This window comes from Limanda limanda, chromosome 20 (assembly GCF_963576545.1).
Source record: "Limanda limanda chromosome 20, fLimLim1.1, whole genome shotgun sequence".
Lineage (NCBI taxonomy): Eukaryota > Metazoa > Chordata > Actinopteri > Pleuronectiformes > Pleuronectidae > Limanda > Limanda limanda.
The window spans coordinates 6,872,562-6,944,650 of NC_083655.1; the positions used below are offsets into that span (position 1 = coordinate 6,872,562).

General features: G+C 41.4%; 3 protein-coding genes across 6 annotated transcripts in view; all 3 read right to left on the bottom strand.

Moving 5' to 3' along the window:
* rbm33a (RNA binding motif protein 33a) overlaps positions 1-6,436 on the bottom strand; it is a 25,607-nt gene extending 19,171 nt beyond the window's left edge. For all 3 annotated transcript variants that reach the window (XM_061093537.1, XM_061093538.1, XM_061093536.1), the window contains exons 1-6: positions 6,278-6,436; positions 4,265-4,343; positions 3,222-3,270; positions 2,742-2,806; positions 2,310-2,604; positions 264-404 (exon numbers count right to left, since the gene is read on the bottom strand). In XM_061093537.1, coding sequence (XP_060949520.1) covers positions 264-404; positions 2,310-2,604; positions 2,742-2,806; positions 3,222-3,270; positions 4,265-4,343; positions 6,278-6,296 — 648 coding nt within the window. In that variant the 5' untranslated portion in view covers positions 6,297-6,436. The remainder of the gene's footprint in view (positions 1-263; positions 405-2,309; positions 2,605-2,741; positions 2,807-3,221; positions 3,271-4,264; positions 4,344-6,277) is intronic.
* Positions 6,437-34,438: 28,002 nt separating this feature from the next.
* On the bottom strand, positions 34,439-37,086 carry en2a (engrailed homeobox 2a). Its single transcript, XM_061094158.1, has 2 exons — positions 36,585-37,086; positions 34,439-34,755 (listed from the first exon to the last, which is right to left on the bottom strand). The coding sequence occupies exons 1-2, from the start codon at positions 37,084-37,086 to the stop codon at positions 34,439-34,441; spliced, it is 819 nt and encodes a 272-aa protein (XP_060950141.1).
* Positions 37,087-50,808: 13,722 nt separating this feature from the next.
* insig1 (insulin induced gene 1) lies at positions 50,809-59,901 on the bottom strand. 2 transcript variants are annotated; one of them, XM_061093444.1, is made up of 9 exons: positions 59,741-59,901; positions 58,894-58,930; positions 58,645-58,773; positions 58,460-58,547; positions 58,011-58,352; positions 56,252-56,376; positions 55,905-56,071; positions 55,122-55,221; positions 50,809-52,758 (listed from the first exon to the last, which is right to left on the bottom strand). In XM_061093444.1, exons 4-9 carry the CDS (start codon positions 58,527-58,529, stop codon positions 52,729-52,731), a joined length of 834 nt encoding a protein of 277 aa, XP_060949427.1. In that variant the 5' UTR covers positions 58,530-58,547; positions 58,645-58,773; positions 58,894-58,930; positions 59,741-59,901; the 3' UTR covers positions 50,809-52,728. The 2 variants fall into 2 exon arrangements, with proteins under 2 accessions (XP_060949427.1, XP_060949428.1); XM_061093445.1 differs by having other exon boundaries at positions 59,712-59,785.
* Positions 59,902-72,089: the final 12,188 nt, after the last annotated feature.

The window sequence follows — 72,089 nt, forward strand, 5'->3', positions numbered from 1 at the left end:
ACAGCAATCAACTGAATAATGACTATATATTTTTTACATTTTCTCTAATGTAGCCTAAAATCTACCTTAAAATGGATTAAAAACATGAAACTACACTACTTTGAATGTACCACATAAGTGTATACTTAATACTTTGGGCAATTCTGTGTAAAAAAAATAAGTGGCGGTTAACTGTCTGCACCACCTTCACTGGAATTTAATTAAAAATAAATGTCATTAATCCACAGCAAGTGAATGTTTTTGTTTGGAGGGTCTTCTCATACCTCCTCTGAATCAAAGACCTGCGAGCTCTCTGCAGCATCTTCCTCCTCCTCTTCCTGCTGCTCGTCTCCCCCCACCTCCTCGGGGGCCGCCTCCTGTTGGACTCCGTGTTCATCATCATAGGAGGTTTGATATTCATTACCCTTCAAAAGATCACATGGATAATAAGTATTGATTTTTCTAGTAATAACAATGCTCTGATAAGGATCAGCAAAGGCTCACTGCATTTCAGCCGTTGCTGGAAAACAATCTTTTATTGTGTTTCTGTTGAAATTAGAAACATCCATGTCTGCCAAGAAATGCTGTTACGATGCAGAGCAAATATATACAAGCATACAAAATGCATTACGAGTTAAATTAAAATCGAACACATGAAATATGGACGTATGGTTTTAACCCTTTTTTGACGACTAAATAAAATAAATGAGCATAAATAAGATAAACATATTAATTAAGAGAAAATTGAAATATAAAGACAAATAACATACAGGGCACAAAAGCAAACATTAAAATGTTATGGAGAGGATTTTGGGGAGGCATCCTGTAACCCCCCCCCCCCCCCACTTCCCAACCCAAATTACCATAACAGTGGGAGCAAGCCTTCATTACTATTCCTGACACCATTTGAAATTCAATGAGATGTAAATGTTTGACATGATATACAGAAATACGGGCACAGATAAAAACACTCCTCCCCGCTTCAGTGATGGTGAAAATATCATTGACTGACTCCTTCGCAAATCACTCCCGTTATTGGCTGCACTGCGAGTTCATGACTCCGTGCCCAAAACATGGCACAGATGCAAACATTCCAGGAAATGACAAACCACTTTTTTTTTTCTTACTCAACAAGATTTCTGTACCAGTCATGATACAATCACTTCATATAAAACCACGTACACATCCGAGTCATTCCAGAAAAACCAGTAAACAAAAGGGGCAGCACAACTCATACAGTAGTTGCTAGTTATTCAAACAGCCTATCTGCTTAACACCCGCTGACAAAAATCCATCGCTAAATAAGGTCAGACTGTAGGTCACACAATGGTGTTTGGTGTTGCGCTCCATTAACCGGAAAAACAGCAGCACACATTAATGCAGAAAAAGAAGAGGAAAAAAAAAACCACTCAGTAAACCTGATAGATGGACAGGCTGCCCCAAGGGAACACAACAGCTTAATCCTTTAAACTGTTCCACATAGAACTCATTGAATACCATGGTGAGCCAAATGTCATGGCCAGGCAGTTTAGTGACCTTGTAAACTGTTATGGCCCATAACATAAATACACATCCACACCTGCAGACATTTGCCAAAACTGAAAATAGACATCCATTCGTTCTGTGCACCCTTAGTAGGAAGGTCAACATCTTATCTTTGTTTGGAGAGAGGAGGCTGGCTAATATATCTCTGTCAGGTGCCAAACACCATCACACCTCGGTAAATGGACCATAACGGACATTTGCACATGGATCTGGTCTTATCTTTCATCCTCTTAGTCTGGGCTAAGAGGGAAGGGAAACGAATGAAAGGGAAACTCGCATCAATCATTAGAAAACTGGATGGGGTGTCCCCAGGAAGGTCAATAATCTTTTCACCTGCACTGACTTTATCAGATCCAGTCTAAAGCCCGAGATAAAAGCCCCCCACATTAACCTCCGCCGATTGGCAGCACATCTCCTCGACACAAAGCAGCTTCTTACTCCCCTAAAGATACGCGGCCCAAGGTCACAATGGCACAGGTATTGGGAGGCGACAGCAGAGAATTACTTCACAGCAAACAAGCCGTCAACACAAACTTCGTCAGCAAGATGGAGAAATTAACTGGCAGGATGTGATAGTGAATCCCATCCTCCCCTGGCCAAGAAAAACCCCAACCAACATCTCCTTCCCCTTAATAGATTTTCAGTCCTGACTGTCCACTCTCGGACACAAGAGAGCCAACATTATCTCTGGGATTGAATAGGGCTGGACAGAAAAAGAAGTGGGAGGACATGTGTGTTTTCCTATGCTGGCTTTTACATGCGAGACGGGAAATGTGAAAACTCACTTGAAAATCCCCATCTAAGGGTTCATTGATTTGGATGTCTAGCACTTCATCCTGGTAGCCATCTTCTGCGAGCTCTCCAGTGTAATCCATCTGGTCTTCTTCAGGCATCCCAGCGTTGTTGTCCTGGCTATATTCCCCGGTGTACACCTCCCCCTGGTACCCCTCCTCCCCTACTTCACAGCCCTCTGCACCCAGGTTCACAACGTCATCTGTGTAGTCTGCTTCCTGCAAGTTTCCCTGCTGGCCATAGGTGGTGCCCAGGTTGTATGTGGCATTGACGTTCAGCTCCTGACCACTAAACAAAACAAACACAACGTTACACATCCGGAAAAACAACAGATGACGTTTGAAGGAAACATGTTCAAAACGTGGAGGTTCACTCTGTTTACTACACAACAGAAAATACACACAACACTGATGTAATCCGCTTACCCCATTTCCTCATCACTTTGTAGGAGGTCATCATTTAACTCTTCATCTGAGACTTCTGATGGATTCTGAAACAGATTTAAGAAATATTTGCTTCTGCTCTTTTAAATGTTTTATTACTCTCTTCCTTGGTCTCTGTGTGTGTGTGTGTGTGTGTGTGTGAGTGTTTGTGGTGTGGGGGCAGGGCACCACCTCCAACCCCAAAGGATGCTTTATTCCCATGTGGTGCAGGCAATCTGGGCAGGTCAACACAGTTCTTTTTTGTCCACTGTACTTCCTCCTGGTTCACATCAACAGCTCCTCCTGTGGAGGAGCCACCTGCTACAAGTCCACTGCTCAAGTCTATTTTCTCAAATGTTCTACCAACAGTAACACCCAGTGTTGTAGATGCTATATTCCACTTCCTGCCCATGCTGAGAAGGAGAGTGCTTTATGTGACTAGTATAAAAATCTATTTAAAAAAGAGATTTTGTTTTGTCTTACCTTTTTACCTGAGAGCCAATCATCCCCCAACAATTCCTCTTCTAAATCACTGAAGAGAAAAAAAAAACATATAACAGGTTAGCAGAGTGTTAGGTCTTCTTCCAAATTCTACTGTTTACACTGCCTTGTAAAAATTCTCTTAGTATTTGGCTGCCAGAAATATTGTAATAACAGAGCATTTCAGTTTTGACAATCCCGTCTGCTTGATTTACAAAACTATTACTTATGAAAACACTAAGATGCTTACTAATAATAGCATTGCGGTTATTCAAAGTACGAGATATGATTTTAGCAAGGAGTGTACTCTATAAACAGTACAGGTATGTATTTTGATGACAGCACCAAGTGGCAGCGATGCAACTACACCAGTGAGAGGCAGCAATGAGCGGAACCACACTTGATCTCCCATGAAGAAGAAATTTGCTGCACTGGTTTTTTAATACAGGGGCTGCATTCAGAAAGTCCAAATAATCTCCTTTCCTAACAATTATTCCTTGACACGAGAAAATATGTCATAGGGTAAAGGAAAGGAGATAAGAAAGGAAAACCACGTGCAGAGAAAATTTGACCCAGTTATTTGTAACAGAAGTTACGAAATTATATAATGTGAGGAATATATGAGGAGAAAACCTTATATAAGTGGAGTAAAAATGTATTGGGTCCGTTCCAGTCAGGGGGTTGAAATAACTTTCAAGTTTGTATTTTTAGTTGTGACGATGATATTGTGAACAATAAGTTCAATATGCTTGTTGTTCTGTGACTTCTGACTGGACAGATGCGACAGAGAAGAAATCAGGAGCTCAGATGATCGTTTGAAGATTAACTCATTAACATTGACTCTGGATCGAGAGACTCACTGAACATTTAAACATCAGCAGCTTGCGTGACTGATTTTAAGCAAACTAATATTTGGTGCTGTCGCAACTATTGCAGCTGAATACCTGTCTTAAAGTAGGTTGTGATTTACAAACCCTACAGTACTGATACGGTACCGTACTCCTTATTGTAAACATGAGAACATAGAGATAAGTAAAACCATTTACCTCTCTAGATCATCATCTTCACCTCTCCTCCGGCGTGACCGCTCAGCACCTGGTTTGTCATATTCGCCGAAGCCATAATCTGCAACAGGAAGTAGGTTTCACTTACAGATTCACACCAGAGCAATGGGTTATCTTAACAAAGTGCAACATCCTCGCATCACATAATTGACATTACATAACAAAATGCCATTTTCAGCAACCGCATGACACACGGGAGAGACCAGAAAACCTTTTCATTACGGCATCCAAATGGAAAATGTATATGACCAGAATGAGAAATTTGAGTGTAGATCGGACAGAGATAAGCTGTTAATAAATCAATTTCTAGTTACAACTGATTCCCAACAAGGACATATTTTCACAGCCATCTGCCAAACTAGCTGCTGATTATATCATCAAGCTCATCTTTACAGGTTTTCCCACCCCAACTTTTGGCACTCTCTCCCCCAAAGGGAGCACAGATCTAGAGAGAGAATAATAGATCAAGCAAACTCTTGAGTCGCACATCTTGAAGAAAAAAACCGCAGAAGGCGACCAAAGCATTTACACCCTGGAAAATCACCTGAAACAGTACATTATGCAACACAAACTATGTATGATTAGAAACCGAGTGTCTCAATCCAGGATGGGTGCAGTCACTACCACACAGATTTTGGGAGTTAATTATTATTGTTGTTGGCACAGTCTGCAATTGGCCAAGACATAGACACAGTAGGAAAAACACAGGTATTAATATAATAATCCAGAATGGCTTTACTCGACCCTGCAAGGCAACTTCTGCAAACAAGCGCCAATATATACATTGAAACACAAACCTGGCACGTGTCACTTTCACACACACCTCCTTTCAAAATGTACTGATAATCAAAGTATTTGTAAAGACAACAACAAGCAACACAGTTTGTACAAAGGTGAAACACAACCACTGTATGTTTTAACAAGGAATAATCACAGCTTTTCAAAGTGTGTTCTTCTCCTGTGTGTTTGCTGCAGGGTCTTCTAAAGTTGAACAGGTGTGTGTAAGCAACTGGACATGCTTGTGTTTCCTGCAGAAGTTGAAGGTATTTAACCTGAAACCTCCCATAGGTCAGATCACATCTGAAGAAACCTTTTGGAAGAAACGTCTTCAAGAAACAGAACTAGTCCATTTGCCCTACGTTCACTTGTCAAACTTTAAGATACCATGACCTGGATGACTGAGGATCTTCACCTAATGACAACTCCATCAAATATAAGAACTTGGCTTGTGTGAGAATGCAGCCAAACATTTTGATGGAAATGTGACCCTGCAGAGGAGGTGGCTCTCAGGTTTCTATAAGAGGAGCATGCAGAGAAACTGAGCCATGACACCGAGCACCACAAGCAAAACACCAGGACACCCAGACCAAAGCAGCCAGAGAACTGGGTGTTCTTTCACAACAAAGTCCGAATCAAAGTTAGCTAGCTCGCTGTGTAGCCACAATTCACTTTCAAAACACTGACACACACACACTCAGTCACTCATGTATGGACCTTGTTTTTATCTTATGTTAGCTGAGCAGTTAGCTCTTATGCTAACAAACGCAGCTGCCATAGCCGATGAAAAATGATATCCTCCCGTCAACGTTAGCCCGCGGAATGGGGCTGAATTAATTTGCTTAAAATAACCCAAATCTAAAAAATAAATATGTTTATACAATTATATGCTAATAATAACAATAACAGCTAAGTCATCCAGTGGTGGTTGCTGCTGTGTCTTCAGTGTGACGCTAACCACGGCCGAGGTCTGATTTGAGGCCTACAGCTAGCTGCTAGCTAACCTAGCCAGTCGCATAGCCACACCAAAATCATAAACACACAACTTATATTAAATAAAAATAAGTCTCTAACCACAACCAGGCTTCGATCGGTGGCCTATATCCACAAAAAGCCGTGTTTTTTTTCCGAATGCGGTTTTTCCAGCAGCTAGCCACGTTAGCTACACCAGCTAGGCTAACGTTGCATCATAGATCAAAGCCCGCTGCCGGTACTCACCCTGTGCGTTGGCCGACATCGTGCACCCCTCGTCCCGCTAGCACTCGGACTACACACGGGTGGGTCGCATTTAATGGATCGTGTGGTTCGATCCGAGCCGCCGAGCAGAGTCTATGCGACAGTGGTTTCCTTCCGCGGCCGGAGCACAAACATGGCCGCGCTGTGATGATGCATTGTGGGAGGGAAACACCACCACCACCCCCCTCCTCCCTTCCTCTAACCTCCACCCCGGGTTCTGCAGCACAGGCTTGTAAACACACAGATAAACACACAGGTCAATGACTGCGGTGTCCCACCTGTACAACTGCATGTGGTGCATTAGACCTCTATGTGGAAAATGCTTTGATGTCCTTGATCCAATCCCTGATGCAGATCTGCATCATTCTAGGCTATTCATTTCCTTTCCTTGGTCACAAGCAACAATTCTCTCTGGTTATCGTTAAGTCTTTCTCCTTTCCCCAACATCTTTATCTTAATTAAACCAGTTTATTCTTCTTAGTGTCATAATTCATTGTGACTCTTCAGTTGCAAGGGAACTTCTAAAGGTCTTTCTTGATTAATGTTGATTAAATGTTGCATCTGTGAGTCAGATTCTCACCTTAGAAGGTTCTTGGATCTCAGCGGTGAGAGAATCCGGTTCCTCAAGTCTCCACACTCTTTATTGGAGGTTGAGGCTGGACTTCTCTCCAGGGTGATCAGTCACCGTCTCTCCAGGACTCAGAAAAATGAGGAAAAAATGAGGGATCCCACATCCGACGCCAAGTTTTGTTGCGGAAATCTGGAACCAAAAATAATGACGAACGAGAAGCCAAAATGTCCTTTGAGAGTTTTCAAAGACAGAACACAGAGAACAGAATGTCGCAAAGTGTGATTCAGACTGAGCTGCTGTGGATCTGAGGTTTGGGTAAAAGTCAAGGCTATAAATTATCAGTTGGTGAGGGGTCGGGCTGGTACGGCTGGTACGGCTGGAATGAACAGCATGTGGGACATGCAAGGCTATTTGGAAAACAGTCAAGCCCATATAAAGGTAATCCATCCTGGTTTATGCGTAATACTGATATAAAACAAATGGCAGTGAAAACATGATGTCTTTAGTGGCAGATCGAACACTTTCTTATTCTCAAATGATCAATTCTGGTAAATTGATCTGATTTAGAGGTTTGTACTTCACACACGATAGAATTTGGAATTGTATTTGCTAGTTCTGCTTTATTTATCTCTGCAGTATTATCCTCATAATATGGTCATACCCATAAACTGCACATTGGTTATTGTATTAATCCAACCTTGATAATTGGTCTTACTAAAATATTACAATCCATTCTTAGTTTCAATTTTTACGATTTCAGCAAAGGTGCCAGATGCTTAAATGCGTGACCTTTTTAAGTCTTGGTCATTTTGGCTGAAATTCAAAATTCTCCTTAATCTTTATTCAACTCCCTCCTTTGATTTTTCTTTCCTGTAAGGTCAAAGCCTTCTTTATCTCTTGCCCATTTTTTTTCCCTTCCTCTTTTCCTGGTCAGGTCTGGGAGTCAGAGTTGTTGTCTGACTATGCAGCTTGACTACAGCACAAAATTCTAACCCTCCAAATTCCTCCTGGGCTGACAAACGTCAACAAAGACCCCGAGAGACACCAAAGAGAGGTGAGCAGTGAACTGGAGCCTCATTGTATTGGCTCATTATGGTGTCCCGCAGTGAGGAAGAAGCTATTTTGTAGCACCACAAGGTCAATATCTGAAAGCCAGGGCGATGGAGGGGATCAGCCGTGAGATTTTTAATTTGAGAAAGCGTAAAGGGACTTTCCTGGTGAAAGACAGTCTGTTGAATTATAATAAGAGTGGGAGGATTGTACAGACAAGATGTTGAGTTGGCAAATGTTCCCTCTTTTCTCTTTTAAAAGTTATATGAAATACAATTTATCCTCAGTAGTGCACTTTCTCTTATGACATGCACAGTTACTGCAGTGTTTAACGTGTACAAAAGTTTCTTAAAACCAAAAACAAACAGAAAGCGCCCAGGGCTGCTGCTTCTTTAAAAAGTTAAAAAACCTTTTAAAATCCTAATGTGTCAGCCTCCCACACTCAGAGTGTTCATATTGTAAGTACACGCACAAGCTCATGTGTCAGTTGAAATGAATACAGGTGCAGTTCAACTTAATAATGATAATAATGTATTCTACACTATACTAAATATTCACTCCAAACAGCTGTTTCCAAAGCTGTATGCGATATTTCTTTGCTCCCTGGACTCACTTTCCCAGGAATTTTGATTTTACTTCCAAATAGATGTGAAAAGGGGAGCTGTCACACTCTATTATGGTGACCTCAATGATTCTGTGCCCTACCCAAATCCAGCGGTTTTCCATAACAATGCAAATTAAAGGGTGCAAAGCTGGAGAGAGACAAGACTTGTTAGTTTCCATCCAAAGGACAGAGGTTCTTTACAACAAACTTGTCTGTACGCCTTGTGTAGATTTTGACAGAGTGCCAACTTGGAAGTTGTTTTGTGCGAGACAATACATTTTTGCTGTCGATTCAGAAGGCTCGGCAACTGTCTTGAGAAAGTGATACTGAAGCTGCTGTGGAGTAGGAGTTTACAGGCCTGCAACCGATTATTAAATAGAGATTAAAGGAATGTAATTTTTTAGAATTATTATGAACTGTGTTTAGCTGCAGACAAACTCTGTCTGAGACCTTCTGAGACTAATTTCGAGTCCAATTTGGAGCAGTTTTCTCACTGAGAGCATGTCAAAGGAATGTATTAGCATGTGGCCATACCCAAGACCTATTAGCCTAATACACTCCAAAAGGAAGATTTGCTTTTGGCAGATTTGTAAGTGTCTGCTTCAATCCCACATGGGAGACTGCTGTTTGAATCCTGTATCTTTCACTGGACACTGGTCAGGGATTTGGGCTTAAAGTTTTTGCATCTTTCACACAGACGATCCAGTTTCTCTAGTTTAACTATCTGATAGAATATAATATGCATTTCAATTTCATTTTGAATTTTACTTTTCCCACAGATAAATAGAGAAGCAGGGATCAGTGTAATTTGTAGGAACATTGCAGGAATCTAAGTGAAACACATTTGCAAAAATATTTAATGTACTGACACACAGTGGCTGCAGTGAATACAGATCTGTAGACATTAAGATAAGAAAATCATTTATTAGTCCCACTATGGGGAAATTTGTTGTGTTAGCACAGTAAAGTAATACTTAGTAAGTAAATTTGTATTTGGTGCTCTTCAATTAAAAACAAATATCATCAGTTTCAGGGTCAAGTGAAAATATGTATTATCACTGAATAACCTAAAGTCCTATTTACAGTCCTTTATGGTGTATAATAATGTATATATTAAAAAATTCAATGAAATATTTTTCATATTGCAACTACTTACCATGACTTGAAATGTTTTTAATGAAATTGTCCTTTTGATATTACTGTCCCCCATTATCCATATAACGTATACCAATCAAATCATATTATATTACTCTGCATGAATACCTCTTATTGTGAATTTCACCCATTCATACATATACCTGCAAAACTTTTTTTATGCTTATCATATTACATATTGTTGTGAGTTTATACCTAGATATTTATACATTTTTTTTCAGATGTATGATATAAAATATACTGCGATTTAGTACACTTTGGTGTTTTTATACCCATTTATCCACACATTCCTTACACCATACCTGCCTTTATATGTTCAAACAGAGTATATTTGCATGTATCTATTTCAACATCTCCTTATACAAATGCAAGAAAACAGTACACATCCTCAAGCAATCTCCCTGTGCTACTGCACTTTAATCAAATACATTTCTTCTTTACTAAACAATATTTCTGTAGAGAAAGGTGTTTATTGTGAGCATATTCCGTTATTGTATTTTGTATTGTGTTGCCTTTTTTGTTCTGTATCTCATCTTATCTTATCTTGTCCTATATCCTATCTTATCTTATCTTATCTTATCTTATCTAATCTTATCTAATCGTATCTCATATCATCTGATCTTACCTCCAGTTAAAGCTAATTGTTTCCTGTATGTTAATGTAATAATGAATCCACATGTCTGGTGTAATTATGAATGATTTATCTGTAATAAGATCCCTGCATCAGCATCATGGACGTGCTGCAGTCACTGACCCACATCTCAGAGCAGTGAACTGTTTAACTCAGACTCTTGTTTTTCCTCCTCTGTCAACACTGAGGAGCAGGAGGCGGAGGAGGGGGCGGGCTCTCCTTGCTCCCCGGGCCGCTGTGATTGGCCCGCCAGCCTCCCCTCCTCACCCTCATTGGCCGCTCGCCCCGTCAGTCCCCGCCTCCACTCGCAGCCCCGCTTCCCGCGCCATTCCCCGTGCCCGCGCCCAGCCAACGCAGGCGCGCCCCCGCTCGGAGACTGTCTGGAGTCTGTCTGAAATGTATCAAATTGAAAATGGAGACTTTTTTTTTTTTAAACGTGTCCCTCCGCTCGGACCGGGGAGAGGGGGTGAGACGGGACCACCGCAGAGGGGGACCTCGCTCTCTGCCCGGGGAAGACTTCGAGCAGGGGTCGCTCGCGTTCAGCCAACAAAACAAAAACATGTGTGGGATACAGGCTGTGAAAGTTGCTTCTCCCGCAGTGTGACAGCAGACAGGTCTTCAGCCCGGGCAGGTGAGACAGGACTTCTCTCTCACAGTACGTAATATCTACATTCATCATAATATTTGTGTGTGTGTTAGCTGAGCTGCTTGAATTGAATTTCTCCTGCTTCACCGCAACGGAAAATGTAGGAATCCTGCTTTATTTGTATTTTATCGGGAAAAAAATACTGCGTGTGAAATGTATCTATTTTTTTTAAATGTGTCTAAAATAATAGATACATATATCACACGCATTATTCCAGCGTAGCCGGTTTGTTTTCAGTGCTTGACCCATTCACGCTGATTCAGCCTGGTGCGTGGGTGACGTACCTGTGCTGACGTGATGCTCCTGAACGCACCTGTTCCTCGAACACACACCTGAGGGGGGGGTGTTCCTCTCACGCATGATGTGTGCGTGTGGTTTCTGCGATTTCCTCTTTTCACGTACCCCCTCATCCACTCTTATTATAAAGCCCAGGCACAATATGTGTGTGTTTTAATTCGCCTGTGTTTAGTTCAGTACGCAGAGACGTGAGGTCAAATCGAAGCCTGTAATGATTTGTTTTGCTCTCTCCCTCTCCTTGTCTTTGCTCTGCAGGGGATCAGCCCTTCAACCCATAGAGTTCAAGAGGAGTGCATCCAGCATCCAGCTTCCAGCTTCCAGCAGGACACAAAGGTCGGTTGCTCCTCACTACAGGCCTTTCTTCCCCCTTAATGGCAGACATTTTGCCATGTCAAAGCAGGAAAAAAGCAGGTGTAAATGATCAAATGAGGGATGTTTCTGGTGTTCTTTAGGATCAGTCGTTTGAGCGTAAAAAGGACCTGGGAACTGTGATTTGAAACGTGCTATATAAATATAGTTTATTGTTACCGTAGGGACGGTTATCTACTGGTAGATGTGCAGAAGACCTACAAACGTGAAAGCGATGTTCACCATCTAGTCCTATATTCTAAAATGATTGTTATAGGGACAGTGGAACTGAACAAAGCCCTGGTTTATGTAATCCACAACACCTGAGGTTTTAGAATGACAAGTTCAAATGTCTGTTTTGGCCTGTGGAGGTCGAGACACAAATTGGCATGTTCAGCTTTAAGGTTTAAAGTGTGTGTGTGTGTGTGTAAACATATTTCACACACTTCATTGCATTTATTCATTTGCCATGATTTAATCTCATGCCAGCCATTTTCAAAACAATTGTAGCACTACGTATATTTCTGTTATTCTCACAAGTAGTTTCGAAGTACAAAAACTAGGCATGTGTACTTTCTTTGTAACTATATATTGCTGTGACACAAATATTTAAATGTCATTTTGTAGCTGCATCATTGCTCTTTAAATTAGGTCTTTTCTAGACTATATCTGATTTTAAGTCTGACATATTCTGTATATTGGGAATTGATGAAATATTCTGCGTTGTTCTACACGTCCTTTGACATCAGAAGAGGTTAATTGTTTCCTACATGGACCCTAAATATAGCGTTTTTGCATCTCATTGTACAGAAATGAAAGGGCAGATGTTTTTACATTTAACTGAAAGCATTGTTGGAGTGAAAGTGAGGTGTGTGCACCTGATGTGCTGCCGCCTGTGACTCGTCTAGACGCTTTTGCTCTGTCACTGCAGTTGTCTGCAGACGGTGCGGTCATATGACTTGGGGGAGCTTCGTTCCCCCCCGCCCTCCCTGTGTCTAGCTTTTTGGGGCAAGATGGCTGCTATAGCATTGTTGTTATTCATGACGTATATGAATTAAAGTGAGGTGAGGGGAGGAAAAAAAAACACACCAGGGGAAGGGATATAGTGTGACACTGGATTTAAATGAAACAGACGTCATGTGTCTGACTGTACAGTGCAAACAGAAGGGACGGAGAATGTTAACTCTTCACAGGTATCGCTAAAATAAACACGATGTTTTCAATGAGCTGAATGAATATTTAGCCGTCATTCTCCGTATCGGGTCGACACAACCCAGCTAGGTATTGTCACACGACTCTCGTCTTGACGGAAGTATTTTCCTGGATAGTTTCTCCCTCTCGTCTGTTATTGGGCTGCTTGGTAGCCATTTTGTCTTATTCATCGCTGCCAAAGCCTTGTGGCATATCCAACAATCTGTTGTGAGCAATTATAATCCCTCTGAATGATATACAACTGTCAGTGGTGGCTTCTGATTGAGATTTGTACAGTTTAAGTAGGGATATTCTTTTACAAAGCATTGTTGGAAAGACGTATTCTCATGAAGACTCTGTTGAATGTACATGATACACACACTTACTGTAGCTATCTCTTTCTATCTTAGATAATCACATTATTTTAAAGGCAGTCTGATATAATACCTGTAACATTTTAGCGTTTCATAACATTGTGATGGCAACGATATTTTGCCAATATTTTTTACGCCGTGAAATAGTTTCAACATGAATGAGAATGTAAAACCGCCACTTCATTACGTAAAGTTAGTGTTTTTCTACACAGATAATATCTGTTTGATTCTGGACAGAGACACACTGAAAAATAACAGAATCACAATCTCAGATTTTAGAATGCATGGCTCCTCAGTACAGAAGGAAATGTAATCTGAATCAGGTTGCTTTTATTTTTTAAGATTTGTGCTTTCGACTCCATTCAGTTGTGTAGCAAATGCAACTTATCTTACCTCCATTATTACTATTATAATGTGCTATAGAAGATGCATCAAGATCAAATCTCTTATTTTCACAGCTTTATTATCAATAAAAACAGTAACCTTTACATTCAGAAAAGTAAATGATCACGTAAAGTTAATCACAATATTACATTTTAAACGTCTCTGCAAAAAAGAAGCTGTTTTTTTCGCTCTCTCTTTCTGTGAGTGAGGATTGAGGCGAAATTAACTCTGACTTTCAAAAGTACCTCGAGCTTCATTTTTGACATTTCAAGTTACTCTCACTCAGTGAGTCTGTGATGTTTATCTGTTTGCCATATCAGTGACCAGCCTGGACAGATCTCTTCATTATCACCTACTTAGTACAAACTCGTCTGCTGTCAGACAGCTCCTTTAGTCTCGTCTCCTCATATTCCTTAATGGTTTTTGAGTGCTTGTGGATTTCTGAGATTATTTTTTCTGTGTTTCCACTGGAGCGTGCAGCCACACTTGAAAACATGCACTGTCTTTGCAGGCTTGTCCCAAACCTGGTCCAGGGTCTTGCAATGAGAAGGGTAAGAGAGACATGCAAAGAACAGTTTGTGTTTTGTAAATGTTTATCGCGGCCTAGATTTCTCGTTTCTGCAGCACAAAACACAAACCACAAATCAAGTATCATTCGGCTGTTTTGTTTTATGTTATACGTTTCATTATTTTTTCCTTTATTTTAGGAAATTGATCGCTCATCCGTATTTATAATCGTGATCGCAGTTGTAAATGGGCGAGAATTAGTGTGATCACTACAGTCATGCAGTACTCCATATTACCTGAAAACAACGTCTAATTAAATAGACGAATTAAATATCGGCTTTTTCAAAGTAACTTTTATAACATACGTACGGCTCAAACATTTTTTGTAAACCACTTTAAACAATTATTAGCTGCTTTCAAATAATTTCAGTGATACTTGAATCATACGCAACGTAATGTTTCTATATTTAAAAGTATTGCCTTCATATTTAGTTGTAATGTTTTACAAGCCAAATCTCTGACAAAGCCTTAATGAAAAAGCAGTTTAATTAAAATCTTGTCTCTATGGTTTATTTGTGTGTAACAACATAATGTGTATCTGTGTATCTATGCGACTATTTGACTATTTCTAAGCCGTAAAGTTACTTATTTCAGATTTTTCATTTGTTTTCCCAGGAGAGCCACGGTTTCTTGAAGCCTGTCACCCCTTCATGTCTGCGACGCTGGAGTGCAGTCGGCCCAACTGGTAAGATCTGTGTTGACCTGTTCATTAAAGCACATTTGGGCACGTTTAGAGTTGAGAAAAACAATTCTAGGAATGCTTTAAGGTGCTGCAGTGAGTGAATGCGATTGCCTGAGGGAAATATCAGTCTGCTGCTCTCCAGTATTTACAGAGGTCGAGCCCTGGCTTGCAATGCCAATTCTGCATGATATGATGCTGAGAAGTGGCTAATCAGATTCACCGCTGTCATTCACTCGTCAGCAGCAATCATTTTTTATTAACGCAGATTTTTTGATCTCTTCATAAGATAATCATGGATATAGATCTAGTAACTTTCACTTGAGGCTTAGCCGGAAAATGCTGATGCAAGAAGGGCTGTGGATCTCCATCCTGTTTTCCCATTGGCTCATTGTCTCCACCCACAGTGCAGTCACGAGGTCCAACATTATGATGATGTCTGGAGAAAACAGGCTTTCATCTCGGCTCTAATGCGTCTTGAGCTACAATGAACATATTTCCTGGGTTATTTCTGTGCACACACAAAGTAAAATTTGAGCATGTTTCAAAGCATTGCACAGTACGACAGCAGCACCTGGCATTGTCTGTATTAAACGCTGGGTTGTTTACCTCACCAGCTTCTGCTGCGTAATGACGCGGTTTCCTTTGACATTGATGTGGCATATTTGAAATCAAGGCCTTCCCTGCTTTTTAAGGAGTCTCCTGGCAGTCTGCCAAACATGGATCCATTTGCCTGTTCTCTCCTAAGAGCATAGCTACACAGCTGTGACCCTTAGCCAGTCCCAGCCACTGACAACTCAGCCAGCAGCGTCCATTTTGTGTTTTAGACAGTAGCGAAAGAGATGAACTGTAACGTAGCTTGTGGAGAAAGGAATCTGAGCAGAAACCTAGTAAAAGTGCGACTTCGGAGCTGGTAACAAACTTTCCAAAGAAACAGATACGAAGATGATACTGAACGAAGGGGACTTGTGTAAATGCCCTCACGGATTTCTGGTTTATGATTTACAGTTCTAGCTTTAGTCGAACACAGTGGAAATAGATATTTCGGAAGTACTATGTGATTTTATCATAAAACTTTACTCTGTTTTTATGAATTTTTAATCTTACAAATGTTTTTAAAGAAATATTTAATATGATTTACTCAAAATAAATATCGCCGAAGATTTGAGTCAAATAAATTCCACATGTACAATAGCATACTACACTAACGTAATATTTGTACAATTAATGCTGCTTAATATTGTGTACGATGTTTACTAGCTTTTTTTTATTTTTTATTAGCGAAGGTACAAGTTCATCAATAGAGTGAGTCATGAAGAGTATTTTTGTTTGGATTAAAACAAATTCAAAAGCAATTAAAACTATTTTTATGACATATGGTTTTTCGTATGTTTGGAGCTTTGGTTCTGTGAAGAGGAAGTTTTATCTTGTTTTATTTTAAAACAATCATTAGTTCTTGATTTCATTAGAAAGCATTATAAGGGGATTGTAAAAAAAAATACATGTAAAGGAAATAAGCACTTTAAATACAATATATTTCTCGCGAATCACTGACATTTATTAAGACAATTATTTTGTATTTCATCGCCGTCATTAACATTAAAATGTTTGATCGCTATTTTGTTTCAGATTAGTATCGTATTATTTATATTTCCGTTTCCTAATATTTGTTGAATTACGCCCTATACCATTTTAATTGTTACAAAAATTATAATACACGTACATACAGATGAAGTAAATGTAATTAATACAAATTTTAAATCTGGATGTTGATTAAAGTGACTGAAAATCAAAAGGATTTACTTTACTATTACTTTTATTGCATTCAATTAAAATTAAAAGTAATATTTATATATTTTTTATCATGTAAATGCTGTAAATGCACCTTAAATTAAAAGTCCACCCATTGCAACAGTTATTTAAAAGTATTGTATATTGTGATGTAGAACTGCTAAAAGGTTTAGGTGACCCTAACCCCCTTGAATGCTTGTTTTCGTGCACTGTAAAGAGCTGGTGAAAGCCAGACTGTGTTCTGATGCCACCCAACACAACAGTGGCTGTCAGTAACATATAAAGCTGGGCCTCTGCTCTGTGGCCTCGAACATGGAGGGAGAAAAGCCACTGTGGGTTCATGCATGTGTTGTGCTGTTATGAGGATGGAATTACCAAACCTATAGATTAATGTCAGATTGAGCATTTTGAGATTTTTTTTCCACACGCAAACCTGTTGACCTTTTGTTGTCGGAACAAAACAAGTATAGTTAACTTCACCAGTATATTGCAAATTCCCCTCAATATGGACATTTTCCCAGTTGTAAACAAGCACTTTCCAATTTGGCTGTTTCAGCTGTTAGACCTGGATCTAAAATCTTAATTGTATTAAATTAACTATATCATATTTCGGCGTTTCGACAAACCATGTATTTTTTATTTAATAAATCTAGTGTCTCTGTTGATCGTTACTTCTGACAATTTTTCCTTTTAATGTTTTAACGATGCATTAATAAGGCGGTTGTTTCTCGTGTGGGTTTTGCAAACTATCTCATCTTCAGTTTCTTGTGCGTGAAATGAATGTTGGGTCAACAGTGAGCTCTTTGCCTGGAGTCTGCGGACCTTTTGTTTATCATTAAAACAAACAGTCACCACACCAGTCACTGAGCAAGCAGGGATTCTGAATTTAAGCTTCAGCCACAACATCAGTTCTAACGTCTCATGAATATCACATCCTCATTAGCAGAGGGCTGTCTACCTGTGACCACACTGTAAATGTCAGCGGTTAAACTCTTATTTCTCGGCTATGCGAGGTGGTAAATAAATAACTTGTGTTTGTTGACTGGAGTGTAAATGTTGTGCGTTGCCTGCATTTGTCTCCACTGTTTGTGATTCAGCCAGTCTTAAGATGTGCACATGTAGCATGTCCGTTCCCACTCAGCTGCGTAGCCTTGACAGCTTCAGCAATACTTCCTGTTTTCATTTGACTGCAAATCTACCACTGACTTTTAAATGGAGTGTGCTCGTCTATAACACTCTCATGAACGCTACAAAGAAGGCGGTAGGCCTGGGTGACCACTGCTTGACTGCAGTGCACGGCTTTACGCCTGCTTAAATTCAACAGCAGCCTGAACAAGTACTTAGTTACTGGGAAGAAAACTTTTGGCCTGAGATGAACTTCTGCTTTTTTTGTTACTCAAGTCTTAACTTTCACTGAGTCCTGAGCTCATGGAAAGTAGAAACTATCCTCCTGGATGAGGCGAGTGACATAAAGAGAGATGGTCATATGCACTGTGCTTGATTAATAATTAACTGTCACTAACTAACTCATCTATTGCAAGATTATCCGCTGTGTGCATGTTTGGATTTATTTTTCAATTTCTTTTGGCATTTTTAAACAAAAACCTTGTGGTTGCTTCTTGGTAATGGGTCGGTATTCGTCCTGTGACCAAGCTCCACGCTGCTAACCACCCGGGTTTTACACATGCCAGATACTGAGCAGGGGTGGAACACTAAGTACACTGTGTCCTTGCAACTCTGTACTGGCTGGAGCTCGACCGATTTATTGTTGGGATGCAGACATATCGGTATCTGCATTTATGTTTTCCAGTATGAAAACTTTATTTCAAATTTTAATGAAAGAAAGTGTTTTTCTTAATTAAAGTGCTGGACATTTAAATGTGTTTTTGGTTTTATTTAATTTGAAATAAAGTTTATGGTTAAACTAGGAAAAACATATGAACCCTAACCCTCAGTTACATTCACTTGTCATTACGGTTTGATAACATTAATGGGAATCGTTGCCAATTTTTTTCGAATATATATTTACCAGCCAATGTATCTGTGTTGGAAATGTTTTCAGCCCTAAAGTCTGCATTGAAATCACCCTCCCAAAAATCCATATCGGTCGGGCTGCACCAGAATTAAAGTGTGAATTTTATTCTTTATAGTTAAGTGTTAATTTCGTGTCTTGTTACAAATCTTTGTTCTTTTTCAGAGATGCTTGAACGAAAGTTAAACTTGTTGCATTCACTTTAAAGAGAAACTACCAAACTCCACACACTCGCTGAGTCAAATCTCAGGTGGAAAAAATAAATATTTCAGCAAAGACTTTTAATGATGAAACAAGCCTGTGAATCAATAAGCGTGGATGTCGATTGCTTTGAGTAAACGCAGGTGACTCAGTATTTATGTGAGCAGTGATGTGGTGTAAATATCAGTATATGTCAGTATATGTAATGAATATGTTAAGATGCTCAGCATTAGAATTTCCACAGCTCCAAGGGCTTTACGGCAAGTTTCCTTTAAAGTCAGAAATGTGAGACTCGAGGGTGTGCTTGCATTTTTCCCTAATTGGGGCTTATTTGAACGCACCTGGACTACCTGTTTTCACTTTGCCATTTGACCTTTTGTGAATTAAGACGACAGGGCGGAGTTAGAGCTCATCAAGCCCGCGGTACATCACAGCGAGGGGAGGCAGCGCCATGACTAAATAGTAAATCTCACTTCTCTCTAAGGTTAAAAAAATATATCTTCTGTGCAATGAGGGAACGTGTTAATGAGGACCAAAAAAACACCTGCACAGAGTTTCAGAAACCCAACAAGTCTCCCTGGACTGAAAGTGAATATTTCATCCTTCATTGAGTTTCATATTTGACTCTCCGTAAGCTAAGGTAGATAAATGGGAACCTCAGACTGCAGGGTCTCTTTCGTGTCACACAATGGCGTGGAAAGGTCAGGCCTAATGAAGTCGGGGGTGTGACCCCTAGTATTCAGTGACTTTGCATGGGCCCTCGTCCCACCGCTGCAACCATGCCGGTTAATCCCTTTTTGATCCTAATTGATAGGCATTAACATGATCCTTATCCAGGAGCTGTGTTTTGTCTTCCACAGCCCGTCTCTCTGGGTGTCAGTGACACAAAGTGTGAAAGCGTTAAACCAAATGTGAAATTGATATTTTTGGTGTTTGTGTGCTTAAAATCTGGCTGTGTTTCTAAACACTCACACAAAAGTGCTCAGTGCTCAGCGTTTGCCCTTTGAGGCTCTTAACAGGACTTAGCACATGACCTCTTGAATCCGACTGTCAAGTGAATGGTACCAGCCCATTTCCAGTTTGTTTTCCTTTGAGTCCTTTTCATCTTCATCACTTGGTGATTACTGCCTTTTAACCGGTGACTAATTACCCTCATTAAAATGTTTGCATTGACTCTAAGTCGGGGCACATGTCACTCTCATTAAAGATTTCTAAAGTGAAGGTGTTGGAACATGCACTTCACAGGGGTTTTATTTGGGTAAAAAAATTAAATGTGTTTAAATTGCTATTATTTAAACCGTTAATATTGATTTAATTGTTATACTAGTTATCATTGTCTGTTGATTATCAATAATTCTCTTTAGACTAATGAAGCCTGTTCATTGCTTCTTATAATCAGCTGCTTATTATCTTTTTCTGCTCATTAGCTGTAATCCACATTATTAAACTGGAAAATCTTTTACATGATCCAACTTCTTAAAGAAAGAAATGATCTGATCTGTCACATTTTCACATTTTTACACTGTAGCTATTAGTTATTAATTTAACCTAATGCCATCTTAAACAGGTTTGAAACTAAATTCAGTCTGAGCAGTGAAGGGGTGGCAATTTTTTATTTAAATATTTACTTTTCAAAAACAAATAATAAATAAATAGTATTTGACATATTTTCTCAAATCACAGAAATTGTATGAACTACTAATATACAAAGGGATGGAGAATAGATATTGTTCATTACTTTACTACCTGCTCTGTCTTAGTTCAGAGTTTGGTTTGAGCTCAATACTATGACCAGTTTGTTTCGTATTAAACTTTTGCATAAGAAACTGTGTTGTGCATAATGATGATTTATTTGGAAATATTTTGAAAAGGTCCAACAGGAAGTCATTCAAATAAACGGCTGGGCTATGTTCAGTTTTTGAAAAGAAGGTACCAGTAATCCTTCAAAGTTTCTTTTTTACACTACACTTGTAGATCAAAGTTGTCGTAGTATTTTCCTCAAACACTTACAACAATATAGCTGGACACATATTTATTCATAATTTTAACTAGCATTAATAAAGTTGTTGACCTCAAAGGACAAAATAATGATGACTTGTTTTGTGATTTAAAAAAATAAAATCCGGTCCCTTTCAGATTTTTTGTTTCTGAACTTTTTCATAACTTTTTTTCAGAAAAGGAATTTTCACACTACATGCATTTTACAATCTGTGGACTTTTGGGGAAATAATTGCCATTTTTGCAGAATCAGTGCTTTCTTTGTTTTTGTTGTTTTGTTAAGTGTTTCCAGATTTCATTATTGATTTCCTTTTTTTGCTCTAAGTGTTACTGCTAAATGCTTTTGTCCATTTGCGATGAGTAATATCTGCATTTCTGCACTGGCGTAGAGATCGGATTTTGTTTATCAATCTTTGTATGTTTTTGAAGGACAGTCATTTGTGTGATTTGATTCTTTCTATCACTCTCGCTCTCTCTCACTATACTCGAAACCTGCACAATTAAGAAGCGTGGCTCTCCATGGTGCTCAGCAGTGTGCAACAGCCCACTTTAGCTGGAAAATACCAGGTGTCGTGTCGGTTCTTGTTGGTTTCACACAGCGACTCCAGTCCCTCCCTGGAACTTAGTTCTCAGGTCTCCATAGGATTGAGTGTTATTTCCAGCTTGTTTGTTGCACTGAATAATGAGTACTCTGTAAGGCCTGATGACATAATTTGGTGATCGCAATGGAAAAATAACCAATTACGGTGCTAAGAAAGTGCAGATTGGGAGTACGCTGGTGTATTTTCACTTGACTGGCACCACCTGCCCTCTGTATGTCACACTCACTTCACTTATCCCACAGTTGTGAAACCGAGCTGGTGTGTGCCAGTTGTGTGCAACCCCCAGCAGACGCACACACACACAATGAATCACAGTGGAATGGACTTTATAGTGCCGCAGTTATTTAGATTTGCTTTTGCCCATGACGAATAATGCGAAGTGCAGGATTGAGAGTTTGGTGGTGGAAGTATTCAGTGATGGTGAAAGTGAGGGAACTCCCCTCAGTGCTTCTGTCTTCCCCGAGACAGCAGGAAAGTTGGGAGTCAGAGCAACTTCTGGAAATATGTGTTTTTGTGTGTGTGAGTTGAGGAGCTGTTTTTTTTTGTCAGATTGTACAGTTTGACCTGCTGCAGCTTTGGTTTTCTTGCATCTGGTGCAGAATATTTTAAAAACATGTTGGGGAGCAGGCGTTTAGCAGGGCAGGAACATGGCGTTTGATCACATGCGGCACTGAATGAGGAGTTTGCTTCAGTCCTGGCTCTGGTTGAGAATCTCTTTCCTCTGCGATGTGCTTTTTTTTTTTCTACTTCACACTTACTTCATGAATACAAAGCACTTTTTACTGTTTGTACGACTTTTGTGTGTGTGTGTGTGTGTGTGTGTGTGAGATCATCTGAGCTTATTGAAAAGCAAGTTTCAACATCTGTGCCAGCGTTGCACCGATGTAGTTCAAATACATTAAGTGAATTTTCTAAAATTTGGCAGCCGTGTGAAAAATAATTGACTGACATTCCCACTGTGTATCTGACTTCCAGACATTTAAAGTAATATTATGCTTTTGCTTGATTCACTGGTTTGTTACCAACTGTTTTATTGTCACTCACCTCAACAAGACTCCGTAAACTTTCTGGCTTTAGCTGCTGTGGATTTGTCTATTCTCATCTGGTGTGTGCAGACTTTTCTTCTGGCTGGTTTTATCAATAATTGCAAAGCCAGAAAGTACAAAGAGCTCAGCCACTTCAGTTTGTGTGTGTGTGAGGAGTTTGATTGTCAGTGTAAAGGCACCAAACAGGTGTGAGTGTGTAGTATCATTACAAAGGACCAGAAGTGTATTAAAACTGATTGTTCAAGCCAACGTTGAGTCTTATCCTAGTTTGAACCTGAGATGATATATTAAGTCTACAGCAGTTGTTTATACGAAGGAGCCACATCTATAAAGTTTTGAACATTTAATTTTATCTTGAAATAATGTAATTTTCTTTTGTCTGAAGCTTAATGAGACAGATCTCAGCACCTCAGCCTGCTATGTTCTATTCTCTCCATCTTATTCTAACATCAACTTTTCCTAGAAATGACACCGGTGAAAGCATCAAATGTAAACTTGCAGGATGTTGCTGCGTCACAGCGGGGATGAGAGGAGCTTGTTGTCATGTGTGAAGTTTCAACACATTCAGCTCTGCAGTAATTTACACTTCTCCAGATAGAGCTGTCAAATATCACACCAGACTTTTTCACTGTCACTTCATTTTAATGAATCGGCTTATTTATCGTTCCCATTTAAACCATTTTTGACAACTTTCCGGCTCCATCTGTTTGTGTATAATCACAGTTGTTCTCCTTATTTGTGTATTCTCTTGTTGTCACACATTTTATTTCCACTTATTCATATAGTGATTAAACTCTTGCATATGAGAAATATCGTTAATGTGATACTTTATTCTTCCCCAAAGGGAAATTGCTGTGTTAGTGCAGCAATAGAAACAAAAGATATTATATCTACCATATATATATTTCACTACTAGAGGAAATAAGAAAGAATAAGAATGGAAGCAGATGAAAAAAGGTCAAAAATGAGCTGTAAGAATGTAAATGATTCACTGATATAATGTTTCTTCAACACTAAAACTAAATATTAAAATTGCACAAAATTTCAGTGCTTTTCATAATTTACCCGGGGTTCAACACTAACAAGAAACTTAATCAAATATTTTTTTGGTGTGCATGAACCTTGGATATTCTGCAGGTCACATATCTCATGATTAATTAAAAAATAAGTTTGCTCTTGATTTTTATTTAATGAATCCAGTCATCGTCAAAGTTTGTCTCTGAATGTGTTCATGTAAAACTGAATTATTAGCAGTAGCTGCTAAACTGGTTCATGGTCCAGGCTTGTCTCCCATGACTGGTGCACAGTGTGACAGGTGTGTTAGACAAATGAATCCTCTCACATTTATGCATAAAGCACATTCTCCCTGTAGCTGTTAGTTTTGCTCACTTTCTACACTTCTATATTTTTTTGGCTTTGTGCCTGAAGACAATTCTTCTTTTCATATCATCAAATTACCTTGTGCCGGGTTAGAGAGTTGAATTTGGATTCGTAGCTTTGTGTCTGAGTCAGTTTTCGTAAGAATAGCAGGTACAGTCCCACATGGACAAGGCTGCTCCATCTAACTTTACTTCTCAATGCTGCTCATTCACCTTCCTCCTGACAAATCCATTCAAGATCAAGGACAGCATCACCTTTGCCACTAATGAGATTGTTTATTTAGCAAATTTCCTTGTGGACTTGAACTGTGAGAGAAAAACAGACCATGCATAGCAAAGCACATAATCAACTTTAGCAGCACAGAGCTCTGAAAGCCCCAGGTTATACATGTTGTGACAGTATAACACAATATTGTTTTTCTGAAGTGGCTGCATGTTGAACATGTAAACCTCTCAGAGGCTGCTGAACTGAACAGACCACATTATTACTACATCCCGAACATAGTGGTGCTGGATTTAAAATGTGACATAATCCTCTAAAGAAAGACATTTGGAAGGGATAGCTTAAATGTTCTATACTCTACTCCTCCTGTTAGGCTTTAGGAAACATAGTGTATTACAAACCGAATCTTCAATACAATAGAATCTCAGCTATAAAGTTACTTCATCACTTTAACAAACATCTTTACAAAGGCTGGTAATATTGTGATTAATTCAAGTAAGTAGCGTTTTTCAGCTATAACGGGTCAGGTCTACTCATCCTGGCTGATATGATTCTTAGATGGAAATAACAGAATCAGAGTTAAAGTTCAGATACAGTTATCAGGTGATGTTTTTTTAAATCTGCAGTAATTTCTAAGATTTTGTTATCAGTCCTTTATGACAAAGAGATGTAATTGAGACTTGATATTTTTCAGTTTAACCATACACTTTAGTATATATTTTTTAAATTAAAAATCAGCAGGAATGCACAACAGGCTTTTTTGTTTCTTCTGTAAAAATGAAAGTTTTCAGCAAATATCCACTTAGATACTAGTACGTCTTTGAATCGGCTCGTATCTGCCGATTATATCGACCAACCGATAAATCGTTCAGGCCGTTCAGCACTTGCTCTCGCTGCACTTTGGATAAATCATCAAAAGGCTAAAAGATTTGAAGCGAGAAGTCAAAACCAGCCTAAGGAATGTGGGCGTAGGACAAACGTAGTGTATTTATCACTGAGGTTACAAATTTGTCCAACAGCTCGATGTCAAACACACGAGTAGCAGCCACGCTAATTTTACCAAATTCTGAGTTTAAAATCTATGTGGCTGCTCATTGTATTGACATTGTTAACTTTGTTTACGTCCATTGTCAAATCTCAAATTATTTATCTCCACTCCCATCAACTGTATTGTATTTAAGTGTCACACATTTTAAAAATGGATTTTTAACATCACAAATCCAATCCATGAGCTGCAACATAGATTAAACTGATGGAAGAGCCTCTGGGCGTTGATGGTTTTGCAATAATAATGATGTATGTGGGGAACACAGTTCTGCCTGGTGCACAACAGAATTCAATTTTTGCTTAAATCCGTCGATGAGTTGCAGGCCTGCTCGCCAGAGCCTGTGTACACTGCTTTATTTGCTGATGTAGATTGGCTTCCAATCTGTGCGTGAGCGTGTGAGGCTTTACTGTATGTTTGCTTATCAGTCCAGCCATCCCATCTATTCAAACAGCTCCCCTTTCATTTAAGGCTGTGTGCTTGCTGGGCTTTTTTTTTTTTTTTTTTTTCCTCTTCTTCTTCTTCTTCTTCTTCCTGGGACCTTTTCTGTTATTTTGGGACCAGATGGCGAGGGGCACGGAAGCGCCTCTTTTGTCCCGGCGCCCCTGTGAAAAGAAGCTGTCCTCCCTAATGTAATCAGCGGCACCGGAAGGGTCCATTTTGGGCTGTGAAAGAAGACAATTGGGTTTGGACACGTCTAGATTACAGAAACGCAGAGTTCATCTCCCGACCCTGCCCCCTTTGACCACGGCTCTGGCACAGAGGATCCTCATCTTTGATCAGTGGAGGGTGGAGGTGCTGATCCGACCTCACGAGAGCCAAAGGCCACCCCCCGCCACCACCTCGCCCCACCACCCCTCCCTGTTTACCCTGCACTTGGCTGCTGCTGACACCTCCTTCCGGAAAGAGCCAGGGGTGGTGGGTTTGGTTTGGGCATGGCGGGGGGCGCTAGGCGGGTGCGGGGGGGATACCATGACCTGTCTAGACACTCTTGCTTGTTGCCCCGGTGTTGCCAAGGGGACATAATGAACTTTGACCTCAAATGTAGTTGGTTAGGAGCCACTCCGGGTTATGCGAGGAAGACATTTTTTTTTCTTGTTTAATTGTCGGGGTTGGGGGGGTGGGGAAGTGAGGCGGAGGTATGGATTTGACCCACATTACACAGAATCTGCTTTGAGGAAACACAGGCATGAATTTGTTGGCAAAACTTCCTTTTTTTATTTCTATATTTGTGACATTTTCACTTTACAGGACGACAAACCAGACGGATCACAGTACTGACTGACAGATATTGACGGAGAGATATTGCCAGATTGACAATATTGCTGACTAATTTGTTTGCTTTGGTTCATCTGACCCCGTGATGACACGTCTTGGAGAGAGGACTGATATTTTATTTATTTTTTTGGGACATTTCATTTTGTTATATTCTCAAGCACCGTAAGTAATTTTTTAATTTAAATTTATGTTCAATCTGATGAATTTTCGGAAATTCCCTCAATATTTAATATTCACTTTGTCTGAGAAGAAATTGTCTTTGAATTGTGCCTTGTTGTGCAAGTTGTTTATCTTTTCAAGACTTAACATGTTATTGTTTTCTTCTACTTCATCTTAATGAAACTGTAATTTTATATTTCAGTATATAGCAGTATTTTACATGACCTCTCCTAAACGTGCATTTTTCTCGTAACTTGTACTTGCAGAAAACACATGTACGTATATAACTTAAGTAAATAGAAAATGTGGTGCAACAAATAAAGCTGCTAATCTGACTCCACATCTTTGTAAAAAAGATTAGACTCCAACGGTGATGTAAAATATTTGTGCATTTTGAGTTTTAACACCTAATTTGTCCGTCTGCTCATAAGTCGACAAGGTCTGTGTGCGATTTTGCAGATAATAGGATGTAATTTTTCAATATTGAATGTACAATTAGCAGTTTTATACACAAATTGAAATATTTCGTCACGCACACGGTGAGAGGTTGATATTTATCGTGTGTCATACTTCCTCCTCTGCCTGGAGTCGCTGCTTTTTGGCCTGAACCACAACAAATCCTAGCGTGTGAATTGGCTCTAACGTTGAGGCTGTTCCTCAGGAGTGGGTGTAGTGATTCCCCCATCATGGCCGCCACTACCAACCCCGCCCTCTCGCCTGCCACTCAGGAGCGGTTAAAATGGCAGCATGCAGCAAAATGAGTGAGCGGGAGAAAGATGGCAACGCCCACTACCTCAAGCTACGGCACAGTCGACTGAGCCGCAGCTTCGCCTTTTGTGCAACCTCAAAGTGAGATGATGATTTTTGGTGCAATTGTTGGTCTTAGTACGATGGAGCATCTACAGATGTCTAGACAGGTAGACCAGCGAAGGGTTAACCAGGTCGGATTCATCCAAAGTTGGTGTTTCACGACGTGTCTCTGTTTTCGAAACACAACGTGTCCAGATACAGAAGCAGGTTCCGCTGTAGATTCTACTGTGAAACAATTTTTACAATTTATCAAAATATCATTCGCGAAACCATGGCTCCAATATTTACAAATGCAGCCAAGTAGAAAAGAACTGTGCAAATATCCTTTTTGGATTTTATTGTTACACCGACTCCATTTTTTCCACAAGTCTTCACCCAGGTCTTTGGCGAGCTGCCATTTTATTCTCCCAATTATCTGCCGGCGTTTGGCTAAGATGGAAACGGGACTTGCTGATTATCACAGAATTTCCTGCTCTGTTCCATCTAAGATGTTAAATCCCTTTACAATATTCACATACTCTGTGTTTCTCAGTTGTAATATGTCTTAGTTTGGGTTGTCAGCGTTGGCCTCAGCATCATTTGTATTCTGAAGCGGTGCAGTACAGTATTTTAAGCGTATATTCATTTTTAATGTCGAAAGAACAAAGTGCTATGATCAGTGATCATTGAAAGCCTTTGCTCTTAGTCAAACAGCTCTCGTGCATGTGCTTATTATGTCATCTAACTAATACCAATTAAATACGCTACACCAACCCACTGCTGTTTCATTGAGCTGAAGATTCATTTAAAAAGGCCCACAGAGCGTAGATGTGTATATCCAGTCTCAGTAAACCCACTCAAATTAAGTATCACACCCAATCACTTTAAATCTTCGCCGGTCTGGCTGCTGTTTCAGAACAACTCTATCGCAAATCATTCCATATCCAAACTGCACTGTGGAGAATTTTGAGGCAAAAATCCAAATCTGCTATTTTTAGGTTCTTCCTGCTCACACAGAATGACATTTTATTATTGGCTCTTGGTGTGAATGTGTGTGTGTGTTTTCTCTCTCTCTCTCTTCCTCTCCACAGTGTAGAGAGTTGGTGGTGGACTACGAGGAAGATGTCATGCTAAGGATGGGTTTTTGGTGATGATGTCGCTGCTGTTGATGCAGCATCGAGCTCTCACTTTGTGCCTCTGTCAGCTATGATGCGTAACCACACAGTGAGTGACAGGCCCGTCCCCGGGGAGAGCAAGGGGCCTGAGGTGAGTCAGATGTATCCTTGACCCTGTCTAGCTGTGTGTCAGCAAGCAACACAAACTCTGGAACAAAAAAAGAAGAGGAAAGGCCAGAACTGCCATGACTGTACATTATACATCTTAATTTAGTTTATAGCAGAAGCTAGGATGGAGTTTTTTCAGCAACACCTAGAAACACGACCATCCTTGAGAAATAGAGTTTTCATTGCATCAACTCCCTTAACTTCTGAACTATGGAATTTAGATGCAGCATCTCAAATCACAGCTAATACCTTGAACACATTATGTTTACATTTGTGAATATTCTTCTTACTGAGAATGAACCTGGTACTCCATTCCAGCTAGAACAAAAGACGTCTAATCCCAGGTTGGGATGTTATAGAAAAGTCTTTCTCATCAGTCAGCACTTGTTTTTAAACCTTTCGTATTATTGAGGTTTGCTTTTGTTGCACAAACTTATTTTGGCTCAAAGCTCAGAAGGTTGGTGCTGGTTATTTCCAGTACCTGAGTTTATTACTCTGATATTCTAAGAGGAAATTTACCGAAAACCTTAGCCATTGCAATATTTACTCTACAAGATATGTACGGATACGTATGGATAAGTACAAATAAAAAATATACACCTGGTCAAATCGTAGTAACACAAAGGAGTAATCAGTGCTTATTAAAGCTTATTCAAACCAAAAGATCCAGATATTGGTGTGTGTTGGGGGGGAGAGATGCATCTCGTTTTTGATTTTCTACACAAAAAAGATCGTAAAGTGAAATTTTATAGATTTTATGCACATTCTTGTCCTATTACTTGTATTATTATGATTGTTTGTTCTCAAACTGCTGATTAATCAATTAGTTGATCGACAAACGAGTGTTTAACAATAATTCTGATTATGGATAAGGACTCCAGTGATCTTGCTAAGTAAAGCTCCCGAACACTTGTAGCAAACATTTCCTGATACTTTTCTGATATTGATCCTCGTATATAAAATGTCTTTTGGTTTCTGGTCAGACTAACGAGCAAATTGAGTCACCTTATGCTTTTGGGAGATTGTGATGGGCTTTTAAAAATTATTTTCTGTAACTCTATAGATGAAATGATTAATCAACATATTGAAGATTTACAGATAAATAAAAATTATCATTGGTTACCGAGCTTATTTTCCAAAGTGGTAACTTAAAGTGAAAAATGGAACAAAGTCTGTTGATTCTAAGATTCTATGAAATATTCTTGAATTGTTTTGTTCAGTGAAAGATGAAAACTGCTTCCACTCACTGGGCACGGTCCTGTAGTTTTACCAAAACCAGGATCTATTTTTGTCAAATTATTAGAAAATCTGATTCTCACAAATATAAACTCTCCGTGAGAGGGTTTCCTGTCGTCTTCTCTCGTTTGTTCATTTTGTCCAAAAACAAGAAAAAATCTTTTTTATTTTATTTCTTTTGGGACACACCATTGACTCAGTAAATGTAGACAAGCTGATCTTTGGGTTTCATGTTTTTAAGTTGGGTCCCACCTCCGCCCTCACAAACCAGATGTGGGGCTACATGGGAAAAAGTACATGGACATTTCTTTTCTCCTTCGTCCCTGAATTTCATTTAAGTGAACAAAAAGAATCTTTAGTGAAAAATCTTGCATCTGTTTTTTTTTTTTTTTCTTCAAGGGGTCACTCAAACACCGTGTGTGAAATGAGAGTTGCCTGGGTGTGACTTTTCCAGAAAGCATCCGCTCGCTATTGTCTGCCCAGTCAACTTCTGCAGGCCCCAGTGCCCTGACTTCCATACATGAGAGATCAAGGGTTACCAAGGTGCTATTGAGAGCCGAGTGCTCAATGTGAGAGGGGACAAACCCGTCCACAAAATACTCATTTCCTTTGCATGTTTGGTGCCTTAGTGGGGATTCAGATGGGGTCACTGACACAGCTACTGGGTTTTTCTTAATGAAAGCTCGTGCTCGTCTTGTCGGTGATTATCTGCAGCCTGTGCAGCGTACGTACAGTGTGTATGTGTGTTTATAACTTAGACTCTAATTTACCCAAAAGAAAGTTTGTTTCCGACTCTGGCTGTTTATCCGGTGCCAGGCGGAGGCACCTCGTGTAGAAAAGGTAAAAGTAGATCAATCCACCTCATTCTTACCAAAAAGTTCAGTCACCGAGGCACGGCATTAACTTGTATTCTAACAAGATTAAAATATATTCGTCCTGGGGATTAGCATAGTTAGGTGTCCTTTTTGCCTTTTTTTTACGGCGCTGGTGCGGTGACAGTGCGCTTTGATCTGTGTTGCGAGGCAAGAGTCCTGGCTTGGACCTAGCCATTCGAGTGCCAAGTGTGAAATTGGCCTGATGTCATCCCCATTCTTCACCTTTTACATCTTTCACCACTTTAATTATGTTTCCGCCACAAAGCCCGGGCACCTCGGAGCAGATTCCACTCCGGCCGTAGGAAGCGTTTAGAAACTGTGGGTAAATGACACAGTAGGGGAGGGGGAGGATGGTAGGAGAGGTCATAGCAGGATGGGGCCCTTTTGTGTTCCGAGGTAGACATTGATACTTTCCTGATGTTTCCTGCGCTCACTTCCATTTTTACAGCAGGAGAACTTTCTGAAATTGCCAGCGATGCGGCAGAAGATGATTCCTGTTTTTTTTTTTACAGTTTCTACATCCTGCTCAAGAAGAGATTCTTACTTCTCTCTAATCTATGCAGATTACTGATGAATTATCACTGTCGTATGTCATGTTTTGACTCGCTGCTCACAGTTAAGAACCCTGAACGACAACCACTGGAGGCGACTTGACCACCTGACGCTCACTTTCAGAGATGAGACGCATTATACTCGGATCAAAGCTTTTGTTCCAGGAGAAAATTTCCGTACAGCTTTGACTTATTGCTCATGCATTGGTGTCCCCAGCTGAACTTCAGGGAGCTTCTCTGCCGGTGAATATTTTGATGAAGGTTCTTATTGATGCGCAGAATGAAGGACCAAAACAACAGGGGCGTGTGCAGGAGGAGACAAATGAATGAAACGCGTGAGTGTGTGTGTACGTGTGTATGTACGTGTGTGTGCGCACGCCAGGCAAGAATATAATAAAACCAAGTGGGGAAGTGTGTTTTCTTGTGTGTTGGTGTATATATAAATATATGTATTTGTGTGTGTGAGGGAGAGAGAGAGTGTGCGAGTTGGCGAGTGAGCGAGCGAGCTGTGTGGAGAATGGGTTACTGCAGGGTGGGAGGGGGGGAAACCAGCCACCTGCAGCCATGACAGGCTTTGACCTTCATTGCTCTCTCTCTCTCTCTCTCCCTCTCTCTCTCTGTGTCTCTCTTTCTCTCCCCCACCCACCCCTCCTCTCTCACTCGCTCCTTTCGACTCCCATTTCTGCCTTGTGATAGAAGCGCAGGCTCTTTTCAGAAGCGGCGTGGAGGACTGACCGTCGTGAAGACGCGGCTGGGAGCAGCCCTATCTGCTCTAATGGTAGTCACTGGCCGTGAGACATGGCGTTCAAAGACTAGTGGCGCAAGTATGGAAATGCAGATAAGGCATTGTTGGGGAAACATGCCTGGGAATTGTTCAAGGCTTTCTCCCCTTTTGCATAATGTTGGATGCTTTTGCCAATGTTTTATTGTCAAAACCCGTAAATTAGATCCTCCCTGAATCAACACAGAATGAGACTGTCTGTTATGCTTTGCAAAACCATGTTTGTGATTAAATCTGTGAATATTTGAACATTTTATTGTATGTATTTCTCTTTTTTAAGCCAGTAATACTGCAGATTGGTCACATTTACTGTTTTAACCAAACCTGTGTTATTTATTCAGCGTTTTTAGCAGATGAACATTTGCTTGATGTAAACATGTCAGAAACTTTGTGTATAATCTTCAAGCTTTATTTACTCTTCTTTTGCTGTTTTCAGGAGGCAGTTAATTACACAATTAATACATGATACAAATTATGTACATTTATACCAAAGAATACTTCCAACATAAAATAAAAAATAGCATCGTATTCTACAACTCTGTGTTGTAATTTTATTTAAACATGTTCATATATAGATAGATATACGCTGATGAGTAAATTCATAACGTCGTACCAGCAGTTTTCGTAAAAGGCATTCAACTTGAATAGTCTGCATTTGAAGTAATACTGCTTCTCTGATTCGGCACAGTTCTGTTTCATAAAAAGTTCACACTTGAACTTTAAGGCAAAGTGTGTTTCTGTTTGGTGGATTTTAATTCACACACACTTTTTGCAGATACACAACAAAAACACATTGAAAGGCAAAAAGTCCACAATTTGGTATGGATACAGTCTAAAACTTAGCTCGATCATACGTTCGTCAGTGAGGACCAGAGTTCATAAACACAGTTATTTGCCCAAGTACAACAAATTGCAGCTTTCATGCAAAAGGCCCCATAAACTATTTTTCATTCACATAAAAAGGAAACAAAACAAAGAAAAGAAGTTATTGCAAGATAAACAAGCAGTGTAAACACCTCAGATATCTACTCTAAAGCAACACTGGTCATTGGATAGATTTTTTTTCTCAATATAATCTATATAAATACACATATGAAGTCCTTTCAACAACGATAAGAGATTTCCAACATTTGTAATACAGTCACTGACGGATTTGCCTTTTATGATATATGGATATGTGATAAAAATGTATATAGAGAAAGATTTAACAAGAACATCCAATAACCTGCTTTTATAGTCTATACTCAAAGAGTGCGCAAAATGGTTGTCATCATTGTCTTTCTGCTACAGAGTTGTTTCTGTGACTTTATAGGCAGCGTTATAGCCTTGAATTTGCTCAGCTACAAAACAAATGATTTATATTGCTATTAAAAACTATAATAGCTGCTCTGATGCATTGGTATAACGAAGGGAATACGCGCATACTAGTTGTTTAAAGGCTATGAGACGACCACAGACGTATAAACAAGGCTTAAGTCAGCATTTTAGTGAAGTGGCGTGTTAGAAAAAAGTCGCTACCTCTTTCTAATAATTCCTGTGAATTTCTTTTTTAAAAAACGTATCAAAATTCCTTTTCTGCCCAATTACAGCAAACACCTTCCTCTGTCCATGTTCTTTTAAAAACAGTAAACAACCAAGGAAACCAACAAGCATGGAAATAAAATGAAAAAAAAAATCGTGTTAGCATTTATTTAAAATTCACAGTAGCCTGGATGCAGCAGAAAAATATTCTTTGGACTTAAGTTGGTTCACTTTCACTGACAGATCGAAAAAACGTCAAGTGCCAGTTCAATGTAAAATGACGACAATCATGGATATAGCAGTATGCCTATATATATAAAAGATGAAGGGTGTAAGCATTTTTACCTCCTGGGGGGGTGTTGGGGGGCGACAAACAATGAAAACATACCTTTATACAACATCTTTTATAGACGTGATATTGCAGAAATATCTCTTATTTTTTTTAAACAATTTATGCTGGTATACTCTATACACTGGCCCTTTATTCGATGAAATTATTGCATTGTAGGCTTGATTAAACCTCCCATAGAACGAAAAATCACTATAATACTCCTATAGGAACATATAGAGATCATTAAATATCCCTGTGGGGACGATACGATGACCAGTGAGCTTATTGTGTATTTGTAGTATATTTTTAAACTATTTCTCGTGGTGTCCTGGACCCATTGTAGAGCTGCGGTGGATAATCTGTTATAGTGATAGAAATAATAATTTGTGGTATTTTTAATCTGCTGTGTGTCATTAAATATTCCTGTAGGTAGAGTTTTGCTGTGGTATCTGTAAAAAAAAAACTGTATAGGGTTACTATAGGTTCTTTTTCGTCAGGAGGCTGCTGTTACTTCTCTGAAATTCATCAATCGCTGTCTGATTTTTCGTCTTTCGAGACGGTGGCGTGATTGTAAAGTCCCTGTGCCATCAGGTGCAAGGCCAGGCCGTTCTTCGGGCCGGTGGCCTTCTTGATTTTGGCCCTCTTGTTCTGAAACCAGATCTTGATCTGGGACTCGTTGAGGCCCAGTTCCTGCGCCAGGTTCTGCCGCCTCTGCTCGGTCAGATACCGGTTTGTCTGGAACTCCGATTTGAGTCTTTGCAGCTGCTCTGCGGTGAAGGCCGTCCGTGGTCGCTTGTCCTCTTTGCTGGTCGGTTTCTGCTTTGGTTTGCGGGATCTGGGCCCTGTAGTGGAGAGGGATGTGGGGACGAGGGAGGGAAACACAGACACGAACGTACCGTTAGCATCCAAACAGGGTCGTTATTATGCGTAAAATACAAAATAGAGCTAAGTGTAAACTTCAGCATGGGCCATAACCAAGGAAACTCCTAAAAAGAACCTTTAAAGTAAACAAAATAATTCATTTAAGATTATTCCATTAACAATACTCACGTGTTGTGCTACTTTTCATTTAAAACAGTGCCTTCAAATGTAAAACAAGTGCGTAAAGTGTATTTTATAAGAAAATGCTGCTATTAAAACTTATTCCAATCTCAGAAATTGAGAAGTTAGTAAACAAAAGGATATTCGGGGCATCTGTGGTCATTATATTATTGTCTTTAGAAGCTTTTAATTTTGGGGTGAAAAAATTACAAATATAAGTATTCATGATGCCCTCAAACAACTTGTATAAACCAGTTAAAAAAATAAAGCAAAAAAAACGAGAAGCTGGTTGTAAATATGTTGACACGTTCACTGGAGAAAACATCCAAGAGGTAAAAGCTCCCCTCCCTCCCTGTTTCTATCCCCCTTCGCCACTATAGCACACACATATGTACACACACACACACACACACACACACACTCGCTCTCTCTCTCTCTCTCACACACACACATACACACACCACCTCTAGTAAAAAGGAAATTATTAGCCAATAGGGCAACACTGGAAAAACACCAGCAGCACATCTCAGCCAGGAGGCCTAGTTGGATATATTTCAGTTCAGCTACTTTACATGTTTTATAAATGTGCTAAAAGCTCATCAGTGGTGAAACGTAAACAGAATTTTGAGCAGCTCTCATCAGGAACATTTTACTTTTCTATCTGGAATCAGAGGCCTGTGTGGCTCAGTTTGGTTTCCTCCTCCAAAAACATGAGAAAAGAACCACGACATAATTCAGGACGAAGCCATCTACTTATGAATCAGCCTCTGTAAGCAGCCCATATGAAAACTGTGCAGATCTACAACTCGTAGTAGTCGCCCCACGCCACTCTATACAGCATTACATAATGCATGAGAACAAATTGTACTCCACTTTGATGGACACTACAAGATACAGTAGATGCTAACGCTGCTGCAGGTTCCAGTCATGGTTTTCTTAAGGAGAAGGATTAGATATGATAAACACGCACTGAGCAGATGATCCATGCGCTAACGGGAGCGTCCATTGTGGAAACATGCATTTTTAATTCATCCCAAACACAACTCCAGCGAAACAGCTCTGCCAGGCGCACCACGTAATATTTTTGCAGATCTGCAGATTCTCAGCCTGTCAGCGCGCATATGTTTACTACATGTAGTGCTCAGCTATAATCATATTCACAAACCAGGGGAAATGTGCACGAATTCTGCCTGAATTGGAGCATTTTAGTGGAGAAAACCTCATGCGTAATAGTTCCGAAAAATCACCGCTTTTAGGTTTCGGTGTATTTTCGTGCGTAATTATTATACAAAGATTAAACAAAGTGTTTCTGTTATTAAAAATAATAATAATTTCTTTTCTTTCTAGTTTGCATTTAAAAATTAGGCCTAATCTCAGCGATTCTTATCCGCTTTGCACCGGGACATGTTTGTCATTACTGGATTCGACTTTTACGTTTTAATATTTATTTCTAAAAACCCGTGGATGTGCATTTGCTTAATTCTCACTTTGCGGAGCTGTGTGCACGCTTCGCTCCGCTCCCCTCGGCAGAAGTCGGTCACGGCTCTCGGGGTCAGTGTTACGGGGTATTTCAGGTTACCGGGGACCACGGAGGGGCCTGTAGTAAAGACGCATGCACGGTGCCACCAACCTGAAGAAGGCCTGTCCGAGTAGCGGGTGCAGTAGACCCAGGCCGGCCACAGCATGCCCTGCTGGGACTTGCTGGCTGGGTTCGAGCTGGCTTGGGAACTGTCTGAGTCTGAGCTTAGGCACTGGTCTCCGTTGTCCCCGCGGGGTTTCAGGGGCTCCTCGGCGGCTATAGCAGGCTTCTTGGCCGCGGTGACAGTGTGCGGAGTGGAGGTGCCCTCCGCCGGCACCGTGCTGCCCACCGGCTCGGACTGGGGCGCGGTGGCGGGGCTGTTGTGGCTCTCCCCCCGCGACGCGAGGCTGTTCTCTTCCCGGTCTGCACCCCCCCCGTCCTTTCGTTTGCCGAAATCCGGCCGCAAGATGTTGTCGATGAAGAAGTTGGTGACCCGGTGAGGGATCTGCAGGTTCCCCGGCGCCTGCAGCAGAGGGAGGATGGCTCTGTTGGATTCATCCGCCGACTCCTGCCGCTCCACCACGTCTCTGTTGCCGGGATCATTTTCTTCCATACTGATTCACTTTCCCACCGGCTTTACTCGCTTTAACCCCTTTATCGCTCTCTCTCTCTCTCTCTCCGCTGCAACCACAATTTGCGAGGAACTTCGGGGGGGAAATTAAATTGCCAAGAAAAAAAAAACAAGAAAAAAGAAAAGGCACAAAAAGCGCACGCGTAAAATAAATATAAAAAAAAATCAAACTCAGAGAGTGGAGAGTGCCCCGGACACCACGCACAGCCTTGCGGTAGTGTCCTCTGTGAAAAGCATACTTTTTGACATATATTCCCTCAATCTCGGGTTACGCACATGTGAGCTAGAACATGTGCCATTTGCGCCACCATCCAATTTGGCGTTATCCGATTTCAGAGCGCTCGCCGATGCCTACACCTAAACTAAACTAAGGGTAAATAAAGAGGCTCCTAAACTGATGCTCTAATACTCTCACTCTGGAGTTTTGTTCTTATTTTCAATACGAGCCCCCCGAGTGACGTTTTCCCACCGTCCTCCCCGACACGTGCCTTGGACCAATGGCAGGGCAGGAACCGGGCCATGTGACGCAGACTCCGGAGCAGTCCACAAACGCCCATCCTCTCCTCGGTAAAAGGGGAAAGAGTCCTGGAGTATAACGAAGGAGGAGAAGCCCTCATTTAAATCCACTGCATGCTCCCAACTCCCGATGATTCGTGCGCGTTTTGGAGCAGGCAACTTAATTTACTGGAGTTTTTTTACGGTTTGCGCAGGAAAAAACTCCCGATGCGTTTCTCTTTCAAAACAAGAAGAGAAGGGAAAAAACAAAAACAACAAAGGGAGATTGAAGCGTTGCTTGTCAAAGTGGGTTGCGGGGACCCCCGGGGTTTCGTGTTTGCAGGGCATGCAGGGATTCCCAATAAAATAATACATGTTCATTTTACTTTAACCCACATTAACGCACCTTTACATGAGATAAGGTCAAATTCTCTGCACTTTTAGATGCACGTAGCTTCATTATGGATCCAAATCTGCTTTCCTGACGCAGATGAAGCACAATCCTGTCAGAAAAGGGCCTCATGTGGATGTGGATCTGTGGATCTATGACGTGAAAAACCTTTCAGGCAACATGTGTTTAAATATCGTGTGGAAAAGCACAATGAAAACACCACTATCTGTTTTATTTAAGTGGGAATAAAAAGCCCTTTAAGGTCACTATAACACCTTACTTTAACCCACATTATCGCACCTTTAGATGAGATTACGTCTAATTCTCTACACTTTTAGACGCACGTAGTTACCTGCAGCTTCATTATGGATCCAAATCTGCTTTCCTGACGCCAGATGAAGCACAATCCTGTCAGAGAAGGGCCTCATGTGGATCTGTGGATCTATGACGTGAAAAACCTTTCAGGCAACATGTGTTTAAATATCGTGTGGAAAAACCACAATGAAAACACCACTATCTGTTTTATTTAAGTGGGAATAAAAAGCCCTTTAAGGTCACTATAACACCTGTAAGGTCAAATGGACTCTGCTCGTCTCCTGCCAAGGTTACACACGCACGCTGCAGGTCTGTGCGCGCTTTAGACTGAAGGTGCACCAGCTGTGTTTTCATTGAAATTGAATTAAACCTCAAAACACTTCATATTTGTTGTTTTCTCACCCCCAGCAGCACTTTGTGTATTTTACTGTATCATGAGATGTGAGTAATCTGGCCTGCACGATGCGTCACGTTGCCTCCAGTTGACTCATAATTGGCAACAAAATGCATCCAAGCTCAAAACGTGTGAGTGTGAGTTCAAACGCTCAAATGCGTGTTAAATATTTCTATTCATTTATTTATTTGACGTGCTTCCTGTTTCCATCTGTCGCGACCCGCAGCCGCTCGACCGAGGAACTGGGTCCGTATCCCTTTAACAGGAAATCAGTGATGCAAACAAACTGTTTTGTTCGGGATCCCGAGTCGCGCCAAAGACAAAAACTTTGGGGTAACTTTGCTGACCGGCGACTTAAGTTTGCGTGTCTCCTCCCAGGACGGCAGCGGGCAGCCGGGGGTGGAGGAGCTCACTTCTCCGCTGGCGTTGGAACCGCGGGGCTGTGCGTAAAAACTGGGAGGAAGAAAAGAAACCATGGGGCACCGAGGAGGACCTGAGCAGCAGCGACACATGAGTGAGGAGCGTTCGAACAATTCATTCAGTCAGCTGCTTTCTTTTTTATTATTACGAGGATGCATCGTCCTTTTTCTACAGGTTTCTGTGAACTTTGATCCATATTTAGTACATATTTAATATATTTTGTTGTGCCATGTGATTAATTGTGCTTCTCTGGCCAATCAGCCGGGACGACAATGGAGAGGTTCATGGTTCCTTTGAGCTGTGTTACTCAATAAAAATATGAGTCTTTTGAGTAATGTGGAAGTTGCACAACTGTTGTTGTTTTTGTGTGTTTGTGGCACAGCAAACCCTGTAATTTAAGCTGGAAACTAAGCCCTGTTTTGTCCTGCGGGGGGAAAAGAACCATGTCCATGACTTTTCACCTGTGAAATACAGGCTTTGTGCAAACTGCAAAGCAATTATTACGAAGTATTTTTTAACTAAAAATATTTTGTTTGCAGTTAATCTGGATTAGTGTCTGGACAGCACACATTCATAAAGTGCAACAACACATGCTTTTCAGCTCCTTTTTTCATATTTCATATATTCAAAAGTGAATTATTGTTATATTTAATGCTGCTTTGTTAAGAAGAAATCTACCTGAACATCTCTCCCACCCCTGGTCCTGTCTCACATGTCCCCCCCCCCATCACAAAGGGCCCATCCAGGCGCTCCCGTCGGCTGCTGCAGGGAAAGTTGGGAGTGAAATATGTAATTAGACAGGCCACTCTCATGCTGCGATTGTTTCTCACTTGTGAGGGGAAGCGCAGATTAAACGTTGAGCGCTAAATAAGCAGCAGACAATGGAGGCACAGACAGGCCGCTGCCGCCTGGGCTTGGCCTCTAACCTCGCAGCAGAACAGGGACGTCTGGAGGAAATGACACCATCTCAGCTTTTGAATTATAATAAGAGCCGGTGACGCGCCTGCCAGTGCTGCTGAGCCCCCAAAATCATATTTTTCTTTAAAAAAAACGACACATCTGATTGTTTCCTGCGTATTTTCCACTGTGAAGTGGTGTTTTAAACAAAAAGAAACCAAAAAATTGATGTTAAGGGCAACAGATTGACAGTTACGTTGCTTTTACGCACAGCAGCCAACCCCTTTTTTAATGAAATCCTCCAAATGGAATCAGCAAGTCATCTCACTCTGCTGCAGAAAACACGGTTTAAGCTTAAAAACTATGTGTTTTGCAGTGTAAAGTTAACAAGCACATTTTGATTCCCTTTGCCTGGAAATACCACAAAACAAAAACAAGCACCGTGTCTTGTTTTAACGAGAAAACTCATTTAATTCTCCACTATCGTTGGTTTTCTCTGTGGTTTGACACATGAGCGAAGGTTCTGTGGTTCACTTTCCTGGTTGTTAAATTTGAAAAAATAGCTTCTAGAGTTTGTCCAGGTTGATTAAGGGTTAAATTATTCCCGTAGCATTCAGTGGATTTGCATATCACGGTATTGTAGTTTTTAATTTCCCCCCTCCAAATAAAACCAGGCATAATGAAGTCATATGAAGCCATTAGAGTATTTTATAAACCTGCCTTCGTGTTGTTTTTGGCTGCACAGAGTTTGCTGGTGAATTATTTTCTCTTTATTGACTGTTAGGTACTTAGGACGTTGAAACATATACATTTTCAGTCTTTAGGTTGTTAACTATTTAGTTTTATTATTTTGATCCATATATAATTATTGCAATTATAAAATGAAGCCTTCAAAATGGCAGAATTTGAAAATCTGGGACTGTACAGACGCACGGTAATTTTGCCTATAAATACAATACAAATATATATATTCCATTGATCCTGCTTGTGGCGTGATCAAATAAAGCAGTAATACCAACGTGTACACGCACATGTGTTATTCAAGTAGGCCACGAAGGCGTAGTAGCCTCTCATGGGCGTATATGTCGTTTTTTGCGCACATGTGTATTTTCTGACGTTAGAACATGGAGCAGTGCTCAAACAGCCGTGCACACACACACATACACACACACAAACACACACATAGAGAAAAAACTATTCATCAGTGCACATGTGGATCACGCACACGCCTCATATTCAGGTGTTATTTGCTTTAAGGTGCACGTACACCAGGACCCTTGTCACGTATAGCCTCCAAATCGCCGCCAGCAAATCAATAAGCCATGATGTGAAGTTTTACAAAAATTTTCCTAGTTGTAATTTCACCAACTCCTAATCAATAATATAATAATAATAATCAATGTTCCTTATGTTTTTTAAAGGTTTGCATTGAGAGGTTAAAGCATATAGAGGCTGGGTAAATAATTATTTGCCCCCGAATTTATTCTGTTATTGTTCAGGGAAGCAGGAAATATTGATTATCGCACATGTCATGTCTGTCAGGTTCTACTATCCACCTCCTCTCCTCTTTTGTGTGTTTTAAAAAGCACTGGAGCATCCCTTCCTCCTCCTCCTCCTCCTCCATACTCTTCATCCCCCTCTTCTTCTTCTTGTTCTGCATTGAAGGGTTAATATTCCCTGCTCTCTCTCTCTCTCTCTCTTTAATTCTGGCCTGGTGTGTGTAGTGCACATGTGTGGTTTTGTTTCTATGCAGCCTATAAATCCAGCTAGTGCATTTCATATTCACTTATAGCTCAGCAGCCCCTCCCCTTCCTCCTCCTCACATGGACACACACTGGCACACACACACACACTGGCACACACACACACACACACACACACACACACACACACACACACACGCACGCACCCCTTGAAGTATAATACATGGCATGCATTGTGCGCATGTGCCCTGTCCTTGAGTTCCTATAACCTATTTTTCCCTCTGTCTTCTCCTTGGTAGGATTGTCTCACACGTCACCAGCTACTATGGAGGATACTACTACAAAAGGTGACGCGCAGGAGGAGGATTTGTGAATGGACGCCGTGATGTGTGCCAGCTCACAGATCAGAGGGCGGTGGGACCTCTGCAGATGCACCCTGAATCCCCCCCCCCACCCTATCCTCCTCTCTCTCTCTGTGTACCCCACCCTTCGCCCAGCACCCCTCCCTCCCTCACTCACTCACCCCCCTCCCTCCCTCCCTCCCTCCCTCCCTCCCTCCCAGATGAATGGGGGTCTCTAAGATATCACCATGCAGGGGTCGAACCAAATCCTAGCAGCTTCCTGTGCCTTTTCAAAAAAAACCACACGTTTCTCCCATTTCGTGACCCCTGTATGATTTTGGTTGTTGTTGCGCTTTTGTGCGCCAGGAAGATCAGTGCACCCCCCACCTTTTTTTTTGTTTTGTTTGTTTCATCCAAAAGCATGGCAGCCGAATTATAAAAATATTAGAAAACATGTGTTGTCCACGCTGCAAAGAGTCAATCAGTTTGGAAATAACATTAAAGTGGAAATAAATTTGGAGGAGGGAGTTCCACCTGTTTCCATTGCTCCCATTGTTTGCCAGGATTTTTTACCAGAACCAGGAGGGTCTGCCAGTGCGGTGGAATAAGGCAAGTGGGCAGATGACGAGGAACCTGTGCGGGGGTGAAACAAAAAGGGAGATTTGGATTAGAAATAAATACAATTATTGTTATTTATTATTATTGGATATTTCTTTAGCTCTGTTTTTTTTTCCTGCAGCTTCGTTTCACTGCCAAATTCTGGAGCCCGTATCCAAAAATAATTTGCATTAACTCCCAAACCTACTTCCTATTCCTCTAAATGATATAAAACATGAATGAAGATTTTTATTTTTTTTTAGAAAAACCAAATTTAATTCCTCCTGATATTCCAGATGTTCGACCCTGGCTCTGGTATCCCTCCACTCTTTATTCACGATGCAGCTGATGTCTATATAAGTTGTTTTCCTCCGTGGTGTGAATGTGTTTACAGAGGAATCCTCTGGAGTCGCAGCGGACTTCAGGGGCCGCAGGAGCTCCTGGTGTCAGCCCTTCATAGGTTTTAATAACTCTTAATCCGTCTGATCGGTCTGGCGTAGATAAGTCTCATTTGAATTGGGATTGTTCTTGAGGACGAGTCTCAAACGGAGCTTAACGCAAACAACTGCACCACCCTGAGCGCAATTAAGGCCTCAGCTAAATGAGAGAGAGGCTTAATTGAATGCGGCCGAGTTCCCATCAGCAAACTCTTAAACGCTGCTCTGATGTGAGTCATAACCGCGTTTTATTTACGAGACAAAGCGTTTTCTGTAAAATACATTTCTCACAAGGATAAATCATTAGAACCTGAGACTTTAATTTGTATAATTTTATAAAGGAAAACAGTTTTTCCTTAAGTTTAGTTATTGTTCATGAGGAAAACAAATAAAGTGGGAAAAGGATTTTGTAGATGTAGCGAAGGTTATGTTGAATGCTATTAACAAAACCAACTTTAAAACTAGCTAAAAAATAACGGTTAAAAAAATAGCAAACAAGTTTAACAGATTTTATCATTGATTTCTGGTCTCGTCAAAAAGTCCTGGGTGGAAAATAGAGTTTAAATCCTAAATAGTTATTTAAACAACAGGAGGAGGCAGTAAGTTACCTTTCGTACTCTTCTAATATAAAAACAAAAAAAGAAAATTTAACTTAAAACTGGATCCAACAAGACATGAAAATGGAAGCTGCTATTTCTTCTGCAGGCAATTTACCATGCATTGTTTTATTTTGTTGAATTTTAAAAATAAAAGGTAGAAGAAATAGTTTGAAAACAGCCTGTAACCTAAATTTTTACTTTAAAGTCCAGTGATAAATTACTAAAAGATTTATGAGGAAAATTCAAATTGTTTAGGTTTAAAAAATAAAGTGAAACGAAACAGAGAATGAGTAAAATCCATATTTTTTATTCTCTGACCTGCAGCTCTATAACTTTAAAAAAGACCTTTTTGATTCTCATGTTGAAATAAACAAGTGAAAGTCAGGAGAAGTAAAATAAAGTTAGTTCACGGAGGACTTCACAGTTTCCCTCTGTGCTGTAAAGTCTCCGGTTTCCTGCAGTGACGCTCAACTGGTGTCAGGAGAGAAGTTCAGCCTCCGCTCCTCCAGCTGGTCCGCAGCACTTTCAGGACGTCTTACTCCTGACAGCAGAGAATGAACTGCCCGTGATGGCTATTTCCGTAAGGTTAATGGGTTTACATTCTCAGTCATACAGAACAAATAGGCTACCGTGCAACATGGAGGGGCTGGGGGGGGAGAGAGAGAGAGAGGAGAGGAGAGGGGGTGTATTTATGAATGGAAAAAGTAGGGCTGAAGGGACCCTGGAAGAAAAGCCAGTGTAATGTAAAAGAGCGCAGTCTACCTGATGTTCATTGACACCCCCCACCACCTCCCCCCCCCACCACCAGCTCATTCATTCATTCAGCTCTGCTCGGTGGCCCCTGAAGGTCCTGGTCCTCCATGCTCCATGTGGCGGGCATGGGGGACCCAGGATGCTTTCTGGATGGTCCACATGCCTCCTGCACCTGTCTCGCGTTTATGAGGGAGGGAGGAACAAGTGGGAGAGGAAGGAGAGAGAGAGAGAGACAGGTGGAAAGCACTTGCTGCGGAGGGAACTCGCTGTTTGTTCAAGGAGAGCAGGTTCCTTTTTACGCACGCATGCACAGGTGGTCAGAAACACGCAGAGCAGCCACATCAACATGCATCTGCAGAATCCTGCTCGTTGTGTTTCTCAAATATTCCTCCATGCAAATATAGAGCAAGGTGCATTCTTTAAAAAAAAACATCTCCAATTAGAGCTGCAGTGCATAAATTTCTCCAAATCCTACTCATCTCCTTTATTGAAGCATCTGCAGCCACACAAACCTGTGGCACGTTTTTATTTCATATTAAAACATGCATGAGCAGCCACAGCAACATCCAGATGCATCTGCAGAATCCTGCTCGTTGTGTTTCTCAAATAATCCTCCATGCAAATATAGAGCAAGGTGCATTCTTTAAACAAAACACATCTCCAATTGGAGCTGCAGTGAATCAATTTCTCCAAATCCTACCCATCTCCTTTATTGAAGCATCTGCAGCCACACAAACCTGTGGCACGTTTTTATTTCATATTAAAACATGCAAGTATTAATAAGTAAAATGATAAAAAAAAAAGGAAAAACCCAGCTTGGCTCCTGCAGGTGTTTTTTCCCTCCACCTAAATTCCAAGAGTTCATTCCAAGCGAGAGGAAACAATTTCTGTTATGTCCCAGGGTCCAGCTTGCAACTTTAATTATAGTGTTCGGAGGTCAGTGCTGCGACCCCTCTCCCTGTGTGGCATCGAACCCGGTGCACTGCGACTCGCCGAAATAGTGCCGGACTCCCTTTCACCCCCCTCCACCTCCCTGCAAATGCACCTGAGTTGTTTTTACCCCCCAGCTGCGGATATGTCGTGAATTTGTCACTTATCAGGTGGTGGGTGGGGGGGCGAGGTGGCCTAGTCCGAGGCCATTTCGGGCGCAGTAACTTTCCCAGATGGTTTTTTGAGCCATGCCAACTTTGTGCGTCTCTCAGCAGCGAGGTGAACCTGTTGCTGCTCCACAAACGTCCCCCAGGCCTTTTAATGGAGACTAATTAAAACATGATAAACACGCAGCTTCGGTGCATCTGTGACACTGTCGGAGGAGGTGACACATCCCTTATAGGCCCACGTGTGTGTGTGTGTCTGTGTCTGTGTCTGTGTCTGTGTGTGTGTGACCTTAAACAGTTTGGTTGCAAGTGGCTGTGGAGTTGTGGGGTTTCAGGGTTCCATGGCAACACAACAGGTGTCCGAGGTTTTGTTTTTTTCCCGGATGCAAATTGACATTAGGACTGAAACAACCGTTTTGAATATGTAGTGTTATAGATCAGTGTTTCATTGGCACAATTAAAGCAAATGGAGCTCATCTTAAAACCAGTGAGTTGAGCTTAGTGGAATTTAATTGAATGAGCATATTTAAACCAATTATCATTTATAGAAAACTAAGGAACGAGCATGACTATTGAGCTGTGCTGTAAAAAAAAATGTGCAAGTGGATGCATGAGTTTCTGTCTCTAAATTCTCACCTTGATTTATTCCATTACCCTTAATTCAGTTATTATTATTATTATGAGCCCCTGCTTGATTCACAGAGTCTGGTCCGGGCTGTATAAGATGCTCTGGGTGCGTTGGAAGGATTTGTCTGCATAATGTTTCATCACCTGAGGTTCATGCTGTCGTTTCTGTTGTTGTCCTGCAGAGGAAGAAGGGGACCGAGCAGGAAAAGGCACAGAAGGCTGAACATGCTGACTGAACTGATAAATCCCACTGAGACCCGGACTGTTGTTTACGCTCCTAAAGATGCTGCTGTCTCTTTTGTCGGTGTGTGTGGGTTTTTTAATGTAGACATTTGTAGTTTTCCACTTTGCGAGGACTGGAGGGCCAAGAAATCAGAGCTGGTAAATGAGGAAAAAGGGGGCGAGTGGATGATTTCACCCTCGGATGAGGCAGGAGGCAGAGGGCCGCCCTCGACTCCATTTGAATGGGATCTGAGAGGTAATTTGAACTAAAATGGAGTCCACTTCTGAGCCACTCACTCAGCCCCCCCATGGCATCCACTGAAATTCATTATTCCTGGCCAGCACAGGGAGAGGCAATGAGCGAGGGCAGAGGACAGGAGTGGACCCAGCTCTGGTGTAATGAAGACTCAGTAGACCTAAACGACCCACACACACACACGCACACACACACACACACACACACACACGCACACACTCTTTCATTATATATCACACAGAGCAGGACATTAATGCCACTGAAGACCTTTTGGCAGAGAAATAAGAGTGTGCAATGATTTTCTCCACACTCAATCCATTTCATTGACCTTTTCCATCATGCATGTGACTCTGCCCAGCTCGCTGCACTCTGAGATAAATATTCCAAGAATAATATTCGTGCCACCGTTTAATAAATCATCCTCCTGAATCTGAATTTTCACGTTCATCTCTGATTTTTAAGAGGGTTTTAGGAAAGAATTATAATTCTCTAGTTTGCTCCCTCTTTTGTGCACGCTTTGGCTTTTGCATACTTGATCATGCATCCTTTAAAGATATTCACCATGTTATCGCAGATCAGTTAAATGCATTCTACCTGTGTGTTGTTGTGTAAAGTCTCAGGAGGTTTCTGTTTTTAAATATAGTGGGATGAGAAGGTAAAACCAGGCTGTTTCTTGGGCTTCCACTAGGAGTCCACGGTAATAAGGTGCACACAGGCTGAGAGGATAAATACTGTCATCTGGTGGTAACAAAAGCCATCACCACTAAGTAGTCAGCATTGTAATCGCTGCATGGTTTCCTCTTGCATGTTTATGTCCTCATTAACCTTTAAAGCATCTGTTTCTACTCTCCAGCTGTTTGGATTCAACTCAAGTCCGAGAGCCAAAAAAACGGTTTATCACCAGAGTTAAAGCAAATACATGTCAGGATGTTTAATGTGACGACACATGAGAGACAATAAATGTTTGTGAGACGTCCTTTCAGGGGGATACGTGTCATCTGCATCCGGCCAGGAACATGGAGGAGTATTCAGATACTTTACCTAAGTACAAGTACACATTGGGAACGTAGTCCACTACAAGTGAAAGTCCTGCTTTCAGAGTTGTATTTGAGTAAAGTTAATGTAGCAGTAAATAAATGTAGTGGAGGTATAGAGAAATGGAAATACTGAATTGTACTTCATTCATTTCCACAATGCAGAACTGGGCCCTGAGGTGAAGAGTGATTCCTTTACAAAAGTCTGAAGAAGTCATTCAGTCTTGTTTTCCTCATGCAAATCAATAACTATCTTTATAATTGTATTGTATTGATTATGTTTTTGGAGATGTGTGGATATGTAAAAGAGTCGATGCTTCAGATTCTTGAAGATACTCTCATCCAAGAGACCTTATACATTCACAACTTAAAGACCAAAGTACTCCATGTTATAGAAACCCTACCTGTACTGTCATAAATATCTGAAGACAGTATTTAGTTATATTCCTAGAGTACAATGCTTCCGGATTCTGTTGAATTTTGTTATTACCTGCACCAAGCAGGTTGTATTTTAATTTGTGTCTGTCTCCCAGCAGGTTTACTCCTCACTACTTAAAGTGGGGTGGGGCATGACTCCAGGAAGAACCAATTAAATTTTGGAGCGGATCTGGACAAACGGACGGCTCCAGGTAGCTTTTCTCATTTCCTGTAACATGGTGCGATAAGGCGTCGGCTAAGTGGAGGTACGGTCTCTCTGAGCCTCTTCTCTTCTCACTGTAACCATTATATGTACATGCATTACATTATCCTAATATATATTCCTCATTGTCTATGCATGCTGTTTTCACATTATGCTTCATTATATTCATTATTAATGCATACATATGCAACCACGCACAAATATTCATTCCAATTATAATGTATCTAAAGCCACTTTGATGTGAATAATTTGAGAACTCTACTGGTTTTGCTCTCACATGTATGTACTGGTTAGAATACTGCTTTTTAACTTTGTTGTCGATGATGTGGGTCATGAATTTCCCCCTGGGAGGAATAAAGTTTGATCTTAAAAGAATGAGACAATAAACAATAAATGGACATATCTGCGTCTGGAGTTGTTAAATGTTCACGTCACCGTCGTCACTGCATCGAATTAGAGACTAAACCACAGAAATTCTAAAGGAACGATCAATGAGCCGGGAGGAGCTGCAAGGGGACGGCATCGAACGGCCCACCAGTCGAACCCAGAGACGGTGCAGATCAATGGATCAGATGGGCCCAGGCCTGTCTTCTCTCCCCTTGATGAGAGGACAGACAGAGGAAGAGGAGGAGAGAGGAGGGGAGGGGGAAGGGGGGGTGTTGGCAGAAAGAAGGTGCTCTAATGGAGTCTTTCAGTTCACTGTGGCTGGAAATGAAAGGAGGTTGAAGCTCGGCCAGTTATTCAGCCTGAGAAGAGGAGGAGACTGAGGGAGGAGGGAGGGAGGGAGGGAAGGAGAGAGGGCGTGTGGCGCTGGATCACTGCCATGATCAGATAGACACTAGAGATAGATACTTTATATAGATAGATACTAGAGAAAGAGAGAAAGATACTATATATAGATAGATACTAGAGATAGAAAGAGAGATACTAGAGGTAGAAAGAGATACTAAGACTGATAGTAAAAATGGATACTAGACAGATTCTATTGATATATAGATACTATAAATAGATTGATATCCTAGAGAGATAGGTACTACTTAGATATTATATACAAGATAGATAGATATAGAGGTAGTAGATAGATACTATAGATGGAAGGATACTAGATATTGATACTAGATAGACACACAAAGACACAGTGGAGATGGTAACACAACAGATACACAGACGTTTGTGTTCTGACCCCAGGATGAGGGTCTGATTCAGAGTAGCCCACAGATATTGGCCCCACTCCCAGAAATTTCCCCCAGTGCAAAAGGTTAACTGTCAGCCCCCCGCTGGGTATAAATAGAAGTCTGCCGTCCAGAGAGGCGTGTTCTGAGAGGGGGTAGACAGAGGAGGACGAGGAGGAGGAGGAGGAAGGGTTCCGCCTGATCGCGGTGACACATCCAGGGGCACACAGGCTACTTTCAGGGGTTGTGTGGTGGTGGTGGTGGTGGGACGGGGGGACGGGGGGACGGGGAGGGGTCCTGCAGAGGAGCCAGAGAGGAGGAAGATGCAGCCGAGGACATTATAAAAGAGACTGGAGACTGACAGAGAGGCCCCGGGACAAAAGAGCGTCCTCATCTATTCAACTTGGCTGTGACAGCAGACACAACAAATACCAGCATCAGCACCCTGGAAAGATCCCGTCCAATTGAGCTGCTGCTGAAACTGACAACCAGAGAAAACAGGGTGAGGGTGCTGTTGTTTCACTGGAACTGCTGAGACGTGTAATTAGGCTTCTGTTCAGCAATCAAATGCAGAATGAGTGGCTGAAACCCAGTTACACGTTGGTATAAGGTTAATATGACAGGAAGTTTCTGTCTTTCTTCCTGGTTTGGACGTCGATATAAATATATCGGTATCAAACACATACTCAGTAGAGCCCAACAGCCCTCTTGAATTAAAACAAGCTTCACAGCTGAGGCCACAAAGTCTCACATTTGATTCCCAAACTGCACATTGATATCAACCCTCTTAGAGAAATCAATGAAATTATTAAATAAAAGTCCAATCCACAGCAAATCTTAATGGGCCCTACCCTGACCCATACCACATCCTAACGTCTTTTGTGGAGCTTAAAGCTCGTCACCTACATTAAACTAGTTTTAAAATCCTTAAACAAACCGCCAGGGTCTAAGGCCACATTTAGTTTCGTATTTGTTACCATACAGTGGATGAAAAAGGCCTTCACCCTTCATGAAACCATATTTAAAGCCATAAGATCCATATTTTTATTTGTGCATTTATAAATAATTATTTGAGAAATCAAGGAAAAATACTTTCTCACAATGCTAAAGGGTAAATGGTCAGTATTTGTATTGCACTTTTTTAGTCTCTTTGACTCACTGACATTTACCACATCCTTCTACTTAGTTTTTTGTTCAGCAGTTTGGAAAATCCTGCTAACAAAGAAATGCAGATGAGGTTAATTTTCAGCTCCTATTATAAACTAGTTCAAAACCCCTAAATCCAACGTGTGGGTGTGATGACTCGACACAGACTTCCTTATCAGGTGTTTTTTATTTTTCACTTAAATCCAAGGTAGCAAAAATGATACACAGCTGAAATATCAAGACACACACACACGCACGCACAGAAACTCTAAAACATCAAAAAAACAAGAAGGTGCTTCACCACCTTGGAAAAAAATAAAGCTTCCTCTTCAGTTGAGTCCACCTGAATGTGAGCAGATGATCCTGAAGCGATCTGCCGGTAAAAGTCCTTAAAAAAATAAATCAAGTTTCCTTCGGTTATACTAAAATATGAGATTAAATAAAATGAGAACAGTTTGACACGGTATATATTTTTTCTTGATGGTGTCTCTCTGATGAGTCATTGGTATTGACTCTAAAAAGGCATGTGTAATCTCTGACAACAAAAAATTCTCACTAAAAAAACAAAAGATGTTATTGCTTTTTTTCTTTTAAGTATCACCACTGCATATACTTACAAATTATACTTTTTTTTAGCCTCTGTCAGAAATAATAATAAATAAGGAAGAATAATCGGCTCATGTATATACTTTGATTGCACTTAATCCTTTAGACCCCAAACACTAACTAACATACTGTAGATCTAGTATGGTAATACACCTGTCTGATTACATAGGCAAGCCATTATACATACAAGCAGTAATGTCAATATGTTGGTACCAATGAAAAACTAAAGTTATAGTGACAAAAGCACTACATTCTATAATACACAGGCAATCACAGATTGCAAATCTTAAGTAATAATGTCCTCCCCACTCCTTCGACTGGTGTATGTTCCCAAACCATCAGCAACTGCTGGGAAATCAAAATGTGGGAAAGTGTTCGTCTGGATGGGAAACACAGGTATCGTCTGACAGGACGTTTAACACGTGGCTTACAGGGACCACAGGTGCTGGTAGAAAGTGGTTGGAGTATAATCATACAATACATTCTCTCACATCCGCATTCTTACTGGTGGGGTTTGCTTCAGTCCGTGCTAATACTCTGATAACCTGCTTAACGAAGAAAACACTCCTCCGTCCGAATTCTCCAAAACAAACTCGAAAATATACTGGAACTCTCGGAGTAAGTTTGTGTCAATAATAATAATGTGATTTGTGAATATGATACTGTTCCTGTCAGTGAGTATAAGCCAGTAAAGATTTGTATTCAAACCAATTGGCACTTTCATTCCTTTATCATCGCTCTTTAAATCGTAATCCATCTACGATGCGTTTAATGATCACGTAAAAGAAAAGTTCCCTTGGATTAGAAGATCGCCATCTTCTCCTCCAGCTCACTGCGAGGAATCGAGTTATGGGAACCATCATCATCATTTGGTTTGGGGTCATTGAAAAATCCACAAAATAAATACTTAATTTTGGTTTGATTGGGAACATACATCTCCCCTGTGCCACAGTGGAGCCGCGGCTTCCTAATACATTTCTTATATGAGAGTGAAGACAGTTTTGTTTTCTGTCCATTCACACGTTTTCCCTTTTGTGATCACATTAAATTCAAGAAGGAAGAGAAAAACCAAACTAAAAATGGACACTATAGGACCCCACTGCAAGTTCTCTCCCCTAATACAGCCACGCTTAAGTGAAAAAAATAAATCTCACGCCATTAACCACAGGAGGTCACACACACACTTCCTGCCTGAAAGTAAAAATCAGTCCACTTTGAAAAAAAAACAAGAAAAAAAGGCGAGGAAGTCTTAATGCTGATGGAGAACAACGGAGGTGGGAGCGAGAGGCTGTTTGGCCACAAGGAGGTGCAGAGGACATGGCACGTCGGACGAGGGGATTCTTCTTTCCGACCCACACGTTTGTTATGATGATAACAACAGATGAAGTCGGAACAATGAGTCTTTTCTCTCCTCCCCTTTCACAGAACTAGTCCATTCTAGCGTCGGGCATTTTCCGCCTGGTTTTTCCGTCTTCCCGCCGCTCAGTCCATGTGTGGTTTCTCCCCTCCACCCTGAGGGAAGAGAGAACAGGGCGGCCATTGTTAATAACATGTCCTTGTTCACAAATGATCAAGGAATGCAGCAATTAGAAATCCAGTCAGAACATCTGTACGATACAATATCCACCTTCGCCAATGACGTAGTGTTTAGATCTGTATCTTAGCAGGATTACGCAAAACCTTCTGGAAGGATTTCAAAGTTGCTCAGAGGACGGATCGGGTGTCAGTCAGGGAAGAACCCATGATTGTTATTTTTTATTTTAGTTCCTTTAACATTGCAATATCTTTTCAGCATTTTCTTGGTTACTCAGAAACTTAAATCCTAATAAAAAATACACAAACTGACATTTTTAGCAGACTGATATTTATGAGTTTGTGTAATTTGGTGCAGATAATTCAGTTTAATTTAAATGTGGTATATGGTCTTAAGTGACATCCTAGTTACATTTATTTTACAGTAGATATAAAGTTGCAGTTTTTTTGTACTGATAAGTGGGAAAATCCCTTATAAAAAGACTGTAGTCACACATTAACACGTTAAGTTTCGGTTCCTTTCAAATAAAACTGTATGAAACCAAACTCTGGACAACTCCCTGGTTTGTACCCGCGGTGTGCAGCTTCAAATAAATACAGATTTGTTGCAGCTTCATAAATGAATAGAGACTGGTGTCCAGATTAGTTCTAAAAAAAGAAACTTCCATTTCCCTTTTTTCCCCAAATGTCAGCAGAACATTTGGTACAAAGACGGGAACAACGTGCTGCTTGCTCAACACCACACAACCACATACGGCTGTTTCCCATTACTCCTCTTATCTATTACAAGACAGTGCAAACATATTCAGTCTTAACAGCTCAGCACTTTGTGTACTCAGCTGCATTATCACCTGATTTGTCCACAAATCCAACTGTAACTCGAGCCATTCAGCAGATCTACAAAGAACCGGAGCTGGACGGAGCAGAGCTGGTTTTGTTTTAAATCAACGTCATTGCTTCAGCCAAAACCAAAACATAAGACAAACTAGTTTTCTTGTTCCTCCTCATAACTGACCCACTGGAGGCGGAGTGAGAAGGAGAAAAGAGACGCGGAACAAAACCACGAGTGCAGGCTTGTGCCAACATTCCTCAGGCCTGGTCACAAACAAACACAACAAGGAGCAAATGACCCTCTGGTCGGCCGAGTCCCGACTGGCTCGGAGTGTCTCGCCACGACTGTGAAAAACAACAGCTCTTAATCTGCTTTCACGCTTTCACTGAGTCAAACTGAGGGAGTGACGGGACTCTTACTTTACAGACAGAATGAGGTGAGGCTTCTGGGCACGGGCGTAATGAAGACGTCAAGGCCGACGTGATGGGATAATTATGAAGGGGACGGGGGCGTCTGCACATCTTTAACTCGTTTGACAACGTTGGCTGCTGTTGTGGTTTCGGCCAAACGCCGGCACAGAGCGCGTGTGGGGCCGCGGAGTCAGGATTTTCTGTTTATACACTCAGAGGAGTTCGGTTTTACACTGGTTCGTTTACCCCTGAATTATATTCTTAGCATATTAGAGAAGGGTCCAGATCAGGAGCATTGTGTCACAGTAAAACATTCCCCTGTGACCAGCAGTACTGAATTGGGTTAAGTGGCAGATTAAAGCTGTTGTTCACAATAAAATTCCAACTCTTCATTATGGCTGGAAATATTCTGGTAAATTGTCTAAAAAGTTGTAAAACAGTTATCCCTTTGTAATAAGGAATCCAAATAGAAAAGTAAAAATGTGGAATATGGCCAAAATGGCCACTAAATGCAAGATAGCAGGCTTCCTGTTGTGTTTTTTCCAATTGCACCTCGGACTTTTTTGTTTGTCTGGTCATGATAGACCTGTATATTGATTTTTGTGAAGACCGGTCAATGTGAACACGTTCCAGGGGTCTCGGGGGGCACCGTTGAGCCATTTTGCGACGCCCATTGAAAATTCCTCCAGAATACGTAAATTTTCACCACTTTCTAACTTTCTGCAAATTTTGGTAAGAAGTTGAGCATGGTAAAGCCCTCAAAAAGCCAATTAATTTGCCTGAATAATAATAATAATAATAATCCTTACAATTTCAATAGGGTCTCACCTGACCTTTGAAGTCAGTGCTCGGGCCCTAACAAGCTGTATTTACAAGATCTTAGCAACAAGACAGTTCCTCCTACATTACAGAAGTCGGACAAACAAGTTCTGAACTTCAGGCGCCAAGCTTCTGTCGTCAAAGCAGATTAATTATACGATGTGAGACATTTAGAATTTAACATCTGTGTGATTCACAGTATGTGTCATGACAGTGATTATAGGCTGGAGTCTGAGCCTTTGGTTACAACATTATATTTTAAAAATGATTTCAAACTTTACCATGGCGAGTTGGCGTCCTATGTTTCCCACGGTAACTCCGCCTGAGAAGAATATACACGGGAGCCAGGAGCGTACGTACAAGAAGTCTGGAGATGTGTACCTGAAAGAAAGTGACAAACATCTTATTACACACAATCCTCAACAAACCCCCTTCAGACTTTGTGATGTTGTTCTGGAGCCCGACCTCTGACCTCCAGGCAAGGAGATCAAACTAAAGCAGAACCTGGTCCAAAGCTATCATCATAAAGAAAACAACAGATTTTCTCTTTAGGCAAAAGTCTATGAACGAGACGCGTGTCAGATCTGACGGGAAGGAAATGGTTTTTAAAGTCAAAGCTGGAGACGGATCGCTGACTAAGACAAACATATAAAACCTGTCATGCTGGAACACATTATTACATCTCCTCCTTGCTCACCCGAGCTTCTCCCTTGTCACGTCAGCCGGAGCTGCAGCTGCCTTTTCAACCTTGTGCCAACACTCACTTCTCTCTGCTGTGTGTTTTTGATCGTGTGCCACTGAAGCATTTCAGGCCTGTTAATTGGGCTCCCAGAGATAAACGTGTTATCTTTGACTAATCTATTTTTGGCATCAGACCTATAGAAAAACTTCCAGATATTTAGTTCACTTCCTTCAAGAGGGTGGGGCTTACTCTCAGAGCTGTATAAACAATTACACCATGTCAGACACAGAACTGTGATACATCGCTGAACACAGCATCAGTTTCGCTTCCTCATAAGCAAAACTGATGGCGAGCTTTCGTTCCACTTGATTCGTCGACTTACTGGTAGACCCCGTTGTAGACGAGCAGCTGCGTGAACACCGTGGCGAGGAAGGCCGTGGTGATGCCCAGGCCAAAGCCGCTGCGGGACCGGTCGAAGGTCCACCACAGGCCCAGGGACAAGGCCGCCAGCGTCAGGGAGAGCTGCACGTTGTTGTCGAAGTCGAGTTTCTGTGTAACGGGGTCAGTTAAGGTCAAAGCGTAATTGACGCGAGCATGGCGTCTGCTCTTACTCAAATATTTGTCTGACCTCCCGGCACCAAGTTCACTTCTGAAAAGCCAGAAGGTATAGAAGGACAGCCCTGTTGATAAACATCCTACATGTGACAGCAGTTCTGGGTGAAAGGATACAACACTGGCGTGGTTGATGCCCACGAACACGGCGATGCACCTCATGACGCTCGCCCACTCCCTCTTGAACTTGTGCGGCTCCCCCAGATGGCTGTCCAGGCAGGGGTAGAGGAGGCCGACCACGGCTGCAGCAAACAGAGAGGAGGCGTTAAAACAAGATAAGGGCGAATTCTGAGAAACGCCAGAGGTCACTGTGTCATTGAGTCTGAGACGACTTACAAAACCGTGACTGCTTTTTAAACTGGCTTGTTTGACTGTATTTACATTTTGTTTAATTCCAAATAATGTTTTATAACTCCCATGTCACCCTTGTGACCATAATGTCAATAAACGGTTTTTGAAAAATACCAAAGTAATATGCAGTACCTGTCTCGCTGTTTAAGGAATTTGAGATTAAACAATGAGTCAATTAACTGATAAGTTGTTTTAAATATATATGAAACTTATTCTTACTTACAAGGAAATGTATCTTCTAAATTCTGAGGACTGGCCTTGTCTTTGTTTTATGTGTTGGTAAAATTAATATATTTGTTTTATTTATATACCATACATGAATGTAATAATAACATAATAACATTGTTTTGTCTCCATTTCAAATCACTCTATGGAATACATTTGTTTTGAAGGACATGTTTGTGTCTTTTCTCACTTTTCATAACCTGAACAGTAATCACATGGATGAAAGTGAAACTAAGGGATAGAGTCACAGCAAAACTTATATTAAAAGATAAGATAAGATCACATTATAGTTTATTAGTCCCACAGCTGGGGCATTTGCAATACTAGAGCAGCAAGAGCCAAACATGGGCACCAGTGAGTAATAATACACGAAATGCAATTCTTAAGTTTAAGGAAATGTGAATAAATACTAATATGCACATATGCAGTGTGAGAATATTGCACAGTTAAATAACTGCAGACGTGTAATTCGGTGGTGAAATCCCAGTTTACCAAGTGAAGACCTTGTATGACTCTGAGAATCATTGATCACGCCACTCAGTCAAAACAAGCTTCTCCTCCTCCTCCTCCTCCTCTTGTTTTCCCTCCTGCAGCCACATGAGGAGGAGGAGAGGGAGGAGCACCGCAAACTTCCGGGTTCCTGGCCTGAAAGGCACCGCCCCCCTCAGCTCACCCGTTATGACACGGACCAATCAGCGCCCGGCTCGCCTCGTGTCCGGGCAGCTGCAGCCAATCAGAGCTCGACAATCGCCACCATCTGTTTTAAAGTCAGTTTGGTCTCCCCCCCCTCCCTCCCTCCCCTTACACCAAGTAGGGTGACAAAACAGCGGCGTGACAGGGGGAGGCTTGTGTAACAGCCCATAATAACAAAGCCGAACGGTGAATCACAACCTCATGATCACACACACGTTGTTTGCGGACGCGATTGTGTCGTTGTGTCGTTTGTGTGCAGCGTTTAGTTTTAAAAACAACACATTTTTCAAAGGAGTCTGGCAGGTGGTGCACATAAACCCCTCAGGGGGGGGGTGGGGGGGATTTAAACATGTATGTGCAGCAGACATGTTTCATAGAGTTGATTTATGATGGTTTATACTTTATTATAGTTTATAATGTCTATATATGGAGGGGGGGAAGCTGCAGGACTGTGACTCCTCCCCTCCCCACATTCCTTTGTCTGAAAAGTTAGTCCTCAGATAACCCGGGTCAAACCGATCACCCCAAACCCCCCCACTAAAAAAAACAAACAAACAAACCAACAACATGCACTTCTTTCCATCCTCCATGTTTTAAAGGTACTCACCGGCCCCGGTGCCGCAGCAGGGGGGGATCCACCAGGCGGAGGAGAACAGCGTGGCCAGCACCTCCTCCGGGAACAGCGTGACGTGTCTCTGGATCTGCAGCAGGTTGAGGACCAGGGCGAGGAAGACCCCCACGGTGAAGAGCACCAGACCCCGGCGGATCAGGTTGGCGGTGCGGACGTGCTGCAGGGACCCGACGGCCTGGCTCAGCACCGACGTCACGATGGACATCATCTCCTCGGCTCTGGCCGCCAACCAGGGGGCGTCGGGGGGCGACGAGTGCTTGGCTTCCACGGAGCAGCTCCAGCAGCGGGGCTCCAGGCTGGGCATCTGGCTCTGGGGGGCTGGAGGGAGGAAGCAAGAGGAACGTGGTCACGACTAGAAAACACACACACACACACACACATGCATGGAACTAACTGTGATGAAGAGGAGGGAGACGCTTCCTTACCTCGATCTCCAGACGTCTTCGCAGTCTGGTTCAACCCTCCTCTTCCTCCTTCTCTTCCTCTGCAGCTCATCAGCCGATCGAAGCCCCTCTGCGATGATCAACAACAACAACACGGATCAGTCCCGTTGTGTGCTCACATCCTCACACAGACACACACACTCCATTCCTCAGCATTGGGTTCATACCAGAGACGAGCGCTTCCTCTGCAGAAAACAATCACAGCTGTGTCGGGTGAGACTCGGCAGCCAATAGGAGCGCGGCGGCCGATATGACGTGGCAGCCACCCCACCCGCCCCCTCGTCCGGTCTCAGGCTCACACACACACACACACACACACACACACACACACACACACACACACACACACACACACACACACACACACACACACACACACACACTCACACACACACACACACACACACACACACACACACACACACACACCAGGCAGGATGGATCTGCACAGCCCTGAAGTGAAAGTGCAAACATCGACTTAAATGGATGCAAAACATAAGGAAGTGAGAAGTGAAGGGTGCAGCACGTAACAAGAGCTAGACTGGCTATTCAGAATCAGGCTTTTATGGCTGAAGTAGTTATAAACCAGTCTATAATATATAAACACACAAGGAAATTGCTGTGGTTTTAGTGGCTGCATACAAAGCAAAGTATAAAAACAGTGTACAGATATTATAGACACAAGGAAATAGATGTTTGCAATATGAAGCTGTAGATGTTTACAATTTGACATGCACATTTTAAGAGGAAACACAAACAACACTGAACCTGACAAAATCCCCAAATCTGCATATGTCAATACAATTGGGCCAATAACATTTTGTACGTCTGCATAGGGCCAATAAAGGTGCAATCTTCAGAATCACAATCAGAAGTATTTTATTGCCAAGTACGTTCACACATACAAGGAATTTGCTCTGGGTATTGGTGCAAACAATGAACATAGAAAAATAAAAACGCAATAAATACAACATGCATGGGAGAGCAATAAAAACTGGGAAACCAGTATATATTTACTCACTGTTTACTTCTTATTCACTCACTTTTTACCAATATTTATACAAAATAACATTTATTTTGAGATAAACATTTCTGAATAAAAATATATATAAAAAATATAAAAAGTGACTTATCTTACGTAGTGATACAAAAAACAATAAACAACCTCAAAGGTAATTATGAATCCAGATTTATAACCCCCACCGGCAATTTGTATGCGTTCTAAGAATCTTACTTGTTTTCTAGGAGGAGAGATTTGTTTACCAGGCTGAGATCACAAGCTGAGCGCAGTCCTTCCTGGATAAATACTCAAACTTTTTCAAAGATCCAGTGTCTCTTCCTCTGTTACCACTCCAGCAAGCAACACCTTCACAGACTAACCCCGGCCTCCACACACCCCTTATATATATACCTGCAGCTGAGAAATGGGGTTAGTCGTACACCTGTCGTTTTCCCGGCAAGAAGAGTGGTTGAACTTTGGGTCAGGTTGGAGGAGGTGGGGCCTCAAGGAGGAGGAGGAGGAGGGCATGTAGGGCCTCTGCACGTCAGCAAGCGATAGTGTGTTTGGGGTCTTTGCGATATCCGACAATAACATGGAAACATGTTGCGCAAGCAGCCTGCGTGACCCAGACAGACCTCCTGTTAGGCAGAGGGGAAACAAGCCTCCCTCCAGTGCATACGTGCAGTGAAAAACACACATCCATAGGTGCATGTTTTCGCTCCTCTCTGAGCCTGAGGTCATGCACAGGTAATTCATTTCTCATTTGACATTGAGCCACAAACACATGACAGACATCTGCAGGTGGAAACTTGCCGCTGTGCATTTTTTAATGATGAACTAGTATGCACCCTCTCCTTCACAGAGACGAGCAAAACATCCCCATCATTTCAACATAACCGTCAAAAAGTGCCACACTAAATCATATTTACTAAATTTCAGCTGCTGGCACTTTATAGAAAGTGCGATGGATGACTCATCTCGCAATTGCAAATTGGCAAAACGGAGTAAAGCTTCCACGACCTCCAGCGAAATTTGGGAAACAAAAACACAGAGTGTATCAATCAGATTGCTTTTCTTTTTCAATTAGGTTTAATTAAAAATCCTTTTTTTGCTGGTAATCAACTGTGATGCCGATGTCTCAGGGTGTTGTATTCATTTTTTTGTTGTGGTGATTATGTGGTGCTAAAACGCAGAACTGTGCAACGTGGAGGCAGATTTTTGGTTGTCACCCAGTTTCCTGCTTCAAAGCCTCAACCCAACTGCTGAGTTTATCTCCTCTTTTTATGGCTGACTTCATGTGCCATGTGGAGGAAAATGATGCCCCAGCTACTGTGGATCTTGGTGAAAACAGGCAATAACAATATTTATGGAAAAAAGACGTGAAAACATTTTGGGCTCGTCAGAGACTTTTGGCCATTTTAGCCTAATTGCTCCGGGGACAGCGATGCTGACTGGTTGGTTGGTCTGTCAGATCGTCACTTTGCTCCACACTGAAATGAAATTAAAATATTATAGGACACAGAGTACTTTTTAATGATTTTTCAAAGTTTTCCCTAAACCAACAGTGAAATACCTCATAGTCTACAACATGTATTTGCACAAAACACTTCACAGATGTTCATAGTTTCTACATGATGTTCCCTCAGGATTTCGGTGGTGACTTTTCCCTTAGTATTACCTTTACAACAGTTACCGTTCCAGTTACACTTTCAATGATTTCTTTATTTACTGCTTTTTATACTGTGGTGAATAGAAAATAAAAACATTTCACAGATAAGATTACAGTTTGTCATGATTATCCGTAAATAGTCAAGCTACACAACATTGGCATTTGTCTATATTTACAGCTTTCTCTATTATTATTATATTTATCAGTACATTAGCATTTAGCTCAAAGCTCTGCACACCAGCACAGCTACAGTCTCATTGTACCAACAAACAGTGATGCCAAGTGTAGAGGAGGGGCGACTATTTGTTCCATTGACTTTCACATTATAAGTTATAAACCTTGACATCACACAACTTTAAAGATAAAACAGCTCTTTTATGTCCACTAAAGCAGCACAGAATGTGTTTTTGAATGTGAGCATTACAAACACACAAGTCATCTTACGGGCATTACAGTTTCCAGACGGCGCATTCAAATGGACCCGGCGTAAATTGGTTCCACTCGAACTGAATGGGAAACTGCCATTTCCCAAAATGGCAGTGATAAATGAATGGTTAAGTATAAATGTCACAGTTGCACTCCATTGGAGCCGTTTCACCATTTTGTACCGAGCAAGTCAAGCATGAAAGTGTATTGACGGTTGAAAAGTTTGTCCTCGTGTCCCGTTTGCGTGTGTTGGTGTTGGTGTGCCCAGACGCCTTGAACAAACACGCCATGTCTTACAGGATGAGAGGGACAGAGGGAAATTCTGCTTTTTAATTTGGAACAGGTTTTTCTCTTTCTTCCTGGCTCATTTCATAGTGTTCTTAAAATACATTTGGATATATTGGCCCAGATCCCCACTCATGACCTCTTTACAGACACTCAACCACTTTCACTTTGCCGCCCTCCGTAGCTAATGACATCAGTCATATTTTTCCCCGTTCAAATGTCAGTGGACCATGTGGCTGACGCAGATAACTCACCACCGCCTCATGGTTTTGGAAAGGGGGGGGAAGGGGGGCAGAAATAGAAGGGTGCACCTAGAGGGAGCTCCCCAAGGCCCCAAACTCCTGCACCTCCCCGATGATCCAACAATAGTATTCGTCTCTGCCTCAGGACAAAATGAGCCGGCCTGTCTCTGGGAAGGAGTGTGTGTGTAGCTGTGTATTCCCCAAATGAATATGTTTCTCTCTGTGTAATTCTTGGCAATCCAGGTGCCTGAGGATAAAAGCCTACAGCACCGAGTGTGTGTCAGTGTGTGGGCGTGAGTGTGTGCATCTGGCTCTTTTCTTCCATGTGTACACATGTGTGTGTTTATGCAGAAAGAAAAAAAGAATCTGTTGTTGCATACATGCATGTATTTAGATTGCTTCTGCTTTGACAATAGCATGAGCATCAATATGGAGGCTGAAATCACAACCTGTATGTTTTGCTAATGCGCGGCCGTAATAACCATGAAAATAAATAGCGCATATATATAGTAAATAGCTCCTAGCAACCAGCAGTGCCGGTGCTGGCGTGGTCTCAGCCACATCAGAAGATAAAGCAGGATGCTACGACACTTCAAATGAATAGCAGATCAAGCGTGTCGTAGATTATGCTGTTAGACTGGGAGGGATTGAATTATAGCTGAAGGAAAAGCCTCCTGGAACAGCTGCTAAATTGATCTATCAAACTCCGGCTTGACAATTTTGCTCCTCAATCCCGTGTGAAATTATGAAGGGAGAACGTCCCTAATCCGTCCTCTTCGGATAGTTGATTAAGACGGTTTCAGCGTCATCCAGCGTATTCCCTCTAGTTTACGTGTGTCAAAATTCATTGCACTTATTCTTCACTACGTGCCACTTATGGAGAACCTTTGGAAATTGTGTTACCCATAATAAAAAAATGGTATTTACATATAAATCCATCCCCGTTGTATCACTAGGTTAATAATCCACAGATTTCCAAAATTCTCGGAACCTATTTCTCTTCCTTTCTCCGACACCTTTGCTTCGATGCTCTCTGGGTACGTTTCAGGACACACCACCTTTTTTCCACCGCCACTCCCCCCCCCCCCCGCACCGTGCCATGGAAGATGAAAGGGGATCCTGGCGTATGGAGTGTATCGAGCAGCTTAACAAAAGGGATACCAGAAAGGCCCTGACTCTACACCCCGAGGGCGTGGCACCAGGATGCAATCTCGCGGCCCCTTTGTTCTTCAGTGCTCAGCTCCAAGAGATTGTTTCTTAGCGGCTCACCTTTTTCCACAGCCACGTCCTGCACCCTGCTCTGTGCAGCCGGCGTGTGCTTCTGGTTGCATTATGCTAAAACAGGAAGAATGTGTCGGGTTATGAGGGGATGATAAACAGATCCTGAGTCAGAGCTATACAAGCCAAATAAACTCTATTTTGGAGAATAAAGAACACAGCTATATTTCAGAGACGTTGACCTGAATTGCTTATTCGCTTTCTTACCAAAAGTTAGAGAAGAAAGTTGATTCCACCTGCTTGTCAGTGCACTGAAAAATGAAAAATTGTTTCCCAACTTAAAAAATCTACTTCAATTGTTAATCACCTTTTTAAAAACATCATAAATGTTTGTGTAACCATTTTAAGTAAGTTGGTAAATCATTTATATGGTTATGTTACAGGAGTCAGCAGCAGTTTAGTTGAGTACAGAGGCAGTAAACAGTTATCCTGCCTATAGCCGATCTGTTTACTGTTGTTTTTCCTCTCTGGCTTGTTGTACAGATAAACCCACAGAGTTTTATTGTGTTTATTAGTGAGCATTGCATTTTATTATCTCCAGACAAAGCTAGCTAGGCAGCTTCTAGAGCTGAATATTTACTGCACGGACGGAATCCCTCTTCTCATCTGACCCTCAGCAGGAGAGGTCTTTGGCCTAGTTTCCAAAATGTCCAACTATTCCCTTTATGTTGATGCTTGGTCTTCGCTGTGTGTTTGTTATGATAACCTACAGAACCCTTTACTCTAATCAGCAGTGAGCTTCCTGCCGCTGAGCTCATCGCTGTCGTTGACCTTTTAAGAGCCATATCTCACTTTAAAGGAGAATTCCAGTTTGTTATCTCACTTCTTTATTACTTTATGATTTTAGTGCAGTCTTATAAACACGGTATGTGAGTCAACACCTCCTACCTGCAGAATCTATGACTTATAGTGATGAAGCAACACCCTGTGACAATCTCACAAAAACCCATTGGCTTCACAAAGGTACTACTTTGTTGCAGGGCATGTATCCAATGGTTTTTTAGATGACAGCATATATGTGTTTGGGATTCAGCTCCCTGGTGCCTGCATATGTGGCATGTTTACACAAAAGCTGAATGCAAGTCAGTCACGCTCAGCATCCGTGAACAGCACAGTTCCAGCAGCCAATGAACACATCCCCGGGGCGTCTGCTCAGGTGTCACTCTCGACCAATCCACGCTGCTCCCTCCTGGGCTCATTTGTTTGTCTGTGTTAGAGATAGGGATTCTGTCTATGAGAGGAGGAACGGGAGCTAAAGAGCCGAAGAGCAAGTTTGTTTAAAGTCGGACAACGATGTTAAAATACAGTTTTATGTTTTGCTTTTCTTCCGTTTTGTGCAGTGGAGGTTTATTCTGGGAAATGACGAGTTTAACGATGATGTAATCCACAGACAAATCCCAGAGCTGCTTCACAGACAGTGAATAATGAGACGGCTCCTGATGACGGAACCATCGTGGAGCTTTTACTGAGATTTGAGCGTGTGACTTAAACTCATGAATCCAACAAAAACTCTGTCACTCCGCATCTCCAGGAAGGGCCGCAGATTAGTGTGAATTAAATCAAAGGGCACAAGAAATTCAGTTTAAAGAAACAGTCAAATATTTTTGCCCATAAATTGACACTACACTACATATTTAGCTAGAACCAGTGAAGGTTTAGCATGACTGAAGCTAAGCTAACAGTTTACTAGTTTATTACATGTGTTGATATTGACCTCCCTGTCCTAGTCTACACAGATGTATAATTTAAATACATTTTGTCTAAAAAAAAAATCAATAATTTTGAACAAATATTTACTAATGCTAGACATGAAAATTGGCATTACACTTAATGCCTAACACGCAAAATATTTAGCAATAACTACAAGACAATGAGCTTGACTTAAGCTAAGCTAACATCTGCTGAAGAATGTTTTAAATAAATACAGTTTAAATACATATTTCAACCTTTAGTAAATCATTCTAACTTTGCCCATAGTCTGATGCAAAAAATGACAGTACACTCATAAAGAAATAGTTTATGGATGTAATTTAATGTTTTATCAGAGAGTTGACGCTACATGTATTTTGATATCACTGTCCAAATTTAATAATATAGATAAATTCAGTAATATTTACCTAGCAGATGATTAGCTAGACTGAAGCAAAGCTCACTACTGCTTCCTGCCATAAAGCACAAGCACCACGATTGTTAAACAGTAAGTTGCAGTTTTCACACTTCAGTTCTTAACGGTAACTCCTCTGCTGCAGATTATTGTCAGAGTATAAAGAAGGAACCTTCGGTGTCATCACCTCGGTTCATCTTACATTTACAGACACCTGCCTGGATCACTCCACCTTCACCTGAGGGAACAGCCGCCTGACTGCAGCTTAATGTTTAACATAGTGTGGCCTCATATCAGGGGCAGAGCTGAGACACCCTGGTACCAAAGAGGATAAGTGTGAGAGAAAAAAAAGTGGGTAAAAGATAAAAAATTAACTCACCTTGGTCGTGTTGTTTAAAGAAGAAACGGCATTCAGACTTTGCTTGGCTCAAACACGACTCTTACAAAAGTGGGAGTTTGTGTTCTTGATGTTGAATATAATATAATAGAATAGAATAGAATAGAATGCATTCAATAGGTTTTAATTGTGCGATGTATTGACAAAACTGCTCTTAACATTTTGAAATTGTACACACACACACAATGGAGAAAATGAAAGCACACCAGTGAATGGCTTTAGTCAGACAAAGGCTTCCCGCTGGTTCCCAGTCCGGAACCTTGATTTCACTGTTTGATCGTAACCACATTGAAACTCACACACACAGATTCACTGACATCATGTGATTCCCGAAGTCACACGATTGGCTGCAGAGTTGCACACTGTGTCCTTTACAGCAGCCATTGTCCTTGTTGGCCTGTCCTGTCACCACAGAGTGTATATTAGAAAATGCCACATGTCACAGACGAAGCCCTGATGCATCGTGAGCATGTGATTTTTCTCTTGTTTTAACTAGATTTCTTCAGCCTTGCATCACATTTCAAGTTAGTAGATATTCACCATCTTGGCCTATATTCTACCAAACTGCCCCCATTAGCTCCTGAGTAGTTGGGGTCAGATCCTATTAAATGAGGGATATTCTCATTTATAAAGGAGAGCAAGCTGTGAGGAATCACACTCGATTGACATCAAGAGAATACGTTTTAATGGTGTTAATTATTCTCTAGGATTAATAATATTAGATGATATGATAAAAGTATTTTTATCCGTGAATTTAATGATTCTGGTGCTTCTCTTTATCAAGTTATTGTTCTTTGACTCATGCTTTGTTTTATTTGTTTATTTGACTATCCCTGTTTATATGATATTATTGTCTGGAGCACAGTCGTGACCGGCTCCATCTGAAAAGTGCCCTGAGATAAACCTCTGTTATGGTTTCTGCTGTGTAGAAATGAAGTTGACCTGACTCACAGGTTTATGGTCCGTAAGTACATGTTGTTATTGTACTTTTTATCACTGATAACGGATGGAGGTTGCTGCCAAGTCGGGACACGACCAGTACGATTGATCCATAACTCTCCCAAGTCAAAGAATGGTGATAGAGCTGGAGCGTAGGTGGCTTTTATCTGTGAGATAAACAGAACAGAGCAGAAACAAAACTCAAGACCCTTATCTGGACAAACAACTGAAAGATCCCACAGGAAGTGACATGTTAAGGTTAATGTGTTTCATTCAGGAATGAAAACGGTTTTGAGGCTTTGAAATCTCCAACAGTACATGCAACGGTACAGAATCCTCCTAGTGGTCGGCGATGGTACAGTGCAGGGTTGACATTTTTCACAAGAATAACCAGCAGATGGCGCCAACATGTCAGCCAATAGAGGATTCATGAAACTGTCTCTATTATGTTCTCCCACATGCCTGAGTGAGGAGTATTATTATATGTCTACATGTGTTTCAGGTCTGGGTGGATGAGTACACAGAGTACACAGAGTACACAGAGTGCACATCACTTTCTTAGCCATGTATAGTCAGTCTCATTGGATACTTATATCAGGTGATGTATTTCCTTTTTTATCATTGCCAAAATAGATATAACTCCGTGTTGCCATGGCACCGCATCAAAAACAAGTGTCCTTTTTATAGAAGACAATCTAAAATTCAGATTTACGATTTCACATTTGATTCTGCTGCAAACTCTCTAAAAACACAAGCCCCACAAAGAGTTGTATGCTGCAGTGCAGCGCTATTAACTGTAAACTTAGACAGGCAGTGAATGACACTTAAGGAAATTTATAATCCAATGGTTACTTGTGTTTTTCAAGGTAAGTGGAAGCAGACATTTTCAATTTGAAAGACGTCGGCGGGGACCGGGGAGGTGACAGACGTACGTGTTGATAACAGCTGGTGGCCCGAGGGGTCAGAGACAAGTGACTCTCCAGCACAGCGCTGCCTCCAGAGTGTATATTACCTGTGAATGAATTTCACTCCACAGGGACTTAAAGGTACATCTACACAGCCCCTTGTTATTCTTAAATATCTTCCTTACATATGGTCTTAATTGACAGAAGCTTATGTCCTGTCACATGAAGATTATCGTGTCTGATTTACTCAATGTGCCACCGTGGAAAATAATATGTCTTCACCTCTTGAAGCCATGAAGCCTCAATCATGTTGTTGTTGCAGGAGCATGGTTCTGGTTTAAATTGTTTTCTACTTAGTCCGTCATTATCATCCCTTTAAAGGTAATTGTCCCTCGTAGATCTTATGGAGAGGGGGCGGGGGTGGTCCGGGGGGGTGGAGGGGTTACAGGGCCATTTTAAACCATGAAACAAGCAAAATGCTAATGGCCGCCGGCTATCCAATAATTGCAGGGCAATTATACTAAAAGTTCTCTTGTCATCTCATTGCAGATAATGAAATCAAGCGATCGTGAGACAAGGAGGATAATTTCAGGGAATAAACATATGAAAAACCCTACTCTGACCGTCAAGTGGCTCCGCTTGACGTCACCAGACGCCGTCTCCAGCAGGACCAGGCTGTGATGTCGCTCGGCTGAGTATCACCACCCGAACATGTGAAGTATTCTCGACTTTTTCCGACATAAGTCCTCTCGCCGAGTCCACAGAAACTAATTTACATATTCACGCCGTGCAAAAATGAAACGTTTCATAACCGAGAGCTTCACAGTTTGCATTATGTTTCATTGATAAGTCCGTTCCGCCACGCCAGGCCACACGGCGGCGAGGAGCCTGAATGGGGCACGACTTTCATCAGGGCCCGGGCGCCTCGGGAGTCCAACCAAGGAGAATCTCCTTTTGGTCTGCAGAAGCCCTGAAGGTGAAACTGAATCCAGCAAATCAAATAGAGACTCCGACTTATTACATTTGACACCAACGTGAGGCATCTGAATGTACATGAGGAGAAATGCAGCAGCCGGGGCTCGCAGGGTCGTTATGTGTGTGTGCAGTCTTTCATTAATCATCGCGAGCTGTAACAGAAAATGAGAAACGAGCAAAAAAAATTCAGACCGGTGTTTTCAAAGTCCTTCAGACAGAAAGAAAGTTTTACTGGTTGCATGCTAATGCTCTAATAGTTTAAAGAGGAATAAAGATGATTATGCTTTTTAATCAATTTACAGGTTATTAAAAGATCGGGGAGATTAACTGTGTTAAAGAACAATCCTTGGAAAATTGAAAATAAACCCCTATGGGATTCTCCTTCTCTGCTAATTGAAACTGGATCCTTTCTGTTGGACCTCTGACAATAATAGTTTGTGCAATTCGTCTGAATTTTTTAATCCCACAATTCCACTGTGCTGCCTGAAAGCGAGCCCGGTGCTGTTGAGGGTTGAGTGTGCGGCGGTGCCAAGCAGGTCAGCTCCGGCAGGATGTGCTATAAACAGACATCCTGCTCCGAAGTTTTATGAACCAAGTGCTCTCCTGCTCAGGAGTTATACAGAACAAGTGATTATGTTGTAATGAGACCAGGTCAGTTTGCTCTGCAGGGATGAGATTAGTAAATCGGTTCATTGTTCAACGCTTAAATTGACCATTCACATCGTATAATTATCAGATAAACCTTGATTTTTGTCCATGTTTTCAAGTTGTATGAATCATATGGTTATGAATAGGTGCTCAAATCAAAAAAATGCAATCAGTTGTTTCCCAGCTCTAATCGACCACAATTATGTTCTATCCAATAAGAACAGAATGAGTGTTTTTCCAAATTCAGTGTTTATGTGTGTACCTTGTGTGTACTTACAGTAATAACCATGTAGTCATATAATTCAAATACTTTTGTTGGTTTTTAAAATTCGATACAAGTGAAAGGTATAAAGCAGTGGAACCTATTGTACTATTCATAACATTGGATTCAATCAGATGGAACTGCAGTTAACAGCATTCTACAATTTCTTTTACACTATTTCTTCTTGAAATTTTATTTAATTTGCAAAATTCAATGGAAGAATCGAAAATATATATATATAATTAAATATATATCAACATATATAAATGGGAATAAATATGAATGAATACATATAATATGAAGTATGCATTTGTATGAATAAACCTTACAGTATCAGATATTACACATAAATACACATGAATGCACAGACACAGAAACACACACATGCACACACACATATACAGTATATGAATGTAGGTATATGTATGTGTGTGTGTGAGTCTGTACGTCCCCATACAAACTTAACAAGGGTCAGGTGAGGACCATTTTGCTTAGAATTCCCAGGTGGTAAAAAGCTGGCTTCGTCGTGCTGACCTGTAATGACCCTCTCCATCTCACTCTCAGGACGTGCGTCAATCGTCTGCTCAGGATTCAAGACCTCACACTCTTTAGATGAGACACCTCGACACATCAGCTTAGCAAATGATATCTGTTTTCACTCCCATACGTCTGCCCGGCGCGTCTCAGTACGCCGAACCTTGAAAAACCAAGACGCCTGCAAATCAGTCCTGAGAAACCCGTCCCGACGTGAGTCATCAGTCAACCACGGTGTTTGTGTTACGGCCCCTTCAGACCCGGGGGGGAGCAGTCCTGTTTCCCTCGGTGAGCCCCAGCCAACCCTCACACAGCGGCAGGTGCAGAGACATTTTACTTTTGATCTCTGTCAGAGTGCCTGGCTATGATTATCTCAGGCTCACTGCCTTTGATTCGTTTGCTGCGATACTGTGCAATACGACTATTTCAGTCCATCTACTGCACAGCCTGTTCTTGTGTTTCCACATTACCTGGTGGCAGCAGGCAGCCCAGTATACCAGAGAGGAGCAGTGTGACACTCTTTCATGCAGAGCCACAATATAGATCGTGAGGATTAAAATAAGCATTCATTCCTTAGCGAGCAAGTCAAAAAAATGTTTACACAGTTTGTAGTAAACTTCAGAGTCAATCAGGACCTAAATTCATTTAAAAATGAGTCTTTTGCTCTTTTTCTCTTTTTCTCTTTTTCTCTTTTTCTCTTTTGCTCTTTTCTCTTTTCTCTTTTCTCTTTTTTCTTTTCCTTTCACCTAGAGACAGGCAGGGTTGGGACGTCTACAGGGGAAGGATGTGTGGGTGGGTGTGTGGGAGGGGGGGTGGGGGGTCACTGTAAATTGTAAAATTTGGAAAAATGTGAGCATTGTACAGTATCTCTTTAATGTCCTCATTTTGTATCACCGTTGCTCAATAAACATACTATAAAAAAATAAAAAAATAAATAAATTAGTCTTTTGCATTGTTAAGAACCTTACGAGCCGCAAAACATGTCAAACGATGTCTTTTTTTTTTAAAGTAGAGAAGAAGAAGCAGGAAAAGAGATGTAAAAACCTTCCAGTGTTATGAACAAGTCACAAAAAGAGCAGATTGTGTGTGTTTTGGCGCCAGAATCAGCCTGTTCTTGTGTTTCCACGTTACCTGGTGGCAGCAGGCAGCCCAGTATACCAGAGAGGAGCACAGTGACACTCTTTCATGCAGAGCCACAAAATAGATCGTGAGGATTAAAATAACCATTAATTCCTTAGCGAGCAAGTCAAAAAAATGTTAACACAGTTTGTAGTAAACCTCAGAGCCAATTAGGACCTAAATTCATTTAAATTCAATACAATTAGTCTTTTGCATTGTTAAGAACCTTACGAGCCACAAAACAATGTCTTTTTTTTATAGTAGAGAATAAGAAGCAGGAAAAGAGATGTTAAAACCTTCCAGTGTTATGAACAAGTCACAAAAAGAGCAGATTGTGTGTGTTTTTGGCGCCAGAATCTGGTGCGATAGAAGCAATCAAACAATGGGTGACGTGCGGAGAAGCTGCCAGAACCGAACCAGACTGCTCCCGGCCTTTTTGAGTCTGTGCAAATGTGCATATGTTTGAGGTTTGTGTGTCGAGCCCTCGAGTCGGAAGGAGCAGAAGTCCTGGTGCCATAAAAATGAGATTTCAATCCCGAGTGCCTCCGAGCACCGACGTACAGTTCGCCACACGACACTGAACAACCAGTTTGCTCCTCTGCAAAAAGGTGAAGCTGTGATATAATCCTGCATCGGGAACGAGGTGTTCTCTGACAACACTCAAACCTGACTGCAGAGGATTCTTTTTATCTACCGACAAGACAATAAATAATAAAAGTTATGTGAAGGTATAATAAGCGGGAGTAGAACCGAGAACACAACCAGCACTTGATAATAAATGTGAGTCTGCCACCTCCTCGCAGCCTGTGGTTAGGATCAATAATTGCCC

What these genes read in the sequence shown, in the direction of transcription:
- en2a (XM_061094158.1), bottom strand. Translation starts at nt 37,086, where the DNA reads ATGGAAGAAAATGATCCCGGCAACAGAGACGTGGTGGAGCGGCAGGAG. An exon ending in CTCGGACAGGCCTTCTTCAG is followed by an intron (nt 34,756 to 36,584) that starts GTTGGTGGCACC and finishes TCTCCACTACAG; the next exon opens with GGCCCAGATCCCGCAAACCA.
- insig1 (XM_061093444.1), bottom strand. Translation starts at nt 58,529, where the DNA reads ATGAGCTGCAGAGGAAGAGAAGGAGGAAGAGGAGGGTTGAACCAGACT. An exon ending in GAAGACGTCTGGAGATCGAG is followed by an intron (nt 58,353 to 58,459) that starts GTAAGGAAGCGT and finishes TCCTCCCTCCAG; the next exon opens with CCCCCCAGAGCCAGATGCCC. An exon ending in GCATCAACCACGCCAGTGTT is followed by an intron (nt 56,072 to 56,251) that starts GTATCCTTTCAC and finishes CCCGTTACACAG; the next exon opens with AAACTCGACTTCGACAACAA.